General features: G+C 46.5%; 1 protein-coding gene across 1 annotated transcript; it reads right to left on the reverse strand.

Annotated features, from left to right (window-relative positions):
* Positions 1 to 21,778: 21,778 nt before the first annotated feature.
* On the reverse strand, positions 21,779 to 46,942 carry Egln3 (egl-9 family hypoxia inducible factor 3). Its single transcript, XM_021644275.2, has 5 exons — positions 46,273 to 46,942; positions 27,189 to 27,308; positions 25,660 to 25,796; positions 24,416 to 24,489; positions 21,779 to 23,332 (listed from the first exon to the last, which is right to left on the reverse strand). Exons 1-5 carry the CDS (start codon positions 46,627 to 46,629, stop codon positions 23,301 to 23,303), a joined length of 720 nt encoding a protein of 239 aa, XP_021499950.2. The 5' UTR covers positions 46,630 to 46,942; the 3' UTR covers positions 21,779 to 23,300.
* Between the last annotated feature and the right edge of the window lie 25,147 nt (positions 46,943 to 72,089).

Raw genomic sequence — 72,089 nt, forward strand, 5'->3', positions numbered from 1 at the left:
AGAAACCCTGTCTCAAAGAAATGAGGCAAATAGTGATGGAGCAGGACACCCAGTCTGCTCTTCAGGCCTCCACACGCATGCACAGATGCTTGTACCAAATATACACATACAGACATCACACATCTATGCGCCACACTACAGGGGATATCCACATACAATTAACTATCTTATTTTATACAAAAATAAGAAGATTAGAGATTGGAAGCTGGAATTTTCTTCTAATTATAATAGAAGAGAGATTTTTATAAACAGAGCATTACCAGAAAAAGAGGATTATTTTATGATTTTCAAAAACTTTGAATCACAAAAAAGATACTAAAAACATTTTAATTACGTATGTCTAGTAAAATGACTTTAATATATAACACAAAACAGATACAACTACAGAGAAAATTTGAAAACTTACATTTATCCCACACAGCAAAGCAATCCTAAGCAGAAAAGCGGTGCTGTCAGTATCACAATACTTGCTCTCAAACTATACTACAGGGCCATAGTAACAAAACTGTATGGTGCTGGCACAAAAGTATATATGTAGACCAGTGAAACTGATGACCCAGAAATAAACTTACACAACTTCAGCCAACTTTTGACAACACTGTCAACAGTAAGTTCACCTCTTGAATAAATAGTGCCAAGAAAACCACATATCCATATTTGGAAGAATAAACTGGGTCAATCTCTCTTACCCTGGGCAAAAAGATAGTAATGTAAGAGCTGGAACTTTGAAACTGCTAGGGAAAAAGACAGGCAAAAGCACTTCAGGGTATGGATGTAGATAAGGACTCTAGTACAGAAAATAATTCCAAAAATCGAAAAATGAAATTAAAAGGCTTCTCCACAATAAAAAAAAAAAAAAAACAAGCCAAAGTAAAGACATATTCCTACAGAACTTTTGCCAGAACTGGAAAAATTAAACACTGAAAAATTCAAAAATTCCATTAATAAATGAGCCAATGAATTAAACAATTCTCAAAAGAAGAAACACAAGTGGCCAATAGATATTGAAAAGGTGTTCACCAGTTTTGGATACCAGGAAAACGTAAACTGAAACTGAAACTGTTTTAAGATTTTGTCTCAGCCCTATCAGAATGGCTACCATCAAGAAAAAGACAAAAAATGCTGGCAAGGACTTAAGAAAAAGATGTTCGGAGACACTGCTTTTAGGAATGGAACCTGGTGCAGCCACTATGGATGTCAATAAGGAGGTTCCTCAGAACACTAGAAATAGGGACTGGAGAGATGGCTCAGTGGTTAAGAGCACTGGCTGCTCTTTCAGAGGAATTGGGTTCAGTCTCCAGAACCCACATGCCCGCTCACAACGGTCTGTAACAGTTCCAGGGGATCTGACACCCTTACACAGACATACATGCAGGAAAAATACCAATGCACATAAAAACACACACACAAAAAACTAAAACCAAGATTACCAGATGCCCTAGATGTACCGTTTCTGGATATGTACCGAAGGACTCTAAGTCAGTGTAGCACGGGTGTGCGTGTTTATTGTTATGGTGTTCACAGCGACGAAGAAATAGAATCCACCCAGGTACAGATCAGTACATGGATAAATAAGAAGATGTGGTACACAAGCACAACAGAATCTTTTTCAACTGGAAAAAAGTGAAATCATGTTATTTGCAGAAAAAAAAATGGATTAAACATGAAATCATTATGTAAAGCAAAGCAAGCCAAACTCAGAATGGAAAATGTCACATGTTTTGTATGATATGTGAAATCTAAATTTATGTGTATTTGGAGTATGTGTGTGTGTGTGTCTGTGCACATGCCCACATGAGTGCATTGAGAGTACAAAGGGGATTATGAGCAAGGAAGGTGTGGTCTTGAGGTTATGGGGGAGAAAGAAAGGGAAATAGAGCACATGAGAAATAAAAGCTGAGGGTAGGAGGATTATGTGGTAGTTTGAATAGGTAAGGCCCGGAAGATTCATGTGTATGCATGCTTGGCCAGAGGCAATGGCACTGTTAGGAGGTGTGGCCTTGTTAGGGGAAGTGTGTCACTCTGGAGGCGGAGCTTTGAGGTCATACATGCTCAAACTCTGCCCAGTGCGGAACACAGTCTCCTTCTGCTACTTACAGATCCAGATGTAGAACTCTCAGCTCCTTCAGCACCATATCTGCCTGCGTGCCACCCTGCTTCCTGCCATGATGATAATGGAGTAAACCTCTGAAACTGTAAGCCAGCCCTAATTAAATATTGTCCTTTATAAGAGTTGCCATGTTCATGGTGCCTCTCTACAGCACCAAAATCCTAACTAAGACAGACTATATGGAAGGAAGGAGGCAGATAAGTAGGGGACAGGGAGACATGACAGGGCAGTGGGAGAGAGACAAAACAGATAGACAGACAGACAGACAGCTAGCTAGCTAGCTAGACAGACAGACAGATAGATGATAGATAGATAGATAGATAGATAGATAGATAGATAGATAGATAGATAGATAGACAGAGATAGGGATATATAGATAGATATAGATAGATAAATATAGATGCTAGAGATAGATACTGTAATGAAAGCTATTACTGTTACATTAAATTTGAAAATTAATCTAAAAGTTAAATGACACTCACATAAAAAAAAACTGCATCCTCAGTGAAAGATAGTAACCTAAATGAGGTTACACTCAGACCAAGTCAAAGCATTCAGGCAAGAGGACCACTGTGCTTAGCACCCACAGGTACCTCCTGAAACAGGAGGAAAACATGAATCTAAAAGGAAAAGGTCAAATAGAAATTACAGTGTCAGACCAGGAGCACAGGAGGCCCTGGGTGTGATGCCCAGCACTGAAGGAGGGCAGGGAATTTAAAGAACAATGTGCTTCTCTTTTGTGTTTTGTTTGCTTACTTGTTTTGTTTTGTTGACATGGGGTCTTATAACCCAGGTTAGCCTCAAACTTCCTCTGCCTCTAGTACTACTGGGCTTATAGGTCCAGTAGTGTTCATGGGTATATGGGTTTATTTTTGGATCTTCAATTCAATTTCATTGATCAACCTGTCTTTTATCAGCACCATGCAGTTTTTATTACTATTGCTCTGAAGTACAGCTAGGAATCAGGTATTACCTTCAGAAGTTCTTTTATTGTACAGGATTGTTTTAGCTATGCTGTTTTTTATTGTTGTTGTTTTTTTTAATTTTTCCATATGAAGTTAAGAATTGATCTTTCAAGGTCTGTAAAGAATTGTGTTGGAATTTAGATGGGATTTGCATTGAATCTGTAGATTGCTTTTGGAAAGATGGCCATTTTTACTATGTTAAGCCTACTGTTCTATGAGCATAGAAGATCTTTCCATCTTTTGATATATTCTTCAGTTTCTGTCTTCAGAGACTTGAAGTTCTTGTTATATAGGTCTTTTACTTGCTTGGTTAGAGTTACATCAAAATACTTTATATTATTTGTGGCTCTTGTGAAGGGTATTTCTCTAATTTCTTTCTTAGCCTGTTTATCCTCAAGTATTAAGATCAAAAATCAATTAATGGGACCTCATAAAACTGAAAAGCTCTGTAAGGCAAAAGACACTGTCAATAGGACAAAATGGGAAATATGAAAAGATCTTTACCAACCCTATATCTAACAAAAGACTAATATCCAAAATACATAAAGAAATTAAACACCAGCAAACCAATTAAAGCAATTTAAAAAAAATGTACAGAGCTAAACAGAGAATTCTCAACAGAGGAATCTCAAATGGCTAAAAAGCACTTAGAGAAATGTTCAACGTCTTTAATCATCAGGGAGATGCAAATTAAAATGACTCTGAGATTCTTATACCCATCACAATGCCTAAGAGCAATAACTCAAGTGATAGCACATGCTGGAGAGGATGTGGAACAAAGGGAGCACTCCTCCATTGATGGTGGGAGTGCAAATCTGTACAACCACTTTGGAAATCAATTTGACAGTTTTTTAGAAAATTGGGAATACCTCTACCTCAAGACCCAGTATACCACTCTTGGGCATATACCCAAAAGATGTTCCAGCATACCACAAAGATACTTGCTCAATTTTGTTCATAGTATCTTTATTCATAATAGCCAGAAACTAGAAACAACCTAAATGTCCCTCAACTGAATAAAGAATAAAGAAAATGTGGTACATTTACATAATGGACTACTACTCAGCTATTAAAAACAAAGACATCATGCAATTTTCAGGTAAATGGATGGAACTAGAAAAGATCATCCTGAATGAGGTAACCCAGACCCAAAAAAACACACATGATATGTACTCACTTATAAGTGAGCATTATGTGCATGCTGATGATAAAAGTCAAGTCCTCATGCTCACATAGTAAACACTTAACTGACTCAGCCATCTTCTAGACCCTGGAAACAGATTTTTATTTTTTAAAAAATGAGAGTAAACATTTATCCTGAGAATAGTTAGGTGAAGAATAATGATAATATTGAGTATAACAATATTGTTTGTTGTTGAACTCTATGCTGGTTGGTGTCACTAAAAGAAAGTGAAGGGGACAGCTTTAATTACAACCCATAGAACTGTAAGAGTCACAAAGACTTGGACATTAACCCCAGAGCTTCAAAGACAAAAGCCTGACAAAAGGATAAGCAGAAAAGCTGGGCCCACGATGGGCCTGGCAAGTCTGGACTCCTCACCTACACGTGTACTCAACAGTCTTGACATCTTAGCAACGTGTCTAAGTTCACCTTTTGTCCATCTGCCTTAGGGCTTTATCGCTGTGAGGAGACAACATGACCAGAACAACTCTTACAAAGGAAAACACTGAATTGGGTTACAGTTTGCAGTTTCAGGGGTGTAGTCTGTTATCACCATGGCAGGAAGCATGGCAGTGTGCAGGTAGACACAGTGCTAGAGGAGCTGAGAGTTCTACATCTTGAGCCACAGGCGGCAGAAGGAGACAGTGTGCTCCACTGGGCATAGCTTGACCATAGGAGACCTCAAAGCCCGCCCCCACAGGGACACACTTCCTCCAACAAGGCCACACCTTCCAATAATGCCGCTTCCTATGGACCAAGCGTTCAAAGTGAGTCTATGGGGACATACCTATTCACGCCACCGCACCATCTAACTTATGCCTTCTCAGATCCAAGTGGATGAGCATCGCTGCGGCATGCTGAGAAATGAGGAGCTGAGAGGGAAATGGCAGCCAGGGACAGCTGTGGAAGAGCCTCAGGGACTTCCTTTTGAGGCATAGAATTTTCATGCAAGGGAAAACTAGTCTCTTCAGATATCAGAGTCAAGGACGCCCCTGAGAAGAAAGTTTGGAGTGATTTAGGCTTTCACAATGACCAATTTGGGGGCCAGCGAGATGGCTCAGCAGATACTTGCCATCCAGCCTGGAGATCCGAGTTCCGTCTCCAAGACTCACATGGCAGAAGGAAAGAACCAGTCCACACAAGTTGTCCTTTGACCTCTACACATAGGCCATGGTGTTCACATGCCTTTACTCTTTGCACATGTACACACCTACAAAATAAACATAAAAACAATTTTAGTGATTGTCAGTTTTATCAGAATCTATCCTGATATTCTCCCACGTTTCAGAATTCCATTCTTTCTCATTTAATACCCTACATTTTAATGTAAGACATTCGAAATGCTGTGAATATGTTATAATTCAAGAGCTCACACAATTCCTTTTTACAGTGTAGAACCAGCGATATCAGCCCTGTGGCTAGAAAACATAACTCTTTTAGAGCTGAAATAGGAGCTCAGGTTCTCAGATGTGACCCAAACTGAGGGGAAAAGACCTGACCTTGTCATTTTCACTCAGTAACTACTCTAAGAATGGCCAGGAAGTTCACTCAGTGTCACAGCCCACATAGTCACCAAGGGAGTCAGACACCTGCCCAGGGGTTCCGGAGAATTTGCAGCCACTGACATGTCATCACAATTGCCCACAGGTGATAGCTCGGCCCACTGAGCTGTGCCACAGTGATGAGTGCGGCACTTAACCCCTGATGCTCCAAGTGCCATTTTTAGTTGTATGTGCAGGAGGAGGAGTCTGCCTCCTGGAACTTTTCCTAAGGACAGTTCTCTGTAAGGTGGGAGCAGTGATTTGAACAAGGAAGGTTTTACATGCAAAGCTGTGAATGAGTATACAGCAATAAGTAAGAACACCCTGAAACTGAGGAAGAGAAACCATTGGAAAAAGAACGAAGAACAAAGCTCGGATGGGCAGCTCCTGCACGGGGCCAGCTTCCAGACTCCTTGGAGAGGGTCAGGCTGCAGTCTGCCACACACTGGGTAAAGCCAGCACAGCACACAGGATGGGCCAGTTAGCACCACCTGGATGCAGGGGCTGTAGTCATACTCACACAGATACCACCAAAGGAGCAGAGTATGAGCAGAAAGGGGTGTGCACCAAAGCAGGGGAGGTCTGTGCTGTCTCCCCTGCCCCCTCCACTGACAGAGCTTAACACTCCTGAAAGCTAGAGGCGAAAGGCTTACAGGGAGGTTTGGTAACAGGGATGGGGGTGGGGTGCCTCTGCAGCCCAGAAGGAGGCAGTTGACACCTAGTTCACTTGTTGCTGATTCATGCTCCCTTTGCCTTCCAGGGCTGGAAGCAGCAGCCAGGCCTTCCCTGCCAATGAGGCTAAGCCCCAGTTGCTTCCCAGGGAGTGTAGCCGGCAGTCTCTGCAGCTGTTATTATGGGATACAGTAGCCCAGGATGGGCCAGTGAATCAATCGCCACCCACATTCCTTGAATCCTGAGCATCAGTGAAATTACCCCCCCCCCCCCACAGCTCCATCTGTCACCCAGATGACTCTGGATCTTCCTGTCACTTATTTTTCGATCATTTGCTTAAGAATGGCTGCTAAAGCTGCTTGCAGACATGCAACTGTCCCTCTCCGTGGGGGCAGTTCTCCTCGGGCACAAAACTGTTTTAGCTGGAAGAGTCAGACTCAGTGAGTGGGAGTAAACAAGTCGTGGTTAGAGGGGATGAAGGTAAGCCGGGCTGCAAAGGAGGAAGCAGTGCACACTAATCCCAGAGGCAGAGGCAGGTGGATCTCTGTGAGCTCAAGGTCAGTCTGTTCTACAGATTGAGTTCCAGGACAGTCAGAGCTAAAAACTGAAATTGTCAAAAGTCACATAAAATAAAATAAACAAACAACAAAGGAGGAAAATAAAGCACGCAAAGAGCAGATAGCTCAGATTGCATAGTTAGAACGGCTGGCCAGATATCTAAAACCAAAGTTCCTCCAAAGTCCGCTCGCTTCTCACACGTGTATTCTTTATGGTCTATAAAGCTTCTGTGACACATTGGTGACAAGGACAATGCCACATCCAGTCACTCAGAGTCCCAGCTCCTGGCAGCTGAGAGAATCACTCTGTCTCAGAGACCCACAACACTGCAATTCTGGCACGCCAGGCCCTTGTGGCTGGTTTGTGGCTGTTTCACAGACACAGCCATCAAGCGCAGGTTGTCAAAACCAAGTGCCTCACTCTCAGGGTGAGCTTTTCCCAAGCCTGAGAATACTGCAGAAGGAACTAGCTCATAGGTCCAGAGCTTTGGCGGTTGAATTACCTCACTTCCTGTCCCATGGCAGAGGCAAACAATCTGCCTTAAGTGTGACAAGAGTGGTTTCATAGAAAAAGGTCCACCTGGCAATTCTCTGACTGACAGTCATAGGACTCCTCAGCCAGGCGACTCTGAAGGAGAATAGCACTTAGATGCTTAGATGTTACCATGTCTCCCCTTCACAGCCTTGGAGTTGCTTTTTGTGCTCATTTCTACCTTCATGGCTCACTCACAGGACAGCAGGGAAACACATGGCTGGGGTTTGACCTACAGTAAATGCAGAGTGCTTTTTTTTTTAAGAGACAGTTGGCCATAATCTAATAGGATAAGAAACGGCCATGATGTAATTATTCTCTTTAAAGAGAAAACTTCATAACAAAGTTATTTTCATTCATATAGGTCATTGCCAAGGCCAGGCTTCTTCAGGAGTTTCCAGGACCTCATGGGATTTGTATGCATCTAAGTGGTCGGGTCTTCATCTGCTTTGGCCATGCATCCCCAGGTCAGGAGGGCTGTGGAAAAGACAGTGCCTTCTGCATCTGCCACCAGCAGGCTGCAGCGTCTCCCCTGCTCCCCCCTCCAAGCTCCGGAGATCAGGGCCTGACGATAGACTTCTGTGCTTGGCGTTGGTGAGATCTGACTCCTGTATCTTCTGCCCTCAAAGCCTGGGTCAGCTGGAGAATCATAGCCACAGAGCTGTGCTTGTGCAAAGAAGCCGGAAGGCAGTGTGGACCTCCTCTGTGTTTGGCAACACCTTACTGTCTCTCCTAGTATTTCTTTACCTGTCAGGAACCTAGCACCAGCGGCTGTGGCAATGCTACTGACACCATGGAGCCTTGACCATAATGTCTGTCACATCAACACTGTACAAATACTCACTGCATATGCCTTGTAAAAGCCTTTAGAAATACTCCTCATTTTATATGCAAAGGAGAAGAGGCAGAGAGGGGAGAGCTTACCCAAGGCCACCCAGCCCATAAGGCCTATTTCAAAGGCTCATTGTTTTCATCCATGTCCACATGCCCAGGTACTCAGAGTGGCTTATAAACTGTGTATTTGGAATTAGAGAAACAGTAGGGTGCCTTTAATTACAACTATAATTCTGACTCTTGGGAAGTAAAGGTAGGAGGATTTCTGCAAGTTTGAGGTCAACTTGTGCTACAGAGTAAGATTTTCTTTTCTTATACCTATCCACTCTATTGAAGAAAAAAAAAGATTAAAGAAAAGATACATATTGTCAAGAAATATCAGAAACCAGGAAAGATGTGCTGTCCTTATTGCAAGCCCTTTCTTACTCTGTGTGTGTGCAGGTGTGTATGTTGCACAGGTGTGTGCCATGACGTGTGCGAACAGGTCAGAGAGCATCTTTAGGGAGCTGGGTTTCCCCTTCCACCTTGTGTTTGATGCAGTCTCCCTTTCCGGTACTGTGTTGTGTACCTGAGCTTCAGGCTCATGCTCCTGTCTCTGCCTTGATTCTCATGTCTCCACCCCACCCCCACCCCCCACCACCCCCATAGAAATGATAGGACTAAAATTGCAAACTCCAACTACCACATCTGGCTTTTTAGACATAGGCTCAGGACATCAGGCTTGGCAGCCAAAGGCCTTTCTCTCTATTCTGTTGTTTCTGCTCCAAAGTAGCAATGACAGAAAGTCATCTGATATTCCTCCAAAGTCAGTCAATCTACTGTCACCACCTCTTCTTGCTGCTAGTAACAAGCAAGATGGAAGGGACAGTGTCTAAAACTGTTACCCTTCTAGCTCAAAGAAGGGGCCTGATTGGAAGTCGGGTGAGAGGGAGAGAGGGACAAATGCTGTAGACTCAGGTCTGTGGGCCTGCCCTGCCTCCTTAGCCAGAGCCCTGGTCCCTGCGATCCTTTCAGCTGCATTCTGCAGCCACAGCTTTAGAACCCAGTGGCAAGAAGAGAGGAAATGAAGGACTGTGGCCCTCAGCTGGGCCTCCGTTAGCTGCTGTAACAGACTGTGCCATCCCCAGAGTGTGTGACACCTGTAAGATGAACAGGTTTTTAGTGAAGCAGCCTTGTGTGTCTCTCAGGAGGCAGGCCACTGGCACATGCTTTCAACCTTGTTATCAAGTGAAAATGCCTGCTGTGATCTGCTTGAACTGTGTATTGTAGTTAAGCTTGTTCCTGTGTGACCAAGCAGAGGTCTGGAAGCCATAAGAGGTAGGACCTGATAGGATAGGGTCAGATGGAAGGGGAGGAGGGCCTCCCCTATCAGTGGACTGGGGGAGGGTCAGTGGGGGAGAAGAGGGAGGGAGGGAGAGTGGCTTTGGGAGAGGATGAGGGAGGAGGCTACAGCTGGGATACAAAGTAAATAAATTGTAATTAATAAAAAATAAATTAAAAATTAAAACAGACATGTAAAAAAAAAAAAAAAGAGGTAGGACCTAGCGGGAGTGCCTGAGGTCACTGAGCTCTGAAACAAATGCTAGCCTGCCGGAAGATGAGGGGTCCTGGCTCCTGAGTCACTCATTGGCTCTCATGCTTACTCCCACCAAAATGGTTTCCATCATTAAGCTCTTGCCAGAGGCAGAACCCATAGAGCCGCCTGACCTTGGACTGGGAGCTAGATCAACCTCCTTGCTTCTTCAAGTTACACTGAAGTTTCATTATAAAAATGAAAATGGGGCTAGGATAGTGCCTCTGTGGCATCTGGACAGGATAAAATAGTCTGACATACTGAACCTTGGTGAACCTTGGTCTGAACCCTGAACGGCGAACAACCCGAGAGCGGTGGTTCTCAGCTTCCTAATGCTGGCACCCTTAATACAGTTCCTTAGGCTGTGATAACTCCCAACCATAAAATTGTTTTCACTGGGGCTGGAGAGACAGCTCAGGGGTTGAGAGCACTGGCTGCTCCTCCAGAAGTCCAGAGTTCAATTCCCAGAGACCACATGGTGGCTCACACCCATCTATAATGAGATCTGCTGCCCTCTACTTGCTTTCAGGTGTATACGCAGACAGAGTACTCATATAAATAAATCTTTAAGAATTTGTTTTATTATAGCTCATAACTGCAGTTTTGCTACTATTATGAGCCTCGGATATAAATACCTGATATGCAGGATATCTGATATGTGACCCCCAAAGGGGTCTTGACCCACAGGTTGAGAATCACTGCCCTAGAGATTGGACAAACATAGTACTCTACCTCCACACACCAACAGAGATGAAGATCCAACTCAGGGCCTTTTGTGTACTCTGAGGTTCATCCGCAGCCCTAGAAATGTCTTGGATATCTGTTCTGCATGGTCTAGCTCTAGAAAAGGAATAGCTCCCATTGGCTGGCCTGCTCACAGCCGCCTGCAGGGCGAAACCACCAAGCAGCCTAAACCACGGCAGAGTCCACCACACCATAAGTTACATGCATTTTATCAGCAGTAAGTCATTTCATGAGCGTGTTCCACCTTACGAAGCTACCCCATTTGCCAAGGCCGCCTGCAGTGTCGTCATAGTGTCACATGATGGATGACAGAGCTAAGTGGGACTCAGGAGAACCTGTCCACTGACAGTCAATGAAGTCAGAGTTTCTGAAGCTCAAATTCCCATGCACATCCCTGGTGTGTGTATGGGGGAGGGGTGCTGCCAGTCAGGCCCCATCCTCCTCTCCTCTCCTTACTCTGGTCTTGTCAGAAGAGTTTTGGCTGTACCCAAATTTGGTTTTATTTGAGGAAGGGGCATGGTGGGCCAAAGGCTTAAAAGCAGGTATATAAAGTGCCGATATAAGTTTATTCCCAACATACTTGTCTGGACAAGCAACAGGCAGAGATCATGTGATGCCAAAACCCTAACCAAACCCTCTCCCTTCTTTTGGGGGAAAAACTGGCTGCTTTGATATAATCTCAATTCAAAGGCTTCAGAATAAGTTGTCACACTGTGGAATTCTTACTGTCTACAGGGCACGGCTGTTGCCAGCCGGTGTGCTAACGTGCTAATCGTCTCAAGTCACAGCTGTGCTGTTTTGTTTTTAAATGGCCGTCCTTCAACAAGATAATATAAATTTACTGATAAAAGGAAATTTGCAGACAGCCAGGAGGGGAAGCAGGAGGTAAGAGTAAATGGCCCAGCTAAAAACAGCCCCCCACACCCAGCAGAAACTGTTCCGGAAGCCATGCCACCTTCCCAGCTTCGAGCTCCACTGCGGTCACTTAGGAGAACCCTGGCACAAGAGTATCAGCGGACAGCCCGCCCAACAGGGGCAAGAAGTGTGTGGCCCCAGGAAAGTTAGAATCCAAGAGGAAAGGCTGCCTGGCTTGCCTAAAAATAGAACTTATCAGATGGATTTAAGTCCTGAGAACGTTATCTCTCCCCACAGGAGGGCAGGGAAAAGCCTGTCAAGGGGAACATAGGCCACAGGATGAATAAGCAGAAAAATGGGAGGAAGTGACCATGCAAACGTGAGGAGCGAGGAGCGTGCTGGCCGAGACGGCTGCAGCTCTGAGCGCAGTCAGAGAATTTGCTGAGGCAGAACCCTCCCCACAAGCAAGGCACTGACATGTATTGGGGGTGGGGAGAGGAAGCTGTTTGTTTTTTCTGCCTTTTCAGAATTGTGGCATTCCCTGTTTGTTTGGATATTACCTTTTCAAGTAAAAAGAAAAGTCTACCAAAAAGGTTTCTTGGGAAATTCCTACTTCCAGCATTTTATGGCACAGACCCAGTGAAATTTCCAGAATCAAGCTAGTTGGTAAATCCTCAGGTCCTTCCCAAGCCCCAGCCCCTTCCTCCAGCAGCCCCAGCTCAGAACTGGGAGGCTTCCCCGAGCTGCCAGGCAGCTACTCCAAAGCCCTGAGATACCAGCACAGCCTGTCTGGATCCCGCCTCTCTTCAGTCCTGGTTCCCAGACGTCCTCAAGATCCTTGCTCTCCTTAATCCCAAGTCACCTTTTGACATCTATCCACAGAACAGTCCCAAGGTTCCCCTCAAGAAACAAACAAAAAATGAGACTTCCTGAAACACGTAGTGTGACAACACTGACAATATGATTCAACAGCCTTCCCTAAATATCTGAGATGTCTTTTTAGAAAGAATCCTAAAATGACCTCTCTAAATTTTCCCAAAAGAGCCTATCATAATGGCACACACCTTTAATCCCAGCATTCGGGAGGCACAGGCAGGTGGATCTCTGAGAGTTCAAAGACAGCCTCGTCTGCATATTGAGTTTCAGGACAGCCAGAGCTACATAGTGAAACCCTGTTTCAGATGGGAGGTGGAGGGAGAGGAAGAAGGGACAGAAGGAGAGAAGGAGAGAAGGGGCAGGGAGAGAGAGAGAAAAAAAACCCACTGAGGAGCATAAGAGGACACGCTTCCAGAAAAGCTGTCTGTTTTAAGTTGGAAAAATCACCAAAGATCAAATATTTTTTCAGCCTTATTACAACATAGTTGTTCATGCTATTAAGTCAACTGAAGGCTATGTGTCACCAAGCTGAATCTAAGTGCGCCGAGAAGAGAAGACAATGTTCCCCTTTGTTCCTGGAAATGTGCCTGACAGGAACTTAGGAAAGCATCAGGTACACCACCTGAATGCTCCAAAACCCCGTGTTTTTCATTCCAAATGACCGGTGCTGTTTAGCACACCTCAGGGTGAGGGTGTCCCCGAAACATCTACGCCCGAGAGGCCAATGCTGGGCAGAAACCCAAGTGCGTCACAGTCTTACAAGGCAAGCAGAGAGCATCCTATTGAAGAAGAAAGACAGAAGTCCAGAAGGAAGCTGGAACTTCCGCACGTGTGGCTCTTACCAGCAAATACTGCCTTGGAAGGCTGGGCCTGGGACACTTGTGAATAACCCATTATGGAGACAGAAAGAAAGAAAAGAAAAACCTGCCGAACAGTTAAAGTGTGCCTCTAACTCCATTCACTCCCGCCCTTTGTTTGCCATCTGCTCTGCAGGAAGGGAAAGAACCACCAAGGAACTGGAGGTCTGGAGTCCAGCCCCACCGGGCCCACTGTGACCTTGGTGGAGCCACATGACTGTTCTGAGCAGCTTCCTCAGCGGGAACGAGCTGTCTCACTGTGGTTGTGATTTGTTGTGCAAAGAACAACAGTGTGTGCATGTGGCACGGGCCCCAGGCCCAGAAATCCTCCGAGGACTCCAGTCACCCATTGTTGCAGGCCCCGTACATGACCCTTCACCTCTTGTCTTTGGCCTTGCAAGTGTAAAAGTGATGGCCCATGGTAAACGGTGTCTTTCCAAGGTCCCACCAAGGGATGCAGTGAGGAACGACGTATTGAACTTCATGGTTAAAGGGGGCAAGATTAACTAGCCTGGCTGTTTAATGTAAAGCAGCACTTATTACCTGCTCCGCTGAGTTCAAGTGCAGACTCCAGGTTCACGTGTGGCTGCAGCTTGAAGGAAACTGTTGGTTTCCACTGTCTGCTAGGTCTGTGACCTCCCCCCCCCCCCACACACACACACTGGCCAATGTTCTTTCCGCACCACTCAAAAGAGTCAGAGGCAGAAGCCGAGTTAATTGTGTATTATTTTTCACTTGAGATCACTTTGCTGAGTACAACCCTCGTGCTTGATCAGACCTAGGTGCACCTGGCATGCCAGCTCCCGTCTTACACAGAGTGCTGACCAGGCATGACATTTCCCGTCACTACTTTCTGGGCAACACAGGAAATTTCAAGACTGAATGGCCGAATCTGGATGACCTAGTCTGTAACAAAACCAACCCGAGTTACTTAGGGAGGAAAAACAAAATCATGTCCGACTTGATAATTCATTATTCAGACAGCCCACAATTTAATTGGTATTAACTACTCTGAAGAGTTTTAAAAATGCACTTAGGTAAGGCGTTTTATTCCCATGAAATTGGATCTTTGCTCCAAAATTTAATCTCCTCCTGTGGACTCTGCTCTCTTCAGATGATGTAATGGTGAGGTAGGCTCTTAACATTTCATTGCCAGGAATATAAATGAAATTGATCAGATTATTTGCCAAATAACGTGTCTTCAGCAGGACCGAGTCCTCCCCTAAGTGGGCTGTGAAAGCGAGGGACACGAGAGCAGACACCGAGGATCGCATTTTCCAGTGTGATTTTACAGGCCTCAGATCAGCCATGAAAAATTAGCGCACATGAAAAGTAATTTGTTGTGTGGTTTATTAGTTTAGGGCACCTTTGTCTGGGAAGAATACGCAAAGGCTAGAGAGTCGTACCCCTTGCGGGGTCAAAACAATGTGACAAGGGAAGCTACAGAATAGAGACCGGACAGTAATAAAGAACTGTAAGCCTGTGTCCCAGGGCTGCCGCGAGAAGTAGGCGAGGGGCAGACAACAGGCCTTGAGCCTACTTCCCACTTGAACCACAGGCTTTCCCTCTGTCCCTGCAAGGCCTTGAGACTGAAGTGAAATCCCGACTTAGTTCCCACCAAGGTTGATTCCTGGAACCCACAGACACTCAGTCCTCCCAGGGAAGGGCTGGTCTCCTCCACAGGCATCAGCAGCTTCCTTGGGGCTGCGCTGAGAAGCCCAGATAGATACCTTCCAACAGTCCCCGCTCCACAGGCACTGAAACAGAACGGAAGAGTCCCTGTGCCAGCTGATGGGGTCACCTTCTGAGAATAGGTTCTATGCAAATACCCAACAATCTCTCCCGTAGGGATGTCCCCCATCCCTGGGAATGTTGGGGTTGGGAGAGGGGGTCCAGGTCCAGGTTCCAGCTTCTTCTAGAAAATGAGGTTTTCCTTGGTGGCTCCGTACAGAACACAGTAGTGAAGTCAGGCCTGCTATCGACGTTGGGTAGGCAAGGCTTGCTCCACTGACTGCACAAAAAAGGTCACCTCAGCTGGGCCTTCTGGACAATGCTGGAAGGCTTTGCATTACAATAGTGCCCCAGCTGCCAGGGTGCAGGGACTCAGGTAGTGGCTGTCACCTGTCTTTGCAAAATCCTTTCAGAGAAGATGAACCAACCCTTCACAGCCCTAAAGCAAACTTGAGGTGAGGGTCTGGCAGCTAGGCTGCCATTCCTCCACCTCTGTCTTGTCATCCCGAACTGTGTGTGCCTAGCTTTTATGTGGGGCGAATTGGGTCTGAACTTAGGTACTCATGTTTTCACACCTTACATCCTGACCCATCTCCCCAGCCTGTATTATTGTGACCTGACCTTCCGAGTCAGTTCTGTGCTTGGTGGACATCTGAGGGTTTTCTAGTTGGAGGTGTTATGAGAAGCAGTGCTGAGCAGTTTTGGATTTATCTATGCCAGTGTCTCTTACATTCTACTTTACAGTAGCTCATGAAAACAATTGCTGAATCAAAAAGGTAGGTGTGTGTGTGTGTGTGTGTGTGTGTGTGTGTGACTCTGTGTATCCAGCTTTGGTAGCAGAGTTAGCAACTCTCACACAATGGCTAACCAACATTTAACATGTCCAAGCTCTCCTCACTTGGACCGCTTTGGTGTATGGCATACTGATTTGTGGTTTTGTATAGTTTGAGGAACTTTCTTACTGACACGTTTTACCGCCAGTGTCCAGACGTGTGCTTCATGTTTCCTTGTTATTGTGCATGTTCTTTGCCATCAGCTGTCTTCTGTGACATTTTCTTCCCTCTTGTTTCATGGCTTCTTATGTGAGCTCTTTATGGTATATGTAAAGTTCACTGTTAAACATATGGACTATGTTGTCATAGATGGGGAACTGAGACCCAGAAAGGGGAAATACCAAACCCAAAGTGGAGTGACCTGGGTGTTTGCACAGCAATGCCATCCCTTCGTCTGCAGGGTTTAGCTCCTGAGCTGGCACGGTTGCCATCATGCACTGTGGAGCTCTCTGTGTAGCGACAAGTTGGCCTTGAGCTCATGGATATTCATCTGCCTCTGCCTCCTGGGTGTGAGTGACCACATCCAGCTATACAGCATGATTAAGCACCACCAAAGCACAACAGTTTCCCAGGGGAAAGTTTCAGTATTCTTCACATGTTTTCCTAGCTATGAGGTCCCAGAAGAAAGTTGAAACTACTAGCTCACCAAGCAATGCTGCCCTGTTGGAGGTTGTTCTGATGCTAGCCCTCAAGATCTGGTTAAAACTATCCTTGCTGTGTAAGCCTACCCTTGGATAAACCTGCCTATGTCATTATATTTGATTGGTTGATTAAACAGCCTATACCTGGGCAGGGCAGAATGGGGCAGGCATGGCTAAGGTTCCTGGGCTTCAGACAGGAGAATTACAGGAAAGAGATGGACAGGAAGAGAGAAGGAAGGAGGATGTCGTGATGGATTAGCATGGAGAAGGAACCATGTGGAAGAGGAGGAAGGACTCCAATAATGTCATGGAAAGGCCTAGATGAAGTATACAAGCAAGTATCTTGGGATGATGGAAGGCAGACCAGATGAGGATGATCAAGGCAGATGGCATTGGATGGGGGCTGGGAGATGGATAGTGAGGTTATTGAAACAGTGTAAGGAAAATATCTGCCCAGCCCAAGTAAATAAGGCAATTATAAATCTAACAGGTGTTAGATTTATAATAATAATATATAGTATATAATAATACTGCTGTGATAGTCTTGGGGCTAATAGTAAATAATATATAGCCCAGCACTCATTATTTTTATTTACAACAACACTGCCTGCTCAGCCCTAGGCCTGTGCTATGGACCACCTCCATCTTTGCATCTTGCTTTGAGGTGAAGTGAACACTGCCGCATTGAGTATCAGTCAGTGACCACCGTCATCCTTCCATTCTGCGTCAGGCCCTGAGCAGGCCCAGACTCCTTATGTTCTACAGTGAAAGGCCTATCTGTTAGCTCCTCCAGGAGCTGGCTTCCTGCCCGGTATTACAAGTACAATGTTTTACACTAACAGCAGAAGGAGCCCTGGGCATCGATTGCCTGGTTAGGGCCACCTAGACACCATCTGTGCTCTGCAAGCATGAAGGTCCATGAATAGAAATAAGCCATGCATGGTTTTTAATAGGCACACACCATCACCCTGTAATCTGCCTTTGGTCTATCACAGAGAATGACGGCTTATGTCTGTGGACTGGGTGCCCACACTTCGCCCCAGAACTGGGGCAAGGCCATGAACAAGCAAAAAGAGAAGCAAACTTCCCCCAAACAGGGCTGACAAATAGATGTCATCACAAAAGGGCTCCATCAACATCCCTGAAAGACCTGCAGAGGATAAAGAGGCCAGGCACAAAGGCCAGATGGAGCACAGGCTGATGCTACATTCTTTTTCGTCCAGTGCTTCCTGGCCTGTCATAACTGCATTTCATAACTGCAGGGGCTGATACAGCCATAGTTCGCCAGCTGTTTCTGAATGTAAAGTCTAGAGGAAGTGGCTGCCCAGGTTCAAACAGCTCCCCAGGGGTAAAATGGGCCCCGGTGTTCATGGTGGTGTGTCAGGCATCAGCCTAAGCAGGCACCTCCGTGGACACATCCCTGCATCAATGCACCGTCAAAGCGTCCCTTCCTCTGTGCAGCTCAAACACAGCCTACCATTCTAATCTTTTAAGCATGAGCTCCATGACCTTCAACTGAGCATGCTCAGGAATGCATGGCCTCCTCCACTGAGCATGCTCAGGAATGTAGCATCTCTGTTCACTGAGCATGCTCGAGAATAGATCTCCCCATGTGCGAATATGTGGAAGCACCCTGAATAACCCCCCATGCTTTCTGTGTTCAAGGAGGATGTTGCAATGCGGAAGGAAGACGGTGTTGCTCTGTAAACCTGCTGCACGGCTTACACATTCTCCACTCTGTCTCATCTACGCTTATTTGGGCTTTGTACTCTCCAACATGACAAACCCACGATGTTTGCCTCCAGTGTCTTCTAAACACAGCAGGCACGAACAACGCCATTCGGATTATCAGGAACTAGTTTCAGATGGAGGACCTAACCTGGCTACGACTCCTTCCATGCAGAAAAAGCCCTTCAGGCTGAATGAAGGAGAGGCCATCGACTTGGCTGAGGAAGAGGAAGAGAGATCTAGATGAATAAACAACCAGATACAACGTTTCCTATTCCCGGTGTCCAAGGCCTACCGCCTCCGCAGAGAATCGCGCCTTCACTTCCGCTAGAGTTCTGGGGCTAATGAGGCAGTACACAATGCGGGGCTCGTTTTCTCCTGACATGCCCAGGTAGGGAGCAGCGGGGGCTGCACAGCAGACCTTGTTTGCAGGAATGAGTTGGGCCTAGCTGCTCTGCTGCTCTGGAAATACATAGCCTAAAACAGCTCCTCACCAACACGCCCGGTCCTGGGTACTCTGCCCTCCATCACCCTGCCTCTCTCACACTTACCAGGTGTAACCTCCACAAAGACAACATGATTCCAGTATCAAGTCGTCAGGGTTTTTATTGCAGTGCTGAGACGCCATACCGAGAAGCAAGCTGGGGAAGAAAGGATCTATTCAGCTCACGTGTCCACACTGCTGTTCTTCACCAAAGGAAGTCAGGACAGAAACTCAAACAAGGGCAGGATCTGGAGGCAGGAGCTGACGCAGAGGCCATGGAGAAGGGTGTTGCTTACTGGCTTGTTCACCCTGCTTTCTTATGGAACCCAGGATCACAAGCCCAGGGATGGCACCACCAGCATTGGGCTGGACCCTCCCCATCAATCACTAATTAAGAAAATGCCTTACAGCTGGATCTAATGGAGCCATTTTCTCAATTAGGTTTCCCTCAGTTAACTCTAGTTGGTGTGCCAAGCTGACACAATACTAGCCAACATACAAGGAAAGATGGCTCCTGAGGGTTGTGGACTTGACCCCGGAACCGGAAACTGGCTACAAAGTTACAAGATTCCCAAGAACAACCACTTAGTATCTCTTAGTCCACAGCTGTGTCCTCTGTCAGGTCCATGTCTGCCAGCTGCTTGAGGATCTGTCGAGAGCCTGACAGACAGTATCGTCTTAGTGATTGAATCCTCTCCCCTCTGAAAATCTGAGGAACGGTTTAGGCAGACAGTGGGTGAGCAGGCTGGTGTCATTATCTTGCCACTCACTCCTCTTGGGTAAGTCCAGAGGATCTGGCACTGTCCCCTGAGTAACACAGACGTGGGTCTCCACAGGAAAGCCAAGCTCTTGGTTAGCACCTCTGTGCATCCCAAAGACTCAACGTCTCTCTGACAGCCACCCCCAGCTAGGTCCAACGATTTGCTTGGCTTCTCCCTATAGACTCCCTGACAACGCTAACCCCTTCCCCACCTGCTGCCTTTACAAACCAAAGAACTGATCCAGTAGTCACCTGTTTGCCCAAACCTGCTCTGGCCCCACAAGCAAGTTGCTTGGTGTTTCTGGCCCTGTTTCCCATGTGTGGCCATGAGGACTTACCTGGTGAGGATCCAGTGTTAACAGTGTAGCAGAAGTCAGGAGAGACTCATTGCAACGATCATTTTCAAGTGAAGTTGTTTCGGCAAAAGGGTATGCAGTGTGAAACACGATGACACACTGCAGCTTTCCTGACAGGATGAAATTTTTTTTTGGTTGTTTTAAATTTAATTTTATTATTTATTTGATTATATTTTATTAATATTCTTTTTTATTTTATGTTTTCTTTGGTGGGGAGGTTGCAAGGGCAGAGGGCAGATTATTAAGGAATAGGCAGATGAGTGGAACTGGGGTGCATCATGTGAAATTCACAAAGAATCAAGAGTTAAAAAAAGAAAAAAGACCCTGTGAATCCAGTCGCCTCCCATCCCCCCCCAAAGGAGGCATCCTTCCTAGAGCACCTGAGATAGCATTCTCTTAAAAAACAAAAAGCCTTTTGTCATTTATAAACCACAGAAACTCACTTCTTGCACTAAAGGAACTTGGTCGGTTAAGACTAATGTGCCAAGAGCTGCAGAATGAGGGAAGGCTGCCCTCTCTCTCCAACATGCACTCTGTTGCCCTCCCATGCCCAAGGGAAGGACTGAACCCTGTCTTAAAGGCAACACCGTTCATCGTGACTGTGATGGACTTGTCACCTAGATGCCCCACACTGTTGTGCTGGGACTGAAGTTTCAACACGGATCTAGGGAGACACATTCTCACACCTGACAGCACAGGTTCTTCCTCCTAGACATGGGAGTCTTTCAAGTTCAGCTGGCCAGTAGGCAGGAACTCAAGGCAGAAGGTGGAAAGGTATCTGATGGAGGAGAGGACAGGGCAAACATCAGTTTAGGTGCTCTTGACAGGTAGGCACAGACAGGAGGCTCAGCAGTTAGGGGCCAGCCTGAGGTCACACATGTGTGACTTCCCCTCAGAACACTGTCGCTCTCAGATGTTAGCAACTCTGAAACGGTAGCTGCAAGTCTTACAGCACCTGAAATGCTTGCTACATAGCCTGTCCACCCTCCCCCACCACTGAAGCTTGGAAAATGTGTCTTAAAGAACCACCTCACAGCCATGAAACTGCAAAGGAAACGCCACTCCCCGGTGGCAGTGGCTGGGAACAGCCCGGGCACACGTGTCTGAGCAGATGACTGAGTCAAGCCGCCTTGCTGATGGAGCACCGCCACGTCAAGGACCCAGCGCCTCAGACCCGCCCACGGGAATGGTGGCGCCTGCCCTGTGCAGTGAGGCTAGGAAGGATGGCAAAGCACTAATGTTGACAGTGCCTGTACAGGTGTGAGTATTTACCTGCGATTGACAACTCCGAACAGCTTCCTCCTCTCCGGCTGTAACCTGAGACCTACTGAGCCCTCCAACTCCTCCCATGCCATGCTTAACAAGGTTCCCCTGTTGTGTAGGAGGTCCTGCTCCTCCAGAGTGAGCATAGGCCACCTAACTGCAGCTTGTTTGTGTCTGTCCTTTTTCCCATCTCTTTCGGCTCCCAGTCAGGTCAAGTCCCACCTGTGTGGGACATGGCACCTGTGAATGACTTACTCGCTGGTAAGAAATGATGCTATGACCAGAGCTTTCCACAGCTCAGAGCCTCAATGCATAGTGACCACAGGGGCCACGATGGTACAGTTCAGCAGAAGAGCGCTTACCAGGTAGGTGTGAGTTCCTGGAGCAGTGGGTCTCAATCTTCCCAGTGCTGTGACCCTTTAATACGGTTCCTCCTGTCATGTTGACCCCAACCATAAAATTATTTTCATTGCTCCTCCAGAACTGTACTTTTGCTACTGTTGTAACTATCTGATATGCAGGGTTTCTGATATGTGACCCCTGTGAAAGGCACATTTGACCCCCAAAGGGATCATGACCCACAGGTTGAGAACCACTGCCATAGCATTAAGACAAAAATGCAAAGAGACTAAATGCTAGAGACAAAGCCTTTCTTGCCAGAGACAACAAAATGACTCAAACCGTTAAAGAGGAGACTGAGTTTATTGAACACGTATTAACTAAGCCCTTGTTTCCTTTATGCCAGGTGTGAGGTGAGGTGCTGGGAATATGTTGCATTGATAAAAACATTCAAAATCCCTGTCTTCGTTGTACTTAACACTCTAGACATCATAGGCTACAAGACAATAAACATAATAAATAAGGAAATGACATTGTAAGTTAGAAAGTAAATAAAATGAAACAGAGCCATGGTGGGAAGGAATGACAGTCCTTTATGGACTCTTTCCAAAACAATTAAAAGAAAAAAAAAATACCAACTTCTTGGAAAGTCAGTATGTCTGAACATGACGAAGTAAAACATTTCTGGGTCTGTGATGCTTTAGGATTCTAGCAAGAAATAAGAGATTTGAAAGATGGGGACGCAGAAGTGAACACTAGGATGGCATAGGTGCTTCTAGAGAGTTCTGCAGGAAGTGACGCCTGCTTCCTGGGGCAGCAGAACCCCCCACAGTTCTAGCAAATTCCACAACTCTGGCTGCACTACCCCCCGGCTGCTCTCAAGGGTGAGGGTGGCGAAGGAGGGCTGGCAGCAGCAGACCGCGTGGGACAGCTGTAAAAGCATGGAGGTCTGCTTTACTTCCAACCTCTTCCTAGAATACTGCAGGCTGTTCTTTTGTTAATGATGAATGGTTGGTGAAAGCAGGCTGTCTGCGCTCCCAGTCTCACCTCCCTCTCCAACTGCAGTCATCACTAGGCTTTCCTCTTCCCACAGTCAACAGAAGCCAGAGCCAAGACACTGGGAGGATCTCTGTCCTTTGATTTAACTTCAAACTTCAATGCCAGAAAAACAACCCAAGGTATATGGCAAGTTTTAGTCTCCGGATAATTAGGTTCTCCAAGTAAGAAGTAAAAATAGAGAATAAATGGTGGTGTCACCTTCAACATGAAAGTTATTGGTTTAGCAATGACTTTCAGGAAGTCCAAGTTGTAGGACCAGGAAAAAGGAGTATCCACCACGGGACACTTATAAATTGATCACTATGACAGCAGCTCTTCCGAGAGGTAATAATGTCATTAGGTTGTCACAATTGTCCAATCTCGGGTTAACAACATCTGGAAATCCTTCAGACAATACATTTTCTCTTTCTCGCTGTTAAGGCTTCAAGGGCGCCTCTTCACGGTATCTGTCATCAATTTGTTTCTTTGCAAACCTCCTCCTTTCAAATCAAGAAGTATATATAAAGTGCAAATAACAATCACTCCTGGGATCTTGTCTCAACCACCATATCCCCAAATCCATCAGTTAAACCGCTGGCCAACGAGGATGTGTGCAGGTGTTTCTGGAATTAGCAAATGAGATCACCTGGCAAGTACAGTGTCTGAAGCTCAGCACAGTCCCGGCAAGAAAACAGGAAGTACCACAAACAAGCAGGGGTGTGAATGGTGCAGGCAGTAGGGGTATTTTATAGACTCTTTGGATCTTGACACTTAAAATTTCAGGAACCATTACTTAAAGAATGAGGCCAGCAGATTTCATACCACAAGTCAGTCTTTAGCAAGAGCAGATTCAGTTTTCCCTGGGTTGGAAACAGAAAAGAAAAAAGAAGAGGATAGAGAGTCAAATTTGGTGAATTATGTCATCAAGAGTCTCTCCCTCTCTCTCTCTCTCTCACACACACACACAAACTTCTCTAGTAAACAACATCGCATTTTATAAAGCAAACGGAGAGCAGAACTTTGCAAAGGTGTCTTCCTTGACATTTGGTAGGTATAGAAGTCAAATACGTGATGAATTAGTTAGGTAAAATTACATCCATTCTTTATGTGAATGTGCATTTGATTTATTTGGCAGTGGAGAGAACTGCAGCCAGGACATGCAGTGTATTAGACAAGCACTCTAACTGAGTACCTCTCCAGTTCTTCCTATAAGACTTCCTAGGGACTTGACTCAATAAACTAATGTGCGCTCACTTGAAAGAATACAGCCCACAGCTTTCCTGCATTCAGAGGGCCAGGACTTTACCTTTTCACTAACCAACTTGGCAGAATTGCTGCTTTTGTACAACCTTTTGGGGGGGCAGGCCATTAAAGGTCAGGATGACCTCAAATTCACAATCCTCCTGCCTCGGCCTCTAGAGTGCTGGCTCCACCATGCTCAGCTTAGTGCAACTGATTTTGAGAAACATGGTTTATAAATACTGATTGGAGGTGACAGAAATGATGTTAAGCCATTTCAGTTTGATAGAATAAAAGCCCTGCTTTTATACTGAGCCACAATCCCACATCAACTTAAATTAGCCATCGGAGCTAGGATCCGTTATATTTTCTATATAAATGCCAAATTCATGGACAAAATTGCACATTGCACATGTCTGATTAACATTAACAATAAAAAGTCAGTTACTTCTATCTATTACAAACCATCACACAATCAGGAGCATCCTGAGGGGGAATGCCCTTTACACTTCCTTCTGATTTTTTTTAGGAGCATAAAGGCCAAGGCTTCACATAGATAGATAGGTAGACTGACAGACAGACAGATATAGATATATACAGATAGACAGATATCATTATATATGAAGCTAAGTCACAAGTGAGATTAAACAGTGTCACTACAAAATACGAAACACTGAAGCTATACAAAATGATCAGACACATACTAGTTAAATTCCTGAATTTCTTTTTGGCTTCCGCTCTTTCTTCAGCATCAAAGTACCAGACAGTCATAGCGTACCTGTGAACGACAAGCATGTTTTCTATTAGAAAACACCAAACTTCAAACTTAACTCTGTGCAGCTCACATTAAAATCATCTGTAAAAGCACCATATAAAGTTTCACCTCCTATTTTAATTCAAAAGTATTTGCTCTGGGTTCATTTCTGTATAAGTGTCATATAAGAAAGGCTTTCTGGGCACTGCCAAGTGCTGTCCTGAGCTGAAAAGTCAGCGATGGGGTCACTAGAGCCTTCTCTTAAGATCTCAACTGCTAGCCAGTGCTTGGACAGGATTCAGTGGGAAAATGTCATCTGTGAAGGAAGGTCTGGAGGAGACTTGTCCTGCTAAGGATGAAGGCGCAAGACGCTGGAAGCTTTCACAAGTAACTTCGTTCAGCCGCAGAGGCTTTCTAACCACGGCCTGTTTTCTTTAGTTTTAGACAGTGTTGCGAAGACACGGTTCAGTACTTTCAGCTGTTCCTTGCTTTATCCTATCCATGGGATTGTAACTGGAGCGATCTCACGCCTGGACTTTTAAACCTTTTACTTTTATAATTATTATTAGCCATAGCACCCGACCCCTCAGGGCTTCCAATCCCTTTTGCTGATGTTTTCCCTATGAGGTTGGTCACAGTGGGGCTGGGAAATGACTGGAGAATCCCACCACAAAACATGGTCCTATTTTAAACCCCATAAGACAAGCCACATGCAGATTTCAATGGCAAGGACTAGCCTTTCTATGCAGAGCACGTCACAGTGTGACAAACTCTGTGACACTCAGACTGGAATGTCTGAGGGACTGTGCAGACATCCGGCTTTAACCGAGTTAAGCTTGGTAATGTTCAGCACTCTCTTCCCACAGCTTTTCCCACGTAGCCGCCCTGGCCGGTACCAAGCCTCACTCCACATTCGGTACACTAAGCCTTAGCATCACAAAAGCAGGCTCCGGCACATGCCTGTAACCTCAGCACTCAGTAGGGGGAGGCAGGAGGATCAGAAACACAAGGTCATCCTCTGCTATACAGCAAGTTCCAGGCCAGCACAACAAGAGACCCTGTCTCAAAAAAATGGGTGTATGGATGGATAGATGGATAGACAGGTGGAACAAGCAAACTTGTAACATCCGACTGTTATGGCATGGATAAGGTTAGCCCAGACCCTGGAAAAGAAACCGTGAGCCCAGCTCTTACCTGGTTGCATAGGAGGGCTGAACTTCGTGTGGGTTCCTGCGGTCTGACCAGAAGAAGAGGAGTCTGTCAAAAATGGGCTCCACATCTGCTACAAACGATTTCCCTTCTGGAAATATCCGCAGGACCCCTCCATGTAACTGAAGACACCAAGAAGAGGGTTAGTTATCTCCTGGTCTCACATGAAGTTTAGTTTATCAGCAATGATGCGTCAGCTCTATCTGGCAGAAACACCACCTCTTCCTCAAATATAAGTGGGTTTGACCCCCAAATGCTTACTCCCCCTCACACTCTGTAAACAGACTTATGTCAGACTGAGCTATGGACAGCTCCTCATTCAACTTCAGCATCTTTGCACTGCCACAGGCCACAGACCCAAAATAGGGAACAATCAGAGGGCAGCACACAAAACTGTCCACACCAGACTGCTTCAACCCAAAAGAGCAAGCAAACAGATGCCGAGGAGTTTCATAGCTCCGTCAAATATTAAGTGTAAGTGCAACTCACTCACAGCTGTCCCTGCAACAACAGTGTACAGCCTTCCCCTGAACTCTTCAGACACCCTCTGCCCCAGTTCCCCGGACACTCGCCTTTTCAGGACATCTATCACTCTCTTCACCTGCTTTTTCTTTTTCACATGTACAGTCTACTTGTCCTACTGGAACAACTATCTTCTGGGTAGAAATCAGGCTTCAGACATCACTGTTTTTACACAACACACATTTAACGCTGCCAGAAACTGAAATATTTGTTGATTTCATTCTTCCTCACTGGTCATTGTTTTCCCAACAACTCTGCTCACCATAGCATCTCAAGATACTTTTAAGCCCTAAAGGAACTGTTCTAGTCTTACTACCAAGCAGAGAGGAGAGATACAATACTACATTATTACAATATTACAGGGTCTACACTAATGAACAGCAAGCAGAGATGTACGAAGTTCAAAAACTACATAAGCTTGTAAAGTTCCCCAACTTCCCACTCTTAAATCGTTCTTACCTTTCAGAGAGAACAAACCGTGTCACACAAACTTCACATCCCTGTCACACACTGTACAAACGAGCCACACAAGCCTCCGCCACTCACAAGCTACAAGCACTCCCCGCCCCCCACGGGACGTATCAGCCTGAGAAAGAAGACTGTGTGGGAAATCTCTTGATATCCCACAGCTGTATTTTTGGGGAACTCTCTCAGTGATGCTGCTGGAAGGGAAAGGTGTACCTCACACTCCGAGCTGGGAGTCACAGCAGCTCTGACCCCTGACCTTCACAATCGCCACATTAACTTTATAGCCACCATTCTTAATCTCATCTCATTCTTAAACTCTGGTGCTAATTCCATAACTGAGGAGAAGGAAAAAATAAAAAATAAAACAGTGGCGACAGGCTGTTGGAGATATAACTATACTAAAGTGACTTGAATGCTGAAAGGCCATGCTCCTTTGATCTGAACTCTCGGTGAGCCCCTATCTGTACCCTTTTAGCATACACCCTCCAACCCTCCCCCAACACACACACATTACCCCACAGTACCTTGGCATCCCAGTTCTTATTCAGGTAGTAGATACAGGTGATGCAGCGGCCGTCCCCATTGGGGTTGTCCACGTGGCGAACATAGCCGGCCCCGTTTCCTGGATAGCAGGCCACCATTGCCTGTGGAGACACGCCAGGGCGCTGCTCAACAAAAGCCTACAGTCTCCCACGGCACTACAATCAGAACATGCAATTAACCCGAGGCAATCTTTGGTATGAGAGCTTAACAGGTAAGCCAGGCCTTAGGACTCCAAGCAGGGTGAGTGCTCCAATAACATCCCCCCACTTTAGGACATTGAAAACGTTCTGAAGAACCATCGACATCATCAAGACGCCTGCCTTTCTTTAACATTCTTTTTTGAAAAAGCAGGTTCCATCCGAGCCCTACAAGATTAGAATCCCAAGACATGAGAGGCAGGCCTAGTGGGCCCAAGACACAGGGGCAGGCCTAGTGGGCCTGCATGCATGTAACTGAAGCACTCAGAAGCAGGAGCAGAAAGCATGGCACCAGCCTGGCCTGCATAGGGAGACCCTCTCTATAAAGAAGGAAGGAAGAGAGTGTGGAGAGAGGGAAAAGATGAAAGGAAGAATCTTTGGTGTGGGGCTTAAGGACTGTGCCTGGTTAGCAGTTACCCTGAAATTGTGAAATCATGCTTTTTCCCCCCTTTACAAAAATATATGTCTAATTCCAAATGGAATAAAGGTCAGACTTATTTAGTAAAAGGCTTAGGACTGGAAGAAAAGAGAAGGAGTCTAGAGCTTCAGCAGTCAGCACAGATAACACAGGGAGGCCTCTCTGAGGGGAAAACTACAGACATATTGTGTAGCCTTCATTCTTATGCTCTCCCGGGTGATTATCAAACCAGGTGATAATCTGAAGTCTTCTTTCATTGTCTAAACGCTACCTGTATCCACAAGGCAAAAGAAAAACCCTACTGAGAATTACAATTACAGGCTAATATACCGTTAGTCATTTCATGAGAAAAATGTAATGATGGAGGAGAAGCAAAAAGCAAAATATAAAACCTGTTCGCATTACAAGATACCATTGCAATTTAAAAATAATTTATAGGGGCTCAGGATGTCTGAGGAAAACACTGGAACTGGTAGAGGCAAATGAGGGCCGAAAGCGTCCCTGTCTTGTTTAGCAGTGTGATCTTAGCACCTACAGAGGACACACAGAAGCTGCCCACTGAAAAGCTCACAATCGCATCCACGGGCTTGTGGGTGGTTCCTGTTGAAACCAGATCTCATGCTACCTGGGTTACCAGCTGTTTCTTCCACTTTGAAGCCTTATATTCAGACATACTTTGGGGGCTCTGGGTTGTGATCCCCTTGATAAATAAGCAAGGTTACTTCGTGAGTAAAGTGACCGGTTGGGCACAGCCCCAAACTGAGCCACTGTGGTTCCGTGAGCTGATTCCCAACAGAGCCGGAAGACAGAGCGGGACTTCACACACTCAGCGCGAGCCATGAGGCCAAGCAGTGGCTGGGCCTGCAGAACCTGAAGTTTAAATCAGAGGATGCCTGCACTTTACATTCCAGCACAGTTAGCAATCCCACAGCCCCCCTCTGAAACTTGAACATGCAACCTGGACGTCTTGTGCAGAGCCAAAGTTAGCCTGGTGGCTCACGCACCTCCCAGAAAGTCGGACTTCGAGGTGACAGTGATAACAATTTGACAAATGACAGAATTACCAAATAGATGGTGGCTGCAAGCAGACAGAGGTGACTGGCCCGGCTAGAGAAAAAAGAGAGCCGAGGTCACCTAGAACACATTCGGGAAGTACCTATTCCTGGAAACTGCTGTCAGCAGCAGAAGGGCCAACAGTAAAAGTCACACAATTACTTGCTCATTTCCCCACCACTGTGTGGGCCTTTAAAAAAGAAGCCCACTGTCAGTCAGTGCTGTAGCTTTACACTCTGAAACAGCTCTGCTCCCAGAAAAAGTCAGTGGTCTGGACGCCTGCCATCTACCTCATCTGCAGCGGACTGCATGATCCCAGGCTCTTCCCAGAGACGAGGAGCGCCTGCTACGTGGTTGACATTGATTGCCTATTTGACAGGACGTAGGATCACCTTGGAGAAAAGTCTCTGTGGTAGATTTTGTAGATTAGGTTAACTGAAGCAGGAATGCCTGTCCTAACTGAAACGGGAGAAGACGAGCTGGTCACCAGCATCCTTCCCCCTTGCTTCCTGACTGTGGATGCAATGTGACCAGCTGCCAGGACACCCAGCCACGATGGACCAGGCCCTGGGACCTGAGCCAAAATGAACCCTCCCTTCCTTAAGCTTCTTTTGCTTAGTGTGTTTTGTCACAGCAACAGACAAGCAATTAGCACAATCATCCAGTGTCCTTAGAGAGTGAAGACGCGATCTGAGCCCCATGCTGAGAAGAACAGCGTCTCGCAAGGCACCGAGGAGCGCTCGGAACTCAGCCTGAGCTAAACCGCAGGCAGGAAACAAAGACGGTCCCATTACTGCCTCTTCCATTGACTGCGGCAGGTATGAAACAGGGAGAATTGCTGGCACAGCTCCTTATGACTTACCATCAGGACACCCCTCCATTTGTGGGCATACATGTGTTTAAGGGAAGGAAGAAATCATTTTGCTGGCCAGGGTGCAACTCGCCCTCTCTCTCATTCCAGAAGCCATGTGCACCGTGTCTGAAACAATGGGAGGAAACCGCGGGGAGCTGAAAGGTCCTGCCGCAACCTTGCTGAGCAGTTGTGCCACTGAGGTTTCTGGCTGAGTGCCATCAGAGACGGGTTTTGGCTCGGACACGTTCTCAACTGTCTGCTGGTCCTTGCCAGGATCTCAAACTCTGAGGCTAAGAATGCTCTGGCTGAGAGGCAAACCTCAGTGACGAGTCATCAGTCATCAAGTCTGCGCCAATTTGTGCACGGGGCAGTAACAGACTCCGGAAACTCGGGTTTATCGGATCTGTTATCTAAGCCTCATCAAGTCTGTAGAAGGCTCCAGCGTGCAGGATGGAGGGAAACACTGCAACACTTCATTGTTTTATGGGAACAGAGCTCGAGTAGTTTAATGATTACCAACGCTGACATTCACCAGGAAGGTATCGTATTTATTATGGGCTTTTTTATTGGCAAAAACTTCCTGGCTTGACCAATGCTTGAGATCTATGGCAGTTTAATGGCACCTCAGCGAGCCAATGGTGGCACAGTCACTCGAGCCTTGTTTCAGTCTTGGGCGTGCAGATGAGTCAGCATCTCCTCTGCACGTTCGCTAGTGCATCGCTGTTCCCTGCACTGGCCCCTGCGCAAAGCCCCGTCCCCAGAGGCCTCTCCACGGCAACAGGAAATGAGAGGAACAAACCAGGTGTTCCCGAGCTGGCTCTGCACCAGAGATATGCGATCCAGACACCTCCACAGTCACGTTCAGGCCAGAAGTGCACAAACACAGAGGAACGACAGCAGCGTCCAGGTTCATACTGCCACAAATCTGCTTTATAAATGCCGCTAGCAGAAAAGAAAACCACACTTGGGTTTGGGGCTGTGGGAAAATCATAAAAACAATCAAAAACCCAAGTTCAGAGGTCAAGCTTAGGATTTCCATTCCAAGGCCTCAACTGGAGGCCTCAACTGATTCAGGCAACCAATCACAGCCTTACTGTGGCATTTTATGCAAATTAAAATGCAACAAATGAAAACTCAACACATTAAAAGATTGATCATTTCACTTATAAAATCTGTAACTGGTGTACAGACGTTGTTTGCACCTCACCTGGTGTCTCACACCTGCTACTAGTTGCTAAGGAGGCTGAAGCAGGAGGAACACAAATTTTAGACCAGCCTGGATAACAAAAGGAGATAGGAGCTTAAGAACAAAGAGCAATGGAGCTCTAAAGCTATCTGGCTGTACGGCCTTTAGATTTTGTTCTACTAACAAATTAGACCTCCTAGGTTGCTGAACAGAAACAATAGCAAACGTTTTAGGAACTTTTAAAAATCTTTTTTGGGGGGGCGGCAGGCGTGAATAGAGATGCGGAGGGACCGGCGCTTGCGGAGGCAGCAGGTACCGCTGAAGCTGGACTCACAGGCTGCTGTGAGCTACCTACTGCTGTGAGCCGCCTGCCATGGGTGCTAGGAACCAAATGCACGTCCCCCACAAGACCACTGCACGCTCTTCATTGCTACGCACCCCCTCTTTGGTCCTAGGATTTGTTTGATTAAGAATGATTCTGTCTCTTGGGAGGCATAAAAAAGACAAAAAAAAAAAAGAAAAGAAAAAAAAAGAATGATTCTGTCAAGATGACCCTGTCTGGAAGGAGGAGGAGGAGAAGAGGATGAGGAGAGGACAAAAATGCAGGGAGAGAGGAAGAAACAGATTCTGAGTATTGAGTACTGTGGAATGCTTCAGCCTAGGTTCGGGGTCACCAGTGCTGAAACTCTTTTTCCTTTCTGCTAACTCATCTGTAAAAATGGAATTAAGCAGACTGAAGTAAATAGTCCATGTAAAACTCATAGCGCAAGATCCAGGGTTGCTTTCATTTGCATCGAGGGCCGTGGGGACCCTTCCTCTCTTTCCCCCTCCACCCTAAAGCACAGCCACACAGAAAATTAGATGTGTCAAGAGTCAGGAAAAAACGCAGGAGAGCACACACCTTCACTAGCTTGGACAAAAGCCCAGTGAGAGGAAGTCACAGCTGAGTTTTCTGGCTTGAAACAATCTCATTGGTATTCAGGTGGCAAGGCCTGGGTGACTCGTGGTGGCAGTGTTTTTAGGGTCTGTGGGTGGAGGAACAAAAGTCAGTGCTTGGGGAGGATGGTTCTGAGTGGTCTACCTTCAGCACGTATCCTAACTCACACAACGGCTGCGGGCAGTGAGCAGGCCAGCCACCCCTTGAACACTTCATGCACTGCGCTGGCCAAACACCCTGCTTAAGCAGGATCCATGAGGTGAAAAACAGAGGCAGGGGCATGAGTGGCCCACATGGACAGGCAACAGCCCTAGGCTTAAATTCCTCCTATTTAAAAAAGGAAAACAAAAATCTCTAGATATCAAAATGTCTCATACAACCATCCGACCACAAAGACCAGAACGAAGGGGTAAAATAAACCAGCAAACAAGAAGAGGCATAATCTTTGCAAGTTTTGTTCTTCGATGTATTTTTTAAGTTTAAAGACAAGTGAAGCCAGAATGTCAAGTTACGTTCTCTATTTGGCTCTGACAAGGAGCGAAAGAACTCCAACTATCATTTGCAAATTAAATGCAGAGAGCATGAGCCGCTGACTGGAACTGCGGCTTTGGCCCAGCCACCTCCCTCCTCCAGCAGAGGCTGTGCTCTTCACGGTCACCAAGATTTAAGTTTCTACAGCATGAATGGCTGGACTGCTTCATGGACCAGGGGATGACTCAGTGGGAAACGTGCCTTCCACTGAGCCAGACTACCCAAACTCTATCCTGGGACCCACAGGCAATGGAGAGATCAAACTCTCAAAAGTTGTCCTCTGACCTCCACAATGCACACTGTGGCATAAATGTGTATGTGGCAGCACATACACGAGCGTGGTGCTCTCTCTCTCACCCACACACACACAAAATGTAAAGCCCTCTTCAGAAGACAGCAACAGTCATGAGCAGCTTCTTCTATGTCACCAGTACAAAGTTCACCATACCCGCCAGCTGGGCCAGCGCGTGTAACTGAAAAAAAGAAAGGACGTTTTAGGAATTTGTGGTCAGTATTCTTATCACTGGAGGGCAGGTTCTTAAACTTTTTTATTATGATTATTGTGTGTGTGTGCGTGTGTGTGTGCACTCAGAGGCCAGAGGACAACTTGTGGGAGTCATTTCTCGCCTTCCATGTGGGTTCCCGAAGACTCGGGTGGCCAAGCTTGGAGGCAGCAAGCACCTTCAACCAGCTTTAGAATTTTTAAAACATATTTATTAATTATGTATGCAATATTCTGTCTTCATGTACACCTGTACGCCAGAAGAGGGCACCAGATCTCATCATAGATGGTTGTGAGCCACCATGTGGTTGCTGGGAATCAAACTCAGGACCTCCGGAAGAGCAGCCAGTGCTCTTAACCTCCGAGCCATCTCTCCAGCCCCAGCGTTAGAATTTTTGCACATTTCTTTTAACCACTTATGGGGCTACAGAAGGGAGCTGTAGGCAATCCAAGCACTTAGTCAACAAAGGAAGGTAGGCAAGGGCTCAGACTGTCACTAGTTATCTCAGCATTGTGCTTGCTATCTATCCGTGGTTAAGATCAAGCCCTTTGTTTCCCCCTCTAAGGGCCTCTGCGGAGAGACCACCGTGATAGAAAGCGGGCTTTGGGGGACAGCAACATGGTTGCACCCCGCTCCCCCACTTTCCTTCCCAAAGTTTCAAGATGACAGAGACCAATGCATGTCAATGTCAGGTTCATGGTCCTTTCAACAAACTCGAAATCCCTCATGTTCCCTACGGGGCTGGTTTCCCAGGAGAACTACTTCCGCCTTCCTCACAAGCCCTAAGTTCACGATAAAGCCGGGCATGTCCTGCACGCACACAGCGCGCTCCGCATCGACCTCACTGCCAAGGCAGCGCGCTGGTGCGCATGCGCTTCCACCTGCCTGCGCTCCAGAAGGGACTTCAGGGCTTCTTCTCGGGGTTTACTTTAGGGAAGTGGGCTTGCCTGCCCTTCCTGTTCCGGCAGGGGCGCTGCACCTGGGAGGGCAGATAAGTCACCACATTCACTTTGCGGCCACTCCTCAGTGAACTCGGCCCAGCTTCCAGATTGTACACTAGCAATCATGCAAACGCTAACCTTTGTGGGGTTGTTCTGCGTTACCGATGACAGAGCTCACAGGTATGAGGGACCATAGTCTCTTGAGATGTTTGTGTTGGAAGAGGTGGGCTCTCACTCCACACTCTGAGGAGAAACACGCACATGAGCACATACACATCTACCACACAACACACATACGCCCCCAAGTTTGCACAAAACGGGGGACCATATGGCTGTAGTATCTAATGGTATTCGGCCAAAATTCCATTCCAGAGGGCCCCCACTTCATGCATGTTTTTCAGCAAGTCACTCTCCCCCAAGAAGCCGCTGAAACTCGGGAGACTAGCTCTTTAGAAGACCATTGTCGTTCCTTTCTCAGTTGTAGCTAATTCCTTGGCTTGAAGGGGATTCATCTAAGTCCTGCAATTAGGCACAGTAAACAGGCCTGGCAACACCCACATATCAATGCAGGCTGTCTGGGTTTGGGAAAGCAGCCCTTCCCGTGGAGGCCTGGCACCAGGCCAGCTGGGAGATGACTGAGTGACAGGGCTACGTGCGCTCCGTGAGGGTGGCGGCCAGCCCACACCCGAGCACACGGCCAGGCAGCCAGAGGAGGGAACAGCCTCAGGGAGCCCTGGCTCCTCCCCCACCGTGCTCCAGTCACCAGGGAAGGCTTTCAGCGGGGGCTTCCTCCTGGCAATTACAAAATCAGCCCGTCTAGCAGGCTGGAGGACAGGAGGACAAGCCGTTAACCATCTCCTTCCCAAGGTCTTTGCCCAGATGTTAGCAGCTGCCACTCCCTAAAAAGCTCCTGGGCCCAGGTGGCACTTCTACAGAACCTGTTTAATTGCCAGGTTCAGAGGAAGGAAGAGAAGCTTGTCCGGAGCCAAGGCTGTTCACACGTTCGCAGAGGGAGTCATTAACCCTGGTTATCGTATGGACCTAGAGGTTACCATGTGTCCCCAGAGAACAAATGCATTAGTCATCCTGAGGGCAATGTGGGGGTGGGGACTCACAGCCTTTAACTTCCTTAACATGAGAAAAGAGACTTATCAGAAAAATCACACTTCACCTCTAGAGCCCTAAAGACTACACACAATAGGGGAAGGCTGTGACAGCTGATTGCCCAGAAAACTGGGTATGGGTCTCTTTATGCTTTCATCTTAAATTAATCCCAACATACGTGAAGGAATTCACGGTGGCTTAAATGCAACCTGGAAGCAAAGGCTGTATTAACAGATGACACAGAAAAACACTGCTACCAATCAAAAATGTCCTGAAAAAAAAATGCCTTGAAGCAACATTTATTAGACAGAAGAAACATTTTTTATTAAACATTTGCATTTTAGCACTTAGGAAAAAAGCATCTGCTCAGTTAAGGAAACCAAACTCCAAAGGACAGTGGCTTGGAACTCAGGAGCTCAGCACTCACCTTCAGTTACTGCACAAACACTCAAACCGTGCTGACCACGTCCCTGCTGGTAATGGGTGTGTCCCAACTATGGCTGCTGCATTCATGCCAAGAACTCGCCAGGAGGGTACTCATCCTCGAAGAGGAGAAATTGAGGCATATAGGAGGTAGGTTATCTTTGGCTCAGTCCGGCTGTGATGCTGAGATCCAACACTTAACAAGAAAGCTCTCCCAGGTGAGAGACCAACCAGCCTGTCCCCAAGCCTTCTGAGGGAGCTAAGGGCTTCAGGTCACTGTGGAGAACAGCTGTCCCGATCCAGGACCCACTCGGGCAGCAAAATGGATGCTCAAGTCCTCCATATAACATGGTGGAGTGGTTGCATTTGGCCTACCCAAACCCTCCCATCTTCTTTCAGCCATATAAGATCTAGTCAGTTATCTGGAGATCTATTCAGTATAGAACCAATCTTTTCCAAATAGTTTCAATCCAGTTAAGATTGAATCTAAAGACACAGAGAAGCCAGCTCTACCCATTTCTTCCTTTCCACAGAGATAAAAAGTCATAAGAGGCAACAAACAACCAAATAAAAGAAATTACAAAAAAGGACCAAGAAATGAGCATGCTTGCAGTTGTTTATGAAATACAAGCTGGGGACAGGGCCAGAGTAAAGGACATTGCCTAAATCCTGTGGCAAAGCAGCACAGGCCACACTGTTGTCTTCGCTTGTGTCAGCATGCTGCAGAGACAACGTGAACTCCACCATCAGATCGCCCTGCTCTCCCTCAGCTCCACGCCAGCCTCACGCATGCCCTTCGTCTGTGCTCCACTCTCCACTTCCCGCACACCCAGCTCCCATCTTAGCCCAGGGCAGGTCCGCAGCCAGGCATACTTCCCTTCCACATTCTGTGATGCTGGGGCCTTCTTCCTAGCACCTTCCTTCATTAGGTCATGTCAACACAAGCTACGGTGTCCAGACTGTCTTCAAAGCCTGATAATAAGTGCCCAATTCAGGAAAAAAAATGTTTAAAGGAAATATAGAAATAAATACATTTCCCCTGGAAAGAAAATGAGAAATGCCCAGCAAAAGAGTCCCAGAGAAGAGACCAATTTTCCCTACTCAGTCATAAAGCTAGTTTGGGAGGCATCTGAACTATGCTACTAGCACATTAATTAGAATTCACAAGATGCAGAACTTCTTCAGTCACGTTAATTAGAATTCACTGGATGCAGACTGTTGGCTTAAAGGAGGACAGACATTAGAAGACCTTCAAATCTGATAAAAGGGGCCTTCTCAGAAAGAGAGGCCTCAACAGTTTTGGGGAATGTAAAGGAAACTGGTAATAAGAATGCCTGGCTCCAAGTCAAGCAGTTAATTCAACAGTCCTGAAGCTTCTCAGAGACAGCTATGGTACCATCTGACAAGTGTAGGGGACTGCCAGGTATGACCCCCACACCTGGAATCCTAGTACTTAGCAGAAGCCTAGGGTCCACCATCACAAGTTCAAGGCCAACCTGGGCTTCATAGGAAGATCTGTCTTAAAGCAGCAACAACAACAACAAAAACAAACAAACAAACAACAACAAAAAACGAATGTGAAGTGAGAGTCAGAGACAACCCAGGATAGTGCTGGATATTATGAAGCTAAATAGGTGAGCCAGTGTTCCAAAGCATGGACTCTCCACCACTCAACACCACTTCCAAAATACTAAGGGAAATAGGTGCCAGGAATGAAACTGCCTTCTTTCAACACCAAGAAAAGTAATGAAGAAGCAGGGTGATTGGTGGGTCCCGCCTGTATCTTAGTTAGCACTTGGGAAGTGGAAGGGGTTCAGAGTTCAAGAACAGCCTCCCTAGCCTGGGCAACTAGACTGTCTCCAAACAAGCAAAACAAAATTTAAAAAGCAATAAAGAAGGGGTTTTCAGTTCTTCGGAATTACCAAACACAGCCTCCAACCCCCAACTGGAAAAACTGAGGACATCCGTGCCTAAGCAGGAGGAAGCAAAATGGCAGCCACACCCTGATTTCTATTGAATTACACCTTCGATTCCAGTTGAGAGATTTCAGGGCAGACAGTCCAAAGCTTTGGCTTCTCCTGTCCTCAATAGCTACGCATCTTTTTTTTTCTGGTGAGCCAGGGTCCTAAATGTATCCATAGTTGGAATTCATGGATGCTCATTTTTCAGAGACTCAACTGTTTGCAAGACACTGCTTTCAGATTTGCAATCATCAAAGTCACCATGAACCTTTTTTGTTCCTTTTTCCTAACCTGTGGTCATCAAGATTTACTTTCCCTTTGACTTACAAGAAAAGGAGGAAATCAGTTCCAAGCTTCATTGCAACCACAGTCTGGAAAATTATATTTACTGGCACAAATAATAGAAAAGCTATAGACATGTAAGGCATGGCTGTTCCCCCAAAATCTCACAAGTAAATAAAAAATGCTTGTTCCCTATTAGCTTTAGCAACAAATAAATAAGCTTAGATTTGATCAACTGCACTCTTGCTAACAGAGGAACCAAGAAAATGCCAACACTGTGCCTCATGAGCTTTCCACGGTAGCTCTCAAACTAGCATGCCAGAGACTCACCCAACGAGCACTGCATTTCTGCTTCAGTAGGTCTACAAAAGCCCAAGAATGTGTGCTTAGGGCCAGTGGTGATGCCAGTCCTGAAGCACTGAAAGCCACAAGCATTCTGTGCCAGAACCAAGAGTGCTCAAAGCCTCACTCGAAGAGCTCAAAGGTGAAAGGGGAGTAGTCAGCTCTGCACTGGTTGCTGAGGAAGCCAGGAAAGGAGAGGGCTCCTAGGGTGTTTCTGCACAGGTTCTGTTCCTAGAGCAGGCTGTGTGGTGCTAGGGTCTGCCTCTGAGGACAGCTGTCAGGCCGGGGCTGGGGTCTGCCTCTAGGAACAAGCCTGGGACCCAGGAATCAGCTATTCCCCTTCTCTGTGGGAAATCTAGTCTCCATTTCCATCCAATTCCTTTTGCTCTTGGAGGCAGATGTACTATTGTACCTGTCTTAAAGACACATAGAATGGGCTCAGAGAATGGATTTTCCCAAGAGCACAGTGATAAGAGGGATGAAATAAAATGTAAGCTTTCCATCCTAGTGCCTAGTAGACACCACCCGAATTTAAGTTAAAACATAAAAATAAATACGTTACTTGCTTATAAAGGAGTGGGAGATATTCTGAAGGACCTCAATGCCAGAGGCCAAGCTAGGGCCAGAACTTGGGGACTCCAAGCCTCGGGTCTGGGCCCATCACTTCTCTGAGGCAGATCCGTGGAGGAGCTGGCAGGATCTAGGAGTGGCACAGAATTTCCCAATGGAAGGCAAGAACTTGCAAAGCTAAAGGTTCTCCTTTGGAATGCCCCCTCATGGTTTGTCCAGTGAGAGACCATGACGCAAATTTCTTTTTCTCCTAGCAAATAAGTGCTTTTTAAATATATATACATATATATATATATATATACACTCTGATATCCACTGAATTCAAATTTTCAGAGATGAAATGAAGCCAACCACCTAGAATCTTGAGTAACTGCACATAGTGCAGTGGCCTTTGAATTTAGGAGCTTCTAAATTGAAGGGAGGCAGAACAAGCAATCAAATAAACATCCTGGGGCCGTCTAGCTGCGCCATGTGTTGAGTTCGAGGGACAGGCACTACACGGCTTGGGAGGTGGAGAGCAGAAGACAATGGAGAGGCTAGCTGCCTGTGCCTGGCAAATCCCTTTCTAGCATTTCAGGTTGCTGGAATGAAGGCAGTCGGGGAGATTAAGTGTGAAAGGGCCAGAGGAGGTCAGACAGAAAAGGCCTCTGTGACTCAGGAAGAGGCCCAAAGGGTTACTACAGGGGACAATGAGGAGGGAGCGGCTCTGGTCACTACCTTTAAGAATGGAGACCACGTGACTAGTGGAGGCCTCCACAGCCAGATCCTCGCAAAGGCAGGGAGGAGGCGCTGGCAAGAAGGTGAGAAGCAAGGGCAGCCACTCTTCTTCCTTGAGAATGTCTACTGAAGAAAGACAAGTCTAGCTGAAAAAGAAATCATAAAACTTGAGGTTCCACAGTGAGGCAGAGAACTAAAACATGAGCAATGGGCCCAATTCTGATGAATGTATGTCCCTGCCGAAGTGGTGAAAATGGGGTATAAAAGGCCCTTCAAATCACTCACCGTAACCCATAAAACAACGTAAGTATGAAAGATCTTGGGGTATGGGGTGTTGTTTGTTGTTTGTTTGTTTGTTTATTTTTGAGACAGGGTTTCTCTGTGTAGCCTTGGCTGTCCTGGAACTTGTTCTGTAGACCAGGCTGGCCTCAGACTCAGAGATCCTCTTGCCTCTGCTTCCCTGAGTGCTGGGATTACAGGCGTGTGCCACTGCACCTGGCTTGGTTGTTTTTTTAAAAAGGCATCAATCTAGCAAGGGGTGGGGTTGGTTTTGCCCACAGTCCCTGAAGTTTGGATGACATATAAAAGGTAGGGGAGCTTCAGGGAGGTGGAAGACTGCGTCATCTAGTGAATACCAGCACGAGCTTAAAGACAACATGCAAACTGTACCTCCAAGCACCCTGCCGACTTCCGGTTCTCCTTTTGAGAGCAACGCCAGGTTGCACTGTCACTTGGAACTGAGCTTCCCATTTTGTCTCCTGACTAGCAAACCATCCAGACTCCTGTCACGTTCTCTCATTATATGTATTTGGGGATTATTTTTGTTTTGAAGGGCAAAAATAATTAATATGAGGGAGATGCATTATTTTTCTTGTTGATGTGACCAAATACCTGACAAGAAGCATTTTAAGGTAGGGAAGGTTTATAATGGATTAAAACCTGGGGGGATTCAGCCCGTCCTGACTGGGGAAGGCAGGCAGCCTGAGCGTGCGGCTGCTGCTCAGTTGCCTGCAGCCAGGAAGCTGACAGAGGACAGTACATGAGGTCAGGCTACCAAACCACAGACCCTCCTTTAGTAGCTCACTGCCTCCGGCAAGGCTCCACTTTCCGAAGGTTCTACAGCTTTATCCAATAGTGCTGACTCAGGGCCGAGTGTTCAAACACCTCAACCTATGGAGGGGGTAGTTCGCAGCAAAGCCAGAGCACATATTTACCCTAAAACTTGGGCAACGTTATCAATGTGCCTTCTAAAGAATCAAAAACTGGCTTGCCTGAAAAAGGACGCATCAACACTGTTCTGAGCATAGGGCAAGGGAACAAACAAACCCCAGTTCAAAACCTGAGAGGCTCCACTATCTTACCCAGTGCAGTGCAGGGGTCAGTAAGGCTGAGATGGGGCACGGGATGGAAGCGATGGACAGAAGTGATGCCCCATTCACCAAAACCACGGGCAGAAAGTCATCCACCAATCAGGACTGCGAGAGGAGGCAGACTGAAGCACGTGCTATGCTGGTTTAAGACAGAAATAACTGCAAGAAAGGGGGTACAAATCCTATGTATAATTAACCAAGCTCACTAATCTTACTTGGCAAACACCCACAGAGCTGTGAATCCAAGCCAAATCAATGGTTCCTGGCCATCTGCCAACGCTGAATTCTTTAGTCTGGCATCATAAAATGATCTGTCTGTTGTATTTACAATTCCAGTGCCTCTGGATTCAGCCACCCACTGGGCACCCCTGGCAGATACCCAGCAGAAAACATCAGAACTATCATTACTGTCAGAACATGTGCACTTGACAAACACCAGAGAGAAATGACACGTATCTCACGGCATTAGTTAACAGCCACGAAGTACTGTTACAAAGGAACCATCAAATCTGGGGCTAAAATAACTTTGAAAAGAACTAACAGTCCTGCCCACAGTATTAACTTGCTCACTACTCTTTGGTCTTCAATGGCCACAAGTCAAACGTCATTTGTTTACCTAGCACCAGAGACTTTAGCCTAAAGCAGAGATGCCAACTGACCAGACTGGAGTGAGCCGCCTTCTGAGCCTTGTCCTGAAGGACGCATGCTACTGCGGGGACTGAGGATGCTTTCTGCGCTGACAGCTCTGCTCAGTGCAAGTCTTCTGGCCCCATCACCCTGTCTCCCGTGGACAGTGTGCTCCCAGGATACGGCCCTGGGCTACAAGACTAGTTTTGCTATTATGAAAAACTAGATTTCCTAGCCAGAGTAAGGAATTAGGAAAGAATTTACCAAATTTGCTTAAGCTGTCAAAAAGAGAAGATTGTTCCTGACATCCAAAAGCCCGTTACAGAGATAAGCAACATAATCCCACCTGAATGGTGCTTATCATTTTCAGTCTGAACTAAATTTGTAAAAAAATCTCAAATAAAATGCTGAATTCACATAGCAGAATTCACCAGTTAGTTCTGGGCCACATGATCCATGACCAGAGGACCCTGACCCAGCCAGCTAAGCCCTCTCTGTGAGGTGCCTGTTCCTCCAAGCCCTTCTCAAAGAGCTGCTGTGTGTGTGTGTGTGTGTGTGTGTGTGTGTGTGTGTGTGTGGTGTCCTCTCCTAGGAGAAACACCTTTCTTACTGAATGAAGGACCAGATACATACACACACATACACACACACACACACACACACACACACACACACACACACTAGGGCCTGGAGAGATGGCTTTACCATAAGCAGGTAATGCTCCTGAGTCGTAATTCTTTTTTGTCCCCAAAATGTCATTCGACAAGACAGACCATGAAGTCTCCCTGGCTGCAGACAGCTTCCTTCTCACTACGAACTTGTGTTCTCTAAAGATCACACCTGTCATGGGCTTGGCCCATATTTGTGACATGATTCGATAGGCTCCCACAATCCCAATCAATCCCACGATTGTCCCCAGCGCTAACCAGGGTGGGCACAGTCAGGCTTTGTCCAGAGCAATGGAAGCTGGGATTCTGAGCTGTGTACAAGCCTCAAGCCTCTTGACCTAAAGGCTGAAGCAGCCATTGTAAGCACCATCTAAGGCATGTGTGGGAGACAGCAGCAAAGTCTGGACTAGAAGGGAAGAAGAACACAACCAGAGGGGGGAAAAAAGGCCTTAAAACTCAAGAGACTAGTGTCAGCTGGAAATGAAGGCTCCGTGTTCACGAAGGCCCAGTCCTCTGAGACTTCCAACAGCATTTCCTGTGCTTGTGTCCTGAGAGGTATACGGCATCGGGTATCCAGTCTGGGCACCGCATCCCATTTTTGCTTAGAGTCACTTCCAACCAGCAGACGTTCCATTAAGTAGCAGGCACTCTTGACACTACCAGAAGGGCAGGCCAAACAGCTGCTACGCAAGGGGAGCAGGCCCACCGCCCTGCAACCCTTTCTCTTCTTCCTCAACCCCCTGACACGTCATCAGTCCTCTGTATGTCTCCAGGAAAAGACTGACCCGTGTGCTCACAATAAACCTTTTTACCACTTGTCCACAGATGCTCTGGTCAGGGTCCTGACAACCAGCCCAGCAGTGCTTTCCTGAGAACACTGGAAAAGCTAACCAGCCTCAAATGCACTCAAGCGACCCACTTCAGTAGTGTGTGTGTGTGTGTGTGTGTGTGTGTGTGTGTGTGTGTTATAGCTTGAGACATAGTTAACTAGGCACTAGACTATCATACAATTCACACATATTTGTGAGTGTGAGCTGGCTCACAGGAGTCCTGCATAGAAACCTAGAGACACACATGTACATTTGGGGCACTGACAAGGAAAGCCTAATGGCTAAGAACACAGACTCATGTCAGGCAAATCTGAATTAGAATTTCAAGCCTTACCTGGAGCCTTTAAAAAGAGGAGGAAGACTGGAAATTCTAAGAATTTTACGTGCATTGTCATAAAGTTCTCTCCCCCAAGGCCTTTGTGTTATTATTATTTTACACTTGATAAGACCCGAGTGGCTTATCTAAGGCCACGAGGCTTAGTAAAGCCAATCCTGCCTCAATCTCTTTCTAAAGCTGCCTCTTGCCCCTGACTGTGAGAGACTTTGGGTCTAATTATTTAAGCGCTCAATTCTTTTAGGACCGAGGCTCAGAAGAGTGAGTAAAAGTCGTCCTTTAGTGCAGCACTGAGCGGAGTGCCAGGCAGTGCAGACAGCTCAATAAAAGGTATTTATTATTGTTAGAGTTCCCAACTCTGAGCCTACAGTGAATGCTTCAGGCAAAGGGACATTCGGTTCTATAAATTACACGTTCCCTGGAAAACGGCCATTTGCAGGCTCTAGGCAGCCAAAGAAAAAGGAGCAAATTATACGCAGTATTTATCTTGGATGGTCTAGATCTGCAGAAGGGAGTAACAGATAACATAGCTAGCTGGGACGCAATGACCTCACTTGAGGTTAGGGGGCGCCATACTCCTCGGGACACCAGGGACCTGCTGTCCCCAGAGGGGCTCCAAACCCCATTTGCTACAACAAACGCAAAGCAGACAAATTCTAACTAATAGCAATATTTTTTTTTTCAGACAGTGAAAAGGACTACCTAAAAGTTCTCCCGAAGTTTCAATTTTAGGTCCAGTAAATACTCCTGTTTATTTTGATACCTCAGCAATTCCACTCACATTATTCAATGACCTTTACAAGTCTAGTTAAAAAAAAAAATGTAATGATGATGTATGCTTCCATAAGCACAATTTATAGAAATTTAAAGTATATTTTAAAAAAGAAAACAGTCTAAACTAAATGGACAGACTGGCAGTTGCTAACACTGCCTGGTTCGGGGAGTTCATTTTAGCCTGTCTACGTGTGTGTATGTTTGAAATTCCCTCAATTAAAAGTTACAAATAAGTTTAAAATCCATACAAATTCTCTGTATGAAGAAAAAAAATGTCCCCTGGAACCATAAGCAGGAAATTAGGTCTGTCTATATCAGTACTGTGGGAGGCGGTACAAAACAGAGAGCATCGAGGGAGGAAAGGCACGTGAGGAAGAGAACAGGCCGAGGAAAAGGAAACAGTGCAGCTCCTATAGACAGGATGTGCCTGTGCAATGCTTCACCAGAGCTCAGAAAAGGGCTCAGACTGCAGATGTCGACAGACGCGAAGTCTTATACGTGTGTATGTGTATGTTTAACCTACACTAATTGTTGAACTTGGTTTTGGGGTTCTGTTTTCTTTTGCTATTCTGGTTCTAATTAGCCAAGGAATAGTACATTCTAGAGGTGGGCTTTCTAAAGGGTATGAATGAAAGCTTTATGCCAGGAACAGCCAAGAAAGCGGGAATCTGGTAAGGGGAGATGCCTCTTTGCTGGGTCAGGTAGTTTTCCAGTGCACAGTGGCCTTTGCACACAGAAAACTAGAAGTTACTTGGTCCACCCAGAAGAGAAGCGGGGACTGAAGAACCTAGAGAGAGAAGGTGCTCTCCTCACCAGCCATGACCAAGGACTTCCTTCTATTCCCTCCTGCCACCCATTAAGTCAACGCTGAATAAAAATATAAACTTTACATTACAATAGTGACATGACTTATCATTCGTTTTACTCTCCCTCACAGCGAGGGGGCACACGACACATTATTCCTAAACTGCTGATGGAAAGTTCTTAAACAGCTAAGCCTGGAGGAAACATAATAAAGCTGATAAGGAGCCATTTGTCCTTCAGGTTAAAGCGACAAGTGACTCCCAGTACCGAGGCTAAGCCCAAAGTTATCAGCAAGGTTATTTAGTGCAAAACAACACTGATGAAAACAAAGATGACCTTCCAGTCTGCCTCCAAACTGACCGATTAAACAAACAAACAAAAACCACTATTATCATTCCTCAGCAGAGTTCAGGCAACTCTGCACTACTCACAAATCAAACTAACATTAGAAAGCAGCACTTTCCCTAAGATTTGCTTAGGGTCCATTCATGAAACTGCCTGTCAGACAGCTATTCACGGCCTCCCGGAGCCTGCAGCTCCCCACCCCACTCATCCATCCCAGCCCTTCACTTCCACACAGTTCGAGCTGGCCCCTTGCTTTTCATAAGCCTGCTGTTTCCAGCTCTGGGGACGAACAAGACTACAGCAGTTTATCCCAAGACCAAGCCTGCACCGAGCGAACATTACATTTACCACAGAAGCGTGGCACATGGGTGAACGCGCATGGTCTCAGCTGCTAGCATGCTCTGCCTCGCGGGACTTGAGAAGTTTGCAGGACTCTGAGAGTCCCTTGACCGGCAGCAGCATCAGGGCAAATCACTATGAACCGCTCCTGGAAAGAGGGTTTGACTACCCTTAAAGGAAGAAGAGGCCAAGCAGAAAGACTAACCCAAAATAACGTGCATGCACCTTCTCAGCTCCTCCACCCGCCATTGGCCTCCCTACCAATCTAGCTACCTGTAAACGTTTCCAAGATAAATCCTGGCCACTCACTGCACCATTTCCGGCTATGGGAACAAAAACAAGGGTTCTAGCCAGAGGGACCTCACCACTCTCTCCACGGGCCTTATCGTGTTGCCTGAGTGGACTTTGCCATGAGTTTATAGGAAAAGAAGGGCGATGGGGTTGGGCTCAGCACCGAGATCCTCAGTTGGGTTTATGGGTCAAAGGCTGCGAAGTGGAGTCTTAATCTTTTTGTATCAATCACTCCCTTTCCCCCACCCTACCAACCTCCACAAGCCAGCGAACACACGGCAAAAACGACGCTTGCCTCTAGGAGAGTTAGTGCCTCTGGCTACAGCGAAGGGCAGTACCGGGTCTTTAAAGCAGGCACTTGGGATCATAAACATGTGTGTCAGTAGTGTTTTGAATATTCTTTCCCTCCCACCAGCCAATTGTCCTTGCGGTCGTCACCAAAACTACAGCAGTTCTTCCAGAGTCAGCCGAAGCTCATCCTGACACACCTGAGCCCCTCAGAGTGGACTTTTGCTCAAGGAGTTGGGCTGGGAGGTAGAGGGGACTCAAGGGGGCAGATAAGGAAGCTGAATTCTCGGTTAAAACCCCAAAGTTCGCTGCAGCCCAGCGAAGGCTTCCCGTCGCCGGCAGCGGCAGCTGCGGCTGGGCACCCGCACGCATCCTACCTTGGACCTCTCCTTGACGTAGTATTTGCCCAGCCGGCTCCCGCAGTACAGGACCAGCCGGTCGATGAGGGACAGGAGGAAGCTGATGGCCTCGCAGCCCTCTTCGTTGCCCCCGATCCACGTGATCTGGTCGCCCCGCAGGTGCCTCTTGGAGACGCCGGCGCGCGGCCCCGCCAGCTGGCCGTCACGCAGGGCCCCGTTGTAATGCAGCTGCTTGACCCGTTCTAGCACGCAGTCGCCCACCACCTCGCCCAGGAAGTTGTCCAGGTAGCAGAAGCCGACCTCGTGCAGGCAGGGCACGATGTACTCCAGGGCGATCTTCTCCAGATCCAGCCTCATGATGTGTCCCAGAGGCATCTCGCCCGCAGAGCCGAGGCCGGGGCCCCCCAAGGATGCGCGCGCCGAGGGCTTGACCCGAGCGAGCGCACGGCGAAGATGCGGAGAGCCTGGCCCCGGGCTCACCCACCTGCGGCGGCCGCGGTCCCCGAGCCACTTTAGCGCCGGGGGCGGGGAAAGTTGCTCGCAACTTTGGGGAGAAGGGAGCCCCGCTCCGAGACCAGCGGGAGCGCTGTGGGGCTCTGCCACCCAGCGCCGGACTGGCCCAGCGAGAAGTCGGAGGGCCCCTTTTGGAGATGCGAGCCACCGCCGCGGCGGCCCCAGCCAGGGGCGGAACCAGAGGAGGCCCCGCCTTGACCCCAACGTCACGATCCCGCCCCCGAGACGGCCCTCCTCCGAGCCCTTCCTTCTGCACTAGTGCTGCAAAGCATCCGGGCCGGCTAGCTCCACGCTAACCTGCGTGTGACCCAAGAAAGAGCTAGATGGTTGTTTTTTTTTTTTATGCTCTCGATTTGAATAATTGTTTTGCATATCCCCCCCCCCCCAACAAACTTGAAAACCCGGATCCCAGTTCTGAGATGCAAATGAACCTAGCCGCACAGTTTGCTGCCACTTTCTGGGCTAGTCACTTCTCTGGTGACTGTATTTCTTAAACATGGATGTCATCCTAGCTTTACCTGATGTCTTTCCTTCCTCCCTTTTCCTCCTCTGTTTAACCCGGGTCTGGCGGTTCCAAGCCCTGAGAGAGTGAGATGAATCCAGTTTTAACCGAAACTGATACATTAACAAACCTTCCCCTTGGAGATCCCCGTGGGCCAGGCTGGTGTGCACCACTGAAGGGAGCTGAGAGGCTTTGTGGGAAGAGAAGCCCTGACAATGTTTGCGTTCTGGCCTACAGATGTTCCTGCCCCACTTACTGCTCAAGCTTTTACTAAAAAGTTCTGAAATTCTACCTCAGAATCACTCATGCTCCCCAAAAGATACACTGCATTCCAGGTCTGTCTTTTGCCACAGCAACTGGACTTGAGAGGAAGTTTAGACTCTACCTAAAAGACTTAAATCTGCTGGTAATCTGGTGGCTGTACAGATTTCTGATGTCCTTTCCTTCCAAATACCAGCGGTTAGCGACAGAGAGACACACAGAGACACACACACAGAGAGAGAAAGACAGAGAGAAGCTAACATTCAAAGCCATTTTCATTTTCTGAATTTCACATCATTCCACACTTGGATTTTCATTTAAGTTGAATGAAAAACTGCACTGGTACGTTGGGCATCATTTATTTTGGACGTATGGACCCTACAGCCTTTTCACTTTTATTCTCTTTCCGATAGCCCTTCTCCTCTCCCCCTTTGAGGGGAGAAGTGGGGCACAGTTCCTGCCCTGGTGAGGCAGAAGACGGGATGGGAAGAACCTGATAAGGGCAAACAGCGCCTTGGGGAGTGGCAATCACTGTGGAGGGTGTAGGCAGCTTTGGTGAAACCTAGCTGGCTCTGGAGAACAGGGGCTCTGTTAAGTCAGTGTTCAACTGGCTTCCTGCGTGTGTCTGTCCAGGGGGAGGTCTCTGTTCTTAGGGTAAAGGTTCAAATTGGCTTGAGCTCAAGATATCCACAGCAGCATTAGGTCCATAAGAGCCACTGTCCTTGGGGCGCTGACGCTCACACATGACAGATGGTTGGGAAAAAGTTTCCTGAGACCCTGATGTCTGAACCTGGGCCTTGTGACCTCCACCTGGGATTTTAGACAAGAAGCCAGCAGGAAGGTCCTCTTTCCAGAAGGGCTGAGGAGCCTCCCAGGGTACTCACTGAGACAGTGTCAAGCAGACTAGCCCAGGCCAGAACAGGACCCAAGCGACCACTGGAGGGGGACAGTGAGAACTGATGCAGGACAGTTCTCTCCAGCGGGCCCTGTCCCACCCCAGCAGTGGGAAGCAAAAACAAAGGCGGGAGGGTAATTTATCTTCATTGGGAGCAGAATAGAAATTAGTCCCAAAGAGGAGGAAGGGCTATCTTCCCCCGTTAGCGGAGCCCACCGTCCCTAGAGGCCACTCTTACACCTCCTGTAATCTGTTGTGACTTGGGCCTTTTGCAGCTTGGACACTGTAGTAGCCTTCAGAAGCAGACAGCTCTGAAGAAAGGTCAGGGTCACAGATAATTCTTGGGAGCTGGCCAAAGTTCTTCTAGCCAATGGTTCCTTTTAGGTACAACCCACAGACCTGAGGATAATTGAAAGGGTCCTCGTGGAGGGTCTGGTTAAACACAGGAAGTTACATATTCACTTTCCAGGAGGAACATGTTGGCCTAAGTCATTTAACTTAATATTCAGAAATTCCCACAATTTCGGAGCACGGCGGCTTCTAGTGTAGTCACAACGAGAACAGCAGCTCATGCAAGTTCAAGCCTAGAGCTGTTCTAGCCAACTTCTGTTTCCAAACTGCTAGCTGCTTAGGGATGAAGTCAACACTGATGTGTAGTCCCCGCTCGGTGAGGACACTACTGACCAGTCACAGAGCTGGCAATCCGCTCAGAGCTGCCAGCACTGGGTGTGCTGGAGGAGTCAGGGTGCTGCAGCTGGTAGAAGTCAAAGTTCACGATTACACAGAGGGCCCGGACAGGCAGGAGCCAAACTCAGGTTACCTTCTAAGTCCATTTACTTCAGGTATTTGCCCATTAGCTTGTGTCACTTTAAAAATGCTTGTGTCACTTTAAAAATGAATATTATGTTAATCAGCTTTCCATTGCAATGACAAAATAGCTGAAACAGTTACTGTGGTGGTTGGAATAGGACTGGCCCCCGTCGGCTCAGGTATTTGAATGCTTGGTCCACAGGGAGTGGCACTATTAGGAGGTCTGGCCTTGCTAGAGTAGGTATGGCCTTGCTGGATAAGTGTGTTGGGGTGGGGGTTAACTTCGAGGTCTCAGAAGCTCATGCCCAGGCTCAGTGGCTCACAGTCACTGCCTGCTGTCTGCCAACCTGGATGTAGAACTCTCAGCCCTTCCAGCACCATGTCTGCCTGCACGCCATCAAGCTTCCTGTCATGATGATAGTGGACTAAACTCTGACCTGTAAGCCAGTCTTGCTTAAAATGTTCTCCTTTAAAAGAATTGCTGTAGTCATGGTGTCTCTTCACAGCAATAGAAACTCTAATGAAGACAATCACGTAAAAGAAAAAGGTTTATTTGGGCTCATGGTTTTTAAGGTGTCAGTCATAGTCTTTGGGGACTGTGACAAGGCCTATCATGTCAGGAGAGCCGGAAAGAGTGAAAAGGAGTCCAGGGTTCCAATATCGCATACTTAGAGCTTCTACCATCTCCCATGATGCCACCAGCTGCCAGGCAAATCTTAAGACAGGAGGCATTTAAGAACCAGACCATAGGAAATACCAAAATAAGTCTTGAAAAAACATAAAACCAACTTTCTTGTTTTTTGATTCAGTTATGAGAAAATAACCTGACAAAAGCAACACAGAGGAGAAAGGGTTTATTTAGCTCAGAAGGCACAGTCCCTTGTTGCAGGAAAGTCAAGGTAGCAGGAATGTAAAGCAGCTAGTCACATGACATCCGCAGTCGAGAGGAGAAAGCAATGAGCGAATACATGATACACGCTTCCGGGTCTGCGCTCTTACACCTGAGGACCCCCGCCTAGGGAGTGGTGTCACCCACAATGGCCAGGTCTTTCTCACTCTGTTAGTTTGATTCATAGAATACCACCACAGACTCCTCACGGGCTAACCTGTCTAACAATCCTCACTGAGGGACTGGGGAGATGGCTCAGCCGTTAAGAGCACTGGCCACTTTTTCAGAGAACCAAGATTCCATCCCCAGAACCCACATGGTGGTTCACAATCACCTGTCACTCCAGTTGCAGGAAATCCAACTCCCTCTTCTGATCTCCAAGATAACCAGACACACATATATTGCATAGACATAAGTATAGGCTAAATACCCATACACATAAAATAACAAATGAAATATAGATAATTCCTCACTGAGACTCCCTTCCCAGATGATTACAGATTGTATCAAGTGGGCAAAACTAGCCATCACACTATCTCAAAGTGAAACGTTTAGTGTCATTTAGTATATCTACAGTGTGTCACAGCTGCTACCTCTCTCCAGTGCCAAAACATTTCCACTGCCCCCAAAGACGTTTTCTGTTCCCACCTTTCCATGGAGCCTGGCAACCATTGCTCTGCCTCTGTTTCCATGGATTTACTTAAACCAGACATTTCCTGTAAGTAGTGCGATATAGGGCTTCTTCCAAATGGCTTCCTTCACTTCACATGAAGTTGTTTCTCAGGCTCATCCAACTTATCAGTGTTTCATTTTTGATGGCTGAATAATAATCCATTGTGGCTGTATTACACCTACTGATCAGTTGATGGGTAGTTGGGATATTCCCATCTTTGAGCTGCTGTGAACATGTGTGCCTAAGGATTTGAGAACCCATTTTCAATTTGGGAGGAAGTGAAATTTTGGAGTCACATTTTGAAGGCCACCAAACTGTTTTCTACAACAGCTTACTATTTTGCATTCCCAACACTAATGTAGAAGGGCACTATCTCCCCCGCCACCTCCTCCAATAAAGGTCCACTATGTAGTACTGGCTGGCCTGGAACTCGTTATGAAGACCAGGATGCTCTCAAACCCATAGAGATCTGTGCACCTCTTGAGTGCTAGAATTAATATGGATTGTGTCCGGCTACATTTTTTTTTTATTTTATTTTATGTGTAGTGGGATTTGGCCTGCATGTATGCCTGTGCAACATGGGTGCTCCTGTTGCTTGCAGAGCTCAGAAGAGGGAGTTGGATCCCCTGGAACTGGAATTGCAGACTGCTGTGGGCCCCTGTTGGTACTGCGCTGGGTCTGGATGAGCCGCCAGTGCTCTGTAACTGCTGAGCTCTCTTTGTATTCCCTCAAATTTGTCTTTAGTCCTCATGTAACTTATTATTTCCCATCAATGTCCTGCCATGTCTGAGTTTCTTTCTATCCTAGTAGGTGCCTGAATATCATGTGTGTGTGTGTGTGTGTGTGTGTGTGTGTGTGTGTGTGATATGCCGTTGAGATTTATCATATCAAATGACTTTGCACTGAATGACTTTTGTACAAATGACTTTCATGATATCTAATGACTGAAATACTTTCATAACATTTGTCATTGGTTTCACAACCACTGATTCAATTAATTTTTATATCACTAAAACATAACTTCTATTATGAGTCCCCATTATGAATATGGCCAGAAAAGTGAAGCATGCGGATGGTAAATAGTTTGCTAAAGTTTTCCTTGAAAACACATCCACATAAGGCAGGCAGGCCTTCCAGTGTACCGAGGCTGTGGAAAATGCTAAGCCACATGCTGGTACCATAATAGCTTACTCCTGAGCACTTTTTTCTTTTCTTTTGTTTTGTTTTGTTTGCTATTGTTCTTAGTTGGGATCCTTTCACATGTGATGACATTTTTAATCTTGGCTTCCTTGCTAACACTTGTTGCCAATGGGACATAAGCAAAATATACCATAAATTGTTTAGATGACAGTCGCTTTTCAAGCTGCAAATTAGGATCTGCTTCTTGCTCCATCCTAATTATAGCTCAGGGTTCTAGGATGCGAACATGAATGTCAGCGATCGGTTGTCCTGTGGAGAGCAATCCCTAGTCAGGAGCTACGCTTCAGATGGAGCACGGGGTGTGCGTTCACAGGACACAGGAAGCGAGTTCATTTCAATGCAGCTAGTGAATTAAGACCCCGTGAACTTACGGCGGTAAGCTCGTGGGTGTAACTTGGGTTCAGAGAAGGAAGCATTTGGTTACATCATTTTCCCTGTGGACCTGAGCATTCCTGGTCTTTCCCAGGTCTAAGAGGAGGAGGAAGAAAGTGAGTTTTGTGTCAGGCCTTGTTGCTTCTCAGCACACAGGCGTTTTTCCGTCCACCTGATTATTCTGTGAGGGTCTGGCGCTGGAAACCGTGACACTAAAATATCCATTAATATTTTCAAGTTTTCTCTTATCTAGGCTTAAAGTGTCTAAAAACCTTTGCTGTGTCAAATTTTAAGAGGGGGTGTTTTAAAGAGCCTTTTTGCTTAATTTTACAAAGGCTTTTCCCGAAGTGTTTCTACTCATCAGAATTTTACACTATATTGTATACTTAATAAAAAAAAAAAAACCACACATCCTAAAATACTCTTAGCTGTACAGAGAAGCTGTGAAGACTGAGGCAGCGTTTTCAAATGCTCACAGGCTGTTTCCCACACTGTTAACATCTTGTATAATTTCACAGAGCTGTGGTAATTTATGAACAGTACTGCTATATTTTTAATAACTACAGTCCTTAGTCCCCCCCGAAACTTTTATTGAAAAATTCAAGGCGTATAACTGGATCTGCTTTCAGAAAAGCCACTTCTCGTACGAATGCAGGCTGTGGACACCACCTTCCACCTGAGAAGAGAACGTTCTCTTCTCAAACTTAAGTTCCCCCGATACATCATGGCTCAGACTTGGGTTAGTAAAGTCCTTAGCTTTACTTCCATGCAGAGACCATTGTCTTGTCCAGGATTCTGTTGATGCTGTGTAGACGCTGAAGAAAACACACACACACACACACACACACACATTCCCAGCCCTGTAGCTCCTGCCTAAACCAGTCCAAAGACCCCTGAGATGAAGCAAGATAGACAGCAACCAGACCCACCTGTTTCCTCCCTGTGTGCTTATTTGTGTGACTAGGAATTGGTGGACCATTACAGTGTCTCCTTTGCACATCCAGGGATCTCTGGGGCTCACTCAGGTAGCTGACTTTGCCTTCCTTTCTCCTGGCCTGTCGGAGGAGTTCTGCCTGATGGGCCCAGCAGTCCCTGGCTTCACCTACCAGGCCCCTGCCTTGCTTGACCTATTTCCTTTCTCTTGGACAGAGAAAGTATTTATGGTCCAACAGAGAGACTCTCAAACTTGAGCATCATCAGAATCCTTGTCAAGCTTGTTCAAGTGGTGTCCACCCTGCTGATCCCACCTCTGGAGCTGCTGGATCAGCAGGTGTGGGGTGGACTCCTGGTAGGTGTTCCTGATCCCTTCCAGACGCTGATTCTGCTGGTCTGGAGTGATGCTACTGTTTGAATCCAAGCAGAGCATCATTACCCCAGTGAGGGGGTGTCACTGGTCTATGGCGATCAAGTGACTACAAGTCAAATCCATCCATCCCCTGAGAGCTATCAAAGAAACGGCCCACATTGAGGCCCACCCCAGGCTAGGTATGGGCAGCCTTTAAAAAGTTCATGTAAATAGTGTTATATAGTAAATCATTACATGAGCAAAATAACAATAAGCAAATAGTCAAGTCAGTGTATGTCTCAGCTACCTGCCTTCAAGATCATCCTAAGAGATAGGAGAAATGTGGCCACCCTGTAATCCTAAGAAACAGTATCTATCTTAAAGTGGGGGAGGGGCTGGTGATACATGCACTGGGGAGAGAGGGCATGTGCATCTCTGTAAGCCTTGTCCACACAGCAAGGTCCAGGCCAGCCAGGACACATGGTGAGACCCACATATATACAAACTGTATCCACTGTGTAGCCCTGACTGGCCTGAACTCACTATGTAGACCAGGCTGGCCTGGAACTCTCTGGAGGTCAGCCTGCCTTTGTCTCCCAAGGGCTTGGATTAAATGTGTGCACCACCATGCCTGGCTAAACATCTGTTCCTGGAGCCTTTACCCGAGTCCCTGCCTCATATACTCTGCAGAAGCATGATTCGGGAGAGGCCAGACTGACAGCAGATGGGATGGGGCTAATGCAAGGACAGGAATAGGCCTAAGGCAGAGCTCCTCTCGGTCTTCACGCTGCTCATCTTCAGTCAGAAGTTCCAAGAACAGAACAAGCCACACATGGCTTTCTTGTGTGTTTAATGCAATTCCTTTCCTATGTCTACATAAGTAAATACTAAATGCTGGTCCAGCAGCAGGTTGTGCTCTGATTATACTCTGCCAGGACTGCTTTCTTGAATCACAGTTTATTATCAGGCAATAATTTTTTTTTAATATTTACAGTTAAAAAATGTGATAGTGCATAACACTCAACACTGGGAGATAAAACAAAGAAAACACCCGTTGAATGGTTTATTGTGTGCCCTTGGTATACTGGATTACAAAACAGAATATAAGGTAAAGAAAGGGGGAGAGGGAACATATATCTGAGAAGTGAGGAGCCTTGGGCGAGCTTTTGATGTTCAGTTGTTTGTGTTTTCTTTTTTTCCTAATGGGCTTATATTACATTTTCAGAAAGAAATAAAATGAAAGTTATGTTTTCTTTGCCCTGCTTAAAAATAAGTCTTTATCTTCCTGTGCTGGCCCTTGGCTTCTCTGTACCAAGTGGCCTTCCTGACTGTACTGCTTTGTTGGAGGGGCCTGTAATCCTGCAAATTGCATTTCCCAGAGGCCTTTGCCAACTAGCAGGGCATGATACTGCCAGGGGAGGGAAACTGCACGAAATGAGGAGGCAAACTCCCCTCATCGTGAGCATCTGGAAGTGGCTAGGGTGGGTAACACTGGCAGTGGTGGGGTTCTGTGGCTTTCTAACAGTATCAGGACATCATGGCCAGGCCAGTTCCAACTGTGCTGACTTCTCACATTGTCAGAGGCCAGGCACCCGCCATTCCTGACAGAATCGTCCTTTCCGTTTTCCTCCAGCCGTGGAAGGAACAGTCACTTCCTGAAGATAGATTTATCCCATCACACCTGCCTCCTCAAACTCCTCCAGTCAACCAACATCTTTATGATCGGTTCCTTGTGCTTGCTTCCCTCTCATCAAAATACTTTCTGCGAGTTCTGTTGTCCCGGCTAAACGCCAACTGGTATACCCACACATCCTTCCAGGTTGTAGGGAGTCAACCAGGAAATGCTGCCACTGGCACCTCCAGCTCCTTCTTTTCCCTGTCTACACTGCTTTGGCCAGTCCATGTCCACCACCATTCCCAGTGAGGACCACAGAGTCCTGCAGGCCCTCCAGCTTCCGCACTTGGGCCACCTCCACACTCACTCTGCAACCCACAGAAGCCCCCGCCCCTTCCCAGGGCAGAGGGTACATGTATGCAGTCACTCTCTTTGTGTGAAATCCCAGAAGTTAAAATTCAAGCCCAGGCACAGTAGGTGCTGTCAGGTAATGCCAGCCCCTAATACGAGGTGAGTCTGAGGCCCACCTCGGCTACAGTCACAAAAAGCCATAAATAGGAGCTGAGGAGATGGGTTCATTAAAGTGTCACAAGCATAAAGTCCTGAGTTCTGAACCCCAGCATCAACATAAAAAGCCAGGGAGTTATCAGTGTGTAACCCCAGCACTGGGGAGACAGAGATGAAAAATTCTTTGGGCTTTCTGGCTGGCCTGTGTAACTCTGGACTCAGGGAGAGACTTAGTTACAAAATATAAGAATCAATTGAGAAAGACACCCAACATTGAACTCTGATTGCCACAAAGAACATGAACACTTGTGCATGCATACGTGTGAACACACAGAGAGAACAACGAAATAAAATTCAAGCTCATGAAGATGGCTAGCTGGGATGAGCACTGTGGCTAGCTGGGATGAGCACTGTCCCTGTGCTCCCTTCGTCATGATCCAGTCTCACCACTTTTGTCTAGTTGCCCAAGCAAACCACGTCTGTTGCTGCTTCTGCAATGTGTATATCCTGCTCCCTGCCCTACAGAAAGAAGCTTAGGTGTTTATCATCTCAGTACTCAGGAGTCTGAGGCAGGAGGATCAAAAGTTTGAGGTCAGCCTGGGCTGCGTGGTAAAACTCTGTTTCAAAAACAACCAACCAACAACTGACATGTTTTGTGGGCTTGTTTTTGTGGGTCTACCTCATTTCTACCCCATCCAGAACTATGAGGGGCAGGAACATGGTAGTCATGGTATTTCTAGTGCCAATCACTGAGCCTGACACAAGCCAGCTGTTTGCTATAAACTGGTAAATATTCTGCATAGTTTACTGTTTCCAAATTCATGCTTAGCATCAAGACTTTTAGCTCTTACTTTCTTAAGTCTCTTCAGTTAGGCATCTATCCATCCATCCATCCAATTGGCAAGTATTTTCTGGCAGGCCTCAGTGTGTGGGGTACTGTGCCCCAGAAGCAGAGGCAAAGGCAAGAGGATGGCGGGATTCCTGTGCTTCTGGGGCCTGCCTGCAAAAAGGAAGCTGGTTCACCAGGATGTCCCTGGATAAGCCAGAATTTTAGCTAGGAAGAGAGCAATAGAGCAGCTGCATGTGGTGGTGGTGGAGGCCACATCAAGCCCTTAGCCACTTCAAAGTCTCCCTGGAGAAGGCTACCTTTGCGCTAGGCGAGTTTACCAGGAGGAATGACGAGCTTATGGTCTCTTCTCTCCTCCTACTTTAAGTAATTAAAAGTACACAAAACCTTAAAATGCATGTAAAGATCAACAAAATCCTGATTTCCCCTTAGTGGCAAGTATCTGAATGCTTTTATGGAAATAACTAAAATAAACTCTTTCCTAATAATTTTCTCCATTTTAGGCTTTTTTCTGCTGATTTCCTATGATCCACTTGTTCAGGATCGCCCATGCAACTAACTATCTGAGGGAAGAACATTCTATGGGGTAGGGGGGTGTAAACGCTAACATGAAAGCTGATGCCGAGTGCCCATAGAAGAAATGGTCTCATTGGGACAATCAGGCCCATTCTTACGCATACTGTGTATGGCTACTTTCCTGTCAGCATGACTGTGAAAGTGGGCGACCCACACACATCAGTGTGGTATGACAGCTCAGTAAACGCTCATGGTGGTTACAACATGGGCTTATTTTCCTCCTGAAAGGGTCCACTGTGTCCTTGGGTACAGCAAAGGACCAGCTTTGCAGATTACCTACAGTTAAGGCATCAACTGCAAGAACTAAACTGACATTACACTGTTAGCAGATTGCCTATAATTCAGCGTTTCCACTATGCTTTGCTTCTAATTGTCCAGGGTGACTCACAGCACTGCCCCTCTGAGCAGCCAGCTGCAGAGACAGACAGGGCAAGGCAGCGGCTCCCAGGCTCTCTCCCTCCCCCTTTAGCAACTCTAAATGTTCAGTGCCAGGGATACTCCTCCAGGATTTCTGTAGACCTTCATCTCCATCACCTCCCTCCCCTTTCCTGGAGGTTTTAGGTGGGTCCTAACCCCGCTGAGGCTAAGAGAGCTATTAGTGTAAGTTCAAATGTCATCCAGTGGACATTTTAGAATTGACAAAAGACACACCTATAGCTCACAAAATCCCCAGGGTTTTAAAAGCTGATGGCAGAAACCAGGAACAAAGACCAAACCTAAAGCACTGTCTTAGCTACCTTTCTCTTGCTAAAACACCCTGACCAAAGCAAGTTCTAAAATAAAGAGTTTATTTGGGGCTTATGGCTCCAGAGGCTCCAGAGTCTCTAATCATCATGTCGGGGAGCCTGGCCCGGGTAAAATGACGTTAGAGCAGTATCTGAGAGCTCACATCCTAACACGTAACTATGAGGCAGGGAGAGAGAAGAGGGAGTGACTAGACTGTGGGAATGGCCAGGGTCTTCTGAAGCCTCAAGGCCCACCTTCAGTGGCACATCTCCTCCAACAAGGCCATAACTCCTAATCTTTTCTAAATAGTTCCACCAACTGAGGACCAAGTGTTCAAATAAATGGGCCTATGGGGCCATTATCATTCAAACCACCACATGTATCTTTTCGGCTGTAATTAAGTATCGGGGAGATCTCAAGGTTCCTCTCCCAATCAAGACTTGGAAGCTTTCTGTACATCTGGCTCCCTACCACACCTGCACCTCTGCCTGTTATCAGAGCCATGGGAACAAGCCAGGCTGCTGCTTCTGCTGGAAGTAAACTGGAGAAAACTTTGGGGGGGGGGGCTGAGAGCAGGGGTACTGAGAACCTCATTCTGCCCCATGCTCCTCATGCCAGCTCACAGGAGCTCAGTCTCCAGGCCCTGGCCAGCCAGGATAGCACTAAGAGCCGTAGGCTGGTCCAGGGCAAGTTTGCTCCCTTCTTGGGACTCATAATAGCATAGCCTGGGCTCTCACTTGAACCCACACCTTGCATCCTCCCAGCCGCTCCCATTTCTGCTGTTTACTTCCTCAGCTTCTCTTTTACTTCCTCTGCTTCTCTTTCTCTGTTCGCTCTCAGTATTCGTGTATTCAGGACCCAATTCAATTAAAAGACAATAATAATAATATGTTGCTCTTCCTAAATTGCAATGGATTTGGGCTGGAATTATGAGCAAAGCATATTACCACTTTGTAAATCTGCAAGTAGACAGATGGAGGCAGGCAGAAGGTAGGCACCATGAGACAATATTAATAAGAAAAAAATACTTTATGGAGTATTTTTAGTGCTCTTAAGTCAAAGGAAAAAGGGAAGGAGACAGGATGCAAGATTAGAAAAGAAGGTAGAATCATAGTTCACGACGGATAGCTGCCTCTCCTGTGCCTGCTCCTCTATTCTCAAATGTCCTGCCTCCATGTATGTATGTATATGCTGTGGAGAAAAAAAAAATCTCAAATAATCCAGACTGCCTTTAAACTCTCACTCTCCTGCTTCCTGTCTCTACTTCCAGAGTGTGGAACACCAGGCCCAGCTCCCTGTCTCCTTAAAAGAGACAAAAGACAAAAGACAAACACAAATTCCGGTGAGACACCCATAAGCCTCCCTTGATTTGCGTGCTCACAACTGTCTCCTTGGCCTCCTCAGCACTTCCTCCAACCTCCCCAGCAGCAGCATCTGTTTTGTTTGGCCACTGGTAGAAAAGGAAGCGTTCAGGAAGTTCAGACCCAGGTTGACTCTAAGAAGACCTGGCAGCTTAGAGAAGGGCTCAGGTATGTGTTCCACATACTGCTGTCATCTTGCTACACTCTAGATGAAGAGTGGCCATGCCTCCCTGAGAGGGCAGATGCAAGGGATCAGAACTGAGGCAGGGCACGCTGGCTACCCCTGCTTTTCACACGTTAAAACTTGGAGACCAGGGCTGATGAAGCTCAGAGGCTTTCCCATGCTGACACAAGCTTTAATAGCTTTGCATTTAACTCTTTCCAGAATGGGCTCCTGTCGCTATGGTCATGCATGAAAGTACCTCTGAAGAATCATCTCTCCCATGGAAACCTTAATTTCACACAAAGAGCAGAAACAAGCGCGCTATTCAGAAGGGACTAAGCTGGAACACACTGGAAATATCACAGGCACTGAAAGAAGCCGTGATGCAGACTCCAGAAGAAAAGTCCCTGGGTCTAGACAGGCCCACGTCAGGAAGGACTTGAAGGCCAGGCACCAGAAATGAACGCATTTGGAGATTTTAAACACCGTTACAGTGATTGTTCCTCGTCCAGGGTGGGAACGAGCTCTGGATTCATTGGGAAGCTTCCTGTTGCTGGGAGTTTCCAGACAAATGGGCCAAGCAGCTTGGTTGGACACTGCTGGGAGGCTGAACTGCCATAAGCTCTGCTGTGGTGCACAGCCACAGATCAAGGCCCTCCATACACAGGTAAGGCTAGCGGCTAATTGTCAGTGGTCGAGAAACTGTGAGCATAAACTGGATGGATCAAAATCAGGAAATTACTTGGGAGCGTCTCATCCAGATGATTAAATATGTAACTATCAGTGGGTCTCAAAGGCGAGTGCAGTAGGGATGGTGTCAGGGGCCATGTGAATATGATGTATCGCTAGCGTAGGTGCTCTGAAGAACTACCACCTAGTAAGAGGCGCAGGGAGAAGTCAGGTAGGATCTGACACCGAGGTAGGAAGAAACAGAGCCTCCTCGAGGGATTTGGGGAGAGAGGTAGCAAAGGAGTGACAGGCACTGACCACCTTTCTAAGGCCAGAACTAAGACTGTTACAGATTTTTGTTTCATTTAATTTCAAAGCAACCATACAAAGTAAGAAATTATTATCCCAGGTGCTAGAAAAATGCCTCAATGGGTAAGAGCAATAGCCACGGCGGGAAAAGCATATTCTTTTGTTTTTGTCGGTTTGTTGTTGTTTTGACACAGGATTTCTCTATGTATCCCTGGCTGCACTGGAAGTCTTTAGACCAGGCTGGCCTCAGAGAGATCCACCTGCCTCTACCTCCCAACGGCTGGGATTAAAGGCCTGGCCCCCACTGGCAAGAATATTTTTGATGTAAAAAAGAAACACATGAACAAAAGCCACCAGGCAAGGCAGGTTCTTTTTATACAAAGGTTACACTATAACCCAAACAGCACAGTGGGGAGCTTGGCCATTCCTCATTGGCTGAGTTTTAACCCCACAGTCTACTCAGGATTTAATTTAATTTGGAAGCCTGGAGGAGTCTGTCTACCAGCTGTTGAATTCTGGAAATGCAGCAGGGTCTTTGCATAAACAAAAGTTTCACAAAGTGGGGGAGGTGTGCAGAATATTGATCCTTGGTGAATAACCACATTTGATTGGGGGAGCGGCGGGAGGGTTTCATAATTCACAACATGAACGCCTGAGTTCTATTCCTGGCCCCCACATACATACATACAGTTAGCATCCTAGTTTTACAGCTGTGGAACTGAAGGCTTAGGAAATTCAAGTGACTTGTAAGGCACAAAGCCACTGCACAACGGAGCTGGGATTTAGACCATCTGACTCCACTGCGTCACTCGCCCACTCCCTTAGAGGAAAAAGGACATATCACTGTTATCACAAACCACTGGCTGGCAGCGCAGGGAGGCTAGGATGTCCCTGGAGAGCCGACGGTGTGATGATAAGCAATGAGTGCATCAGGAAGGACAGTTTGGGAGCAGGAAAGAAAGGAGAACTATAGTCACCACACTTTCTCCTCTCTACCCAACTCCAGCCAGAGTAAGATGTTCGCACTATGGCCATGTTTTATCTGATAATCTCTGGTTTCCTCAAAGGAAGACAACAGCATGCAATTTCTTTGTAATATTCTGTTAATCTGCAGCTGTCTCTTCTACACCCAACCATGCTCACCTGGAACTGAAATCCTACACAAGGCTATTTTAAGACCAGGCATGTCTGGCCTTAAGGTACATGTCTGTTAGCCCAAACCTTGTGTCCCATGATCAAAAGCAACCTGGGGAAGAAAGGATTTATTTCAGCTTATACCCTATAGTTCATCAGAAACTCAGGGCAGGAACCTGGAGGCAGGAGCTGATGCAGAGGCCATGGAGGGGTGCTGCTAACTGGCTTGCTCAGCCTGCTTGTTTATATCACCCAGGACCACCTTTCCATGGGGGCACCACTCCTGGTGGATTGGACTCTCTCTCACATCAATCATTAATCAAGAATATACCCTGCAGAGTTGCCTACAGGCCAAACTGAGGCATTTTCTCAATTGAGGCTCCCTTTCCCAGATTATCTCTAGCAAGTGTCATGGTGAAAAACAAACAAACAAACAAAAAAAAACAAACAAAAAACTAACCAGGACAACTTGGAAGGTGAAGGCAGGAGGAGTGTCATGAGTCAGAGGCCAGCCTGAGCTAACTACTGAGTTCCAGGTCAGCCATGGTTACACAGTGAAGCCATATCTCATAAAGAACCAAAACAAGAATACCAGCAACATGATCAACTGCAACTTAGAGATTGTTTCACAATTCAGTGACAAGCATTAAGAGTCTTAGTCTGATGATTTTCTCACCAATTATATAGAGTTTGCATACATGAACAAAGGGAAGCATTTGCAAATGAGGAGACAGGGTAGCAACTGAAACTATAGCAGAAAACAAGAGTTGGTTTTCTGCTTTTATTATTGTTAGGAAAAAATTAATAAATTCATTCCACACAATAGCTAAATCTCATTTTATACCCTGCTTACCGTGTATTCTTATCAATAGCTGTAGTAAATTAGCAAAGTAGATCTACAAAGCTCTGGCTATAGGACATGGTCTAACACAAAAGGAAAATTAGATAGCACAGTAAACATTCCCCCCACTTCCCTGAAGTGGAAGTTTTTTCTTTCTTTGGAAATCTAAATTCCTCTCTCTCTCTTTCTCTCTCTATCTCTTTGACAGAAGATGTTGCTGTGTAGACTTGGCTGGTCTGGAACTCATTATGTAAACCAGGCTGGTTTAGAACTCATAGAGATCCACTTGCCTCTGCCTCCTGAGTGCTGGGATTAAATGCACACACCACCAGCTGCATAAATCTGATTTTTTGAGTATAGGAAAAGCCAGAATAGAAAACAACAGTGCAGGCTGACTTGTGCCCAGCCCTTTCAGGTTCTGTCAGCCTTTGCTCTCTCACTGCTAATCAAGGTGACTCCAGCTCTGCCACTCAGTTGGTGAGTACAACTTTGAAGTTATTTTTCTTCTCTTCTCAAGGTTCTCACTTCGGTTAGACTGCCCTGGAGAATACTGCTGGTGGTTCCTTGCAAACTTTATATTCCAACCCCCACCCCCACTTCCCTGAAGTGGAAGTTTTTTATTTCTTTGGAAACTCAGTTGTGAATTTTGTTTTGGCCCCAAGTGTGGGATGTGGGAATATTTTTCCCTTCAACAAACAGCCCTAGTGAAAAGGCCTGTGATGTCTGTCAGTTGAAAACTACCTTGTATGAGGGCTTGTTGTTTTTGTGAGCTGGAAAACATCCTTGTGTGGACTCTGAGATAAACAGGAGCCCACAGGCAACAAGAGAATGCTTTGCATACTCTCTGCAACAGTTTGCTTCCTTCCATGGTCTTTGCACAAAGAAATGCTCCAGAGACCCTCTCCTGCTCCTTTGGCGAAGTTTGGCCACTTTGGTGGCCTTGCGCTGTTTGGACGGAGTGTAGCCACTTCTCCTGAATCATTCCACTGCTGTCGCTGCTGCTGCTTTTGCTGTTTGACTGGACTGCTGGTGTCCTGACAGCTGGGTTTGGTAACCCTCAAAAAGCCCATTGACCCTTCTCAGCAGGAAGAAGCGAAAGGATGTCTACAGTCCCTTTCCCTACCAATCTCCTACCTAAGGTGTGTTTTTAGGGGGAGGAGGTAGAGGTGTTTAAGGACCTTTAGTAAAGTGGGTGTTTGGAAACTCTAAGCCTACACTCCCTGATTCCTGTTTCTGCTAAGTAGAGCTCCTTTGATTTAGGTATTTCATCCAAGACTCACATGCTAGAAGTTTGGTTCTCAGTGTGACGGTGCTGAGGTAATAGAAGCTTGAAGAGGTGAGGTACAGTGAAAGAGCATGGAGGAAGCTGCCCTTTGACGTAACTAATGCTGTTCTCAGGGACCAATTGAGAGCCCTCAAGCACAACTGTCTAAAGGGCCAGAATTTCCCTACAATCTCTCTGGCTTCCTGTCTTATCATATGCTCTCTTGACATGCACCCCAGCTGTTGTGATTCAACCTGCCATGAGGCCCTCACCAGGAAACTAGATGGGGCTCCCCAATCTTAGAAATCTAGCTGCCAAAACTGAGCAAAATAATCTTTCCTTTGTAAAATACCCAGCCTCTAGCATTTTGTCATGGCAACAGAAAATGGACTGGCACAAGCAATGCTGGGGTATTGCATGAGAAGAAAGTACAGCTGTTCTGTTGGTACCTATTATGCCCTGCCAATAAAACATCCCTCTGTCACCCAAGCAGGGGTCCTCCTGGTTTTACCCTCTGGGGTCTTGATCAAGTTCATTTTCTCTGCCAGTTAAAGACTCAAAAGGCAGGAAAATCTTAATCACACAGATAACAGCTGGGGAAATTGTGAACAGCAAATAGGAGCAGACAAAATCAGCAGCTGAAGAAAGACGTTTATTAAGGGAGAGGACATGGGGCTAGGGAGCACTCCTCCATTGCTGCTGGGAGTGCAAACTTCTATAACCATTGTTGAAATCAACCTGAAAGTTTCTCAGAAAGTTAGGAATAGCTCTACCTAAAGTCCCAGCTGTACCACTCCTGGGCATATACACAAAAGATGCTCTACCATACCACAAGGGCAATTGCTCAACTATATTCATAGGACCTTTGTAGTGGCCAGAAACTGGAAACAACCTAGATGTTCCTCATTGGAAGAACGAATGCAGAAAATGTGATACATTTATAAAATGGAACACTACTCAGCTATTACAAACAAGAACATCATGCAATTTACAGGCAAATGGATAGTACTAGAAAAGAGCATCCTGAAAGGGGTAACTCAGACCCTAAAAGACACGCACAGTATATACTCACTTATAAGTGGAAGTTAGCAACAAAGAACAGGATAACAGTCCATAGATCTGAAAAAGCCACAGAGGGCCCAAGGGAGAATGCTTGAATCTCACTCAGAAGAGGAAATAAAATGGATATCTGAAGTAGATGGAAGGAGGGAACTGAGGGGAACAGAGGGTGAGGATCAGGTATGGGGAGAGGGGGTCGAGGAAAAGACTGAGAGAAAGAGAGTGGAAATCAGTGGGAGGCATCTCTGGGATAGGGGAGGCTCCCAGGAGTCTATGGGGATGACCCTGACTGAGACTCATAGTAGTGGGGATATGAAGCCTGAAGTCACCACTTCCTGTAAATAGGTGGGACTTCCAATGGAGGGAGGGGGGACACCCACTCACCCATAAAACCTTCCACCCAAAATTTGTCTCACTTACAAGAAGTGTAGGGGTAAAGATGGAGCAGAGATTGAGGAAATGGCCAACCAATGACTGGCCCAACTTGAGACCCACCCATGGGAGAGAGCCATATACTCTGTTATGATTGCAGACAGGAACCTAGCATAACTGTCTTCTGAGAGGCTTCATCCAGCAGATGGTGGAAACAGATACAGGGAGCCACAGCCAAATAATAGGCCAAACTCGGGGAGTCTGGTGGAAGAGCGGGAGGAAGGATGAAAGGAGCCGAAGGGGTCAAGGACACCACAAGAAGATCTACAGAGTAAACTAGCCTGGGCCCATGGAGGCTTGTAGAGATTGAACCACCTACCAAAGAGCTGCATGGGCTGGGCCTGGATACCTACACATACGTAGCAGATGTGCAGCTTGGTCAACATGAGTGAAGGACTGGGAGGGAAGGAAGGAGAGGGATGGGATCAGGCTGTAAAGTGATTAGATAGATAGATAGATAGATAGATAGATAGATAGATAGATAGATAGATATACGGGAAATAAAAGAATTTTAAGACTATTTTAAAAATAGTCTTAAATTGTTTCATTAGTCATGTGTTATGATGCAAAACATTTAGTTTAATAAATAATATTAAATCATTAAAATAGGGTGAGGAAATACATGGCTACAGCAGATACATAGTGAAAAAGACCCTCTGAGAAGCAGAGAGGGGCTGAGGGAGCCTGCAGGAAGCTTATGCTTGAAGGCTGGGAGTTTTGAAGGTCTCTGAAGAGTCTTCCTCCTGTAATTTAGGGTTGGTCAAGTTTAAAGAAAGACAGGATGGCTGCCTGGCCCACAACTGTGTGTAACACACATCTACTTTAACTAGTCGAGTGAGTCTATCACAGGGGACAGCTGGTAGGAGAGGAAGACTTACAGGGCCTTTGTTTGCCTCAAGTCTGAGGATGAGGAAGAAGCTGGCCATCTTGGAAGTTCGCATCTGGATTACCAAGTCTTGGACCTTATCTGTCCGCCTGGTAAGGAGTCTCCAGCTCCAGTCCTTCACTGCGCCAGAACAATGCTGTCATGTAACACGCTCACAGGACTCCAATGGTGTAAGACAACCCCTGTTACTGTTGAAGATCTACTCTGTTATGATTGCAGGCAGGAACCTTTCGTAAAAGACTGGTTCAATTGGATTGAAAATCTAGTCCAGCCTCATCGTCAATGATTTCATACCAAATTACCTAGAATTTCATTCTTTGTTTTTAAGTATCCCCATTTTTTAAGTTCACAACCGTTTGTATTTATTCTTTGACACTAGTGATAATAATAGACAGTGAACCATCTGTGGAATTCCTGTGACATTCCTGGTAGCTTTTGATGAACTATGGCAGGTCCCTGAAAGGCACAACACCCTGGAAAAGGCTAGAAGTTGGTCTTTAATTTCTGTTTTAGACACATTATAAACTTGAAAATTTATGTCCTAGTTGATTCAATCTGCCATCACTAAATCTTTAGGGAGAATTACAGGAATGGAGATAAAATCTTGGTAATTTATTCAATTTTATCACTTGCACTGATCCCATAAAAAGGCTCCATCTGTCAAATTATCTTTTCCTTAAAAAACAAAACTTTTCATCACTTTCTTTATATGGGTATGTTGAAAACGGGTAGTTTAAGTATCTGTGTCATGAAAACTATTGACGTTCCAATAAAATCTGTTCTTTTTGAATTATCTGTTCTTTGCCTCTTTCGAGAGGGAAGCGCCAGCATCCATCATTTGTTTATAATTCGCTTGTGCACTGAAGGATTTATTGCTTCGGGTGAATACATTACGGCATATTTGAGAAGTGCAGAATGAAATATTCTTATGCTAACACATTCTATGATTGGGATTCCAATCCATAATCAGTACTTTTTTTTTTTTTTTTTTTTACAAATTTCTGTCTGGGTTCTCTTGAAAGCACAAGTCGGGAGGATAAAAACCAGAGAAGCTGCTTGAAGTGCTCTTTAATCGTGTATCTGTGACCTTGTTTCTGAAGTCACAGGCTGTGCGTAAATCCGTACACGGGAGAGCCTGAATTTCATTACAAAGCCCTCTCTATTGGGGTTTCTGTTTTCTAACCTCTGAGTGTTTGGTTATCTCTCACACAGTGTCAGTGTCCCTTCCCTATTCAAAAGGCTCCTAGGATTGTGAGACAAAATTCAGGACAGCCCAGTCAAATGTGAGTTTCAGATAACAGTGAATACCTTTTTAGTAGTTGACCCATGTGACATTCACTCTACCCTATATTTTTATTTGCTAAATCTGGGACTTCTGTTACTGTCTCTTTCTCTAAGGGTAAAAATGGAGGTCATTAGCAAAATGATTTCTCTACTTCCTGCCATCTCTTCTATAAATGTATCATCTGAAGGTGCCCTCTGACCAGTCTCCCTCAGTCCAGTTACTGGCCACATAAATTACGCCCTCCTGAGGTCTCAGTCACCCATTTATTGCATGTCCTGACCCAAAGTCAAAACCATAGGCAACCTTTAAGTATGAGCAATGCTACAAAGCCTGGCTGGCCCTGAAAGTGTGGGTGGATGAATGGATGGATGGATGGATGGATGGATGGATGGATGGATGGATGAATAGATGGATGGATAGACGGATGGATAGATGGATGGATGGATATATAGCAGGATCAGTCGGTGAATGGGTATGTGGATGGAGGGATAGATGGATAGGTAGTGGATGGATAGTTGAATGGATGGATGGATGGGTGGATGGGTGGGTGGATGGATGGATGGATGGATGGGTAGATGGGTGGGTAGATGGTTGGATAGAAGGATGGATGATGGATGGATGGATGGGTGGGTGGGTGGATGGGCGGATGGGTGGATGGATAGATATGCACAGTGAAAGAAAGATGGACCTAAAATGTATAGATCTAAAGAGATAAAACCCTACTGAACTTTATAATTTGTATAAGAAAAAAACCTCTGTAACTCCAGCTCAGGGAGGTTAAAGACAGAGGCTCTGAATTCACGGTAAGCCTGGTTTCAACTACATGGCAAGACCCTGAGTTATAGATCAGGTGTGCTGCCAGCCTCCCTTTCAGTGACTCAGTGCCAGCAGCTTGTGACAACCTGCTGCAACCAGGTGCAGCACATTCCTGCCATCTCAGAGTCGCTTTTCTCCCTCTGTCACAGACACGCCCTTTAAAAGGACCCTCTCACTGTCACAGCGCTCACCCCCTCTCTGTGTCTCCTCTCCTTCTCCTCCCTCTCCCCTGTTCTCTCTGCTTCTATCTCTCTCTCCCTCATGTCTCCACTCCGAGAAGGCCTTCCTCTCTTCCCCCTCTCCCAGTAAACCTCTTGCGTTAGAGCTTTTGTGGGGTGTGATCTCGGTTCTGTAGAGTGCCTGACATACCTTGGCCCAGACCCACCAAGACTTGCTGCTAAATTCTAACTCCCTGACACCACCCCCAACAAACCAAAACACAAATAATACAGAAACTGGAAAAGAAAAAATTTGACAGTGCTTTTGTAAGGTAATTTTCCACAGAGTAAACAGAGAGCAACTTAATCTCTCCTGTAGCTTGCTGCTTTAAACATTTGAAAACAGCTAGAGGTGATAACCTGCAGCCACCTCTAGGTTTGGAAAATAATGACATGTCATATCGTTATGAATATGGTACTGGCAGTACTTTCTGTCATTGTAGGTTCTGTTTGTTGTTGTTGTTTTGATAGAGTTTCACTGTGAAGTCTTGGCTGTTCTGGAGCTTACTGTGTCGGTCCACCTAGCTCTGCCTCATAAATGCTGGGACAAAAGGCGTGTGCCAACACACCTAGCGAAGAAATGCTCTAGTTTCAAATGTTTAAGGCAGCAAGCTACAAGAGAGATTAAGTTACTTTCTGTTTACTCTGTGGAAAATTACCTTACAAAACCACTCTCAAATGATGTGATTAAGAACTGCCAAGCCAAAAATATAGATACAAAAAGCATCTCAGGAATATTTAAAGCAGGTTTTTCTGCTTTGTAAAACTGTTTCTGACTCTTGTGATGCTAGGATACACGCAGACACTTAAAAATGTGTCACTCTTGTCTTTTATTTTCTCATTCTAAACAGGCACTTGATTGTTTGACTGTTCTTTTATGTATGGTGTTCTATTCTTTTTAAACTATATCATGATGGGAAGGGACTCCTTTCATCAACCATGTGTGGCAGCCAGATCCATCTCAGGTCACGCACAGCAAGCCACTTTACCCACGGAGCATCCCACCCTGCCCCGTGTTCACAAATGCTTTCCATCTCTTCGTGGTCTTAAAGGCATTATCTAGACTAGAATTCCTCTAGGTTTGGAAAAAGAGCAGGATAGGAAATGCAAATGGAGTGACTAACCAAAGCCAGGAGTGGAGGCCATACCAGGTTAGAAGTTGAAAGCCCACACAGCCTGTTCACAGGCTCCTCCCTCCTCTCCTCCCAGACCCACCCAAGCACCCCTTCCCCCATCCTCCCTTCCCTTCTCAGAGAAGGGGAGGCCCCCATAGGTACCAACCCACCCTGGCATATCAAATCTAAGCAGGACTGGACACATCCTCTCCCACTGAGTCCAGACAAGGCAGCTTGGGTAGGGAAAAGGGATCCAGATGTAGGCAACAGAGTCAGAGACCGGGGCTGCTTTAATTGTTAGGGGACCCACATGATGACCAAACTGCACATCTGCTCCATGTCTGTGGGGGATCTATGCCCACCCTATGAATGCTCTTTGGTGGGTGGTTCAGTCTCTGTAAGCCCCCGTGGGCCCACCTCACTCTGTAGGTCTTCCTGTGGTACCCCTGACCACTCCAGCTCCCTCAAACCTTCCTCCAGTTTATCCACAAAACTCCCCAAGCTTAGCCCATTGCCAGGGTGTGGGTTGATCCCAGCATCTGTTTCCATCGGCTGCTGGATGAAGCTTCTCAGAAGACAGTGATGCTAGGCTTCTGTCTGCAAACATAGCGGAGTATCTAATAGCGACAGGGACTGACTCTCTCCAACGGGATGGGTCTTAAGTTGGTCCAGTCATTGGTTTGGCCATCCCTTCAATCTCTGCTCTGTTTTTATCCTTGTTCATCTTATAACCAGGACAAATTTTGTGTGGAATGTTTTGTGGGTGGGTTGGTGTCCCCTCCCTCCAGTGGAAGTCCCGCTATAAGAGGCAGCCACTTCAGCCTCTATATCCCCTGCTTCTAGGAGTCCCAGCTAGGGCCACCCCCATGGACTTCCTGGACCCTCTCCTGTCCCAGGCCTTCAGAGATGACCTCCATGACCACTGATTTGACTTCCCTTCTCTCTCAGCCCTCACAAACCCCCCATCTGATTCCCAACCTCCCTTCCTTTCGCTATACCCCTCTAACCCAGTCCCCTCCATCTGTCCACCTCTGATGTCTATTTTATTTCCCTTCTGTGTGAGAGTCAAGCATCCTCTCTTGGACTCTCCTTGTTACTAAGCTTCTTCAGATCTGTGGCTTGTAGCCTGGTTTTCCTGCACACTGTGGCTAATATCCTCTTATAAGTGAGTATATACCATGTGTGTCTTTCTGGGTCTGGGTTATCTCACTAAGGATGATCTTTTCTTGTTCTATCCATTTTCCTGCAAGTTGCATGATGTCTTTGTTTTTGATAGCCGAGTAGTATTCCATTGTGTAAATGTCCCACATTTTCTTTATCTACTCTTTAGTTGAGTGACATCTAGGTTGTTTCCAGATTCTGGCATGCAACCCTCTGGAAGAGTAGCCAGTGTTCCTAACTGCTGAGTGTTAGTTAGGTCTCAAACCCAGGACAAATAGCTAACCTAGATGCCTGTTTAAGCCCAGGGGCTGAGCTGCCCTTCCCTCGGCTGCCCTTTTCTATATAATGTAGCCATTTTGGTTACCCAGCCCTTTTGTCTATCCTTTACCTTCCTGGCTTCTTGGTCTCCTGGTCTCTCCTGGTCCCTCTCTTTACATGGCTTAGCTCAGGGTCATGTTCACTCTGGACTCTCCCAGATGTCCCTGCTCTGGCTATGCCATCCTTCCTAACTACAGTAAACCTTCTTCTCTACCATATCTAGAAGTCGTGTCCTTCCTTTTGTTTAGTTTGTTCACTGAGCCATCTCTCCAGCCCCACTGCACTGCTCTCAGAGTCCACATTTTTCAATCAGTGTCTACAGTCTAATGAATCCTCACACTTTCAGTAGGACCCATTTCTCCCAAACTTCTGGTGCACTAGCACCTCTCTGAGGCAGTGAGCCTACCATGACTTCTAACCCCATCCTTCACCCAAGGCAGGAAAGCCTTGTAGTCATTCGGTGTTCCCACCTCTGCCAGTTCCTTTTCTGTGGATGTAAAAGAGAGAGAAGGGGAAAGACGGCATTCACTTGCTCTCTTCAGAGAGCTGGCTGTGTGTTAAGTTTGAGCCACAGAACGAGTCTTCCCCATAGCTTGACTAGTGTGCAGGAAAGTGGAGGAAGGGGTGTATACAGTGCCTAGCTTTCTGGGTCTTTGTGTCAGAGACCCACCCCTATCCCTGCAGCACCGCAGTGCCAAACATCTCTATTCCCACGAGAAATTTCTCCTTGGACCTTAATGCCAGGGCTAATTTACAGCATTTTTTAACCAGAAAAAAAGAAGCGCCTAACTGCTGAAGAGTTACTAGGCCACTGTAAATGCAACAAAAGGTGAAGAGACTTCTCTTCCCTGACAAGGACTGCAGCAGTGGGAACCTGGGGTTTTCCTAAGGGAGGAGATTCTTGGCACTCACTTCAACTTGATTATGAGAATGACATTGTGAAGTGTCACGTGGGCTTCATTGTGGTCATTCAAATCACAGCCCAGCTGTTTTTTTATTGAGCGATAACTTGATGTAAATTGGATTTCTCTATAGGAGATTTAGATTATTCTGTATTTCCTGGAGTGATAGAATGAGTTGCAAATTGATAAAAATTATCCTTATGGGGTTTACTAATAATAATTATGAAAATA

This window comes from Meriones unguiculatus, chromosome 7 (assembly GCF_030254825.1).
Source record: "Meriones unguiculatus strain TT.TT164.6M chromosome 7, Bangor_MerUng_6.1, whole genome shotgun sequence".
NCBI lineage: Eukaryota > Metazoa > Chordata > Mammalia > Rodentia > Muridae > Meriones > Meriones unguiculatus.

Bases quoted from the DNA above. Each gene is read 5' to 3' on its own strand.
- Egln3 (XM_021644275.2), bottom strand. From the start codon at position 46,629: ATGCCTCTGGGACACATCATGAGGCTGGATCTGGAGAAGATCGCCCTG. The intron at 25,797-27,188 runs GTACTGTGGGGT...TGGTGTCTTCAG, and splicing joins ATAAGAACTGGGATGCCAAG to TTACATGGAGGGGTCCTGCG. The intron at 23,333-24,415 runs GTATGTGTCTGA...TTTCCAACCCAG, and splicing joins GAAATTCAGGAATTTAACTA to GGAAAACTGAATCTGCTCTT.